The sequence below is a fragment of the Lepidochelys kempii genome, chromosome 4 (assembly GCF_965140265.1).
Source record: "Lepidochelys kempii isolate rLepKem1 chromosome 4, rLepKem1.hap2, whole genome shotgun sequence".
In the NCBI taxonomy this organism is placed as follows: Eukaryota; Metazoa; Chordata; order Testudines; family Cheloniidae; genus Lepidochelys; species Lepidochelys kempii.
Genome location: NC_133259.1, coordinates 137,901,072 through 137,973,160, shown reverse-complemented (window position 1 = coordinate 137,973,160; position 72,089 = coordinate 137,901,072).

Here is a 72,089-nt window from a genome sequence, read left to right as displayed (position 1 = left end):
CAGTTCTTTGATTCTATGAGGGGTGATATTTAAAAGAAAAGTATTAATATTATTTGATGGCACCCATATGAGCTGGTAAGAGTCAATGGTTGGGCTTCTTTGCTGTTTGAGGGCTAGATGTTATAAAGTCCTGAGCACTCTGGCCCCAATCCAACAAAGCACTTAAGCTCATGACTAACTGTAAGCATGTGAGTGATCCATGGAAGCTGATGGGACTGGCTTACGTGCTTAAACACTTTGCTGGATTGGGGCTAAAGTCCTCAGCACCTTGTAGAATCAAGCCCCAATTGAAAGATTTAAGTTAAAATCAGCTGCTCCTTCCTCCTGAATCTCACCTGGTGGTAAGTCCACATCACCAGCTCAGGGTTGTTACGTTTGGATCTCCTGGTCTTTCCCCATTGGCACGTTTGTAAAATCAATGTAAACTTTTTACCTGTGTCCCTGCTTTGAATTGGGGACCTGAAACTGGGTCTCCCACAGGCCAGGTGAATGGCTAACGGCTGTTCTTGGGTGGGTGGATCACTCTCTGGTACTCACCAGAAATTCCATCCTGAACCTGGGAAATGTTGGGGCAAAACGGATCCGTTTCTGCAAAAAATCTGTAGTTTCTGCAAGTCAGCATTTTCTGGGGTGGAGGAAACTGTTTATCAAGAAAATTTCTGACCAGCTTTTTGGCCAGCAAACAAACGAGTGAATGACAGAACCTCTGCAAACCTGCCTAAGCAGGCTGGTTAGTGCTTCTGGGAATGCTGAACAACCAAGCAACAGGACTGCAGCCCATTTCTTATGTGAAGCCCCAGAACGACAACACAGCGCTCAGCAGACACCCTGCAATAACAAACTGGTGGTGCAGCTACGTTGCATGAATGACCCTTAGTCCTAAACCTGAGCTCAGAGAAGTAGCTAACACCCAGCATAAATGAATCCTAGGAAGCAAAGGTGAGAACTCCTGTGAGGTCATTTTATCCACCCCATACCAGACCAATGCCAGAGTCTTCCCCACAGCATAGTCTCTGATGCTGTGTCCAAGCCAGATTTAAATTGCTTAGACTTCCAGCATTGCCACAGGCTGCTGCTTTTGCCAGCAGCAGATGCTTCTGAACCGATTCTCACTTTTCTCAAGGCCTTGTCTACATGCAAGAGTGGCACCAGTTTAGCTTAAATACATTTTTAAACCAATTTAGTTAAACCAGTGCAAACCCTTATGTGGATGCTGTGATTTCAGTTGAAAGGCTTGTCTAAGCACAGATTTGCATTTCTTTGACTTTAATTGGTGTAAACTGGTGAAACTTTCATGTGTGGACTGTCTTATATCGGTTTCAAACTGGTTTAGCTTGTGTCTGTCAGTTTACCTATGCAAGCTGAATTGCTATATGCCAGGCTTAAACTGATGTATAAGTGTTCACACACAAAGTTGCACCAGTTTAATCAAATCGGTATAAAATCACAGTACAATTTGGTGTGTAAACTGGGCCTAACAGTGGCTTATTTCAGTTTAGCTTAAAACTACACCCTGATGACTGAAACGAAACTGCAGTAAGCCATTCTTGAGCTGCAATGAGAGCGTTCACACAGGGGGTTGCACCAGTTTAATTAAATAAGTTTAAATTCACACCTTAAGTTAAACCAGTGCAGCTTTCTCATGTAGACAAGTTTTAAATTTCCTGGTGCTTACTGCAGAAATTCCACCAGCTGCTATAGCCAGGCATATGGGCCCTCCAGTCTTGGCCTGAAAGCTCTGCTGGCTGGTACCCGCCACGTCCCTTATGCCACAAAGGCGTCCTTTTTAGTAGGTGTCCCATCCCTCTGCTTATACCCCCCAACCTCATTAGAAATACAAGTCCCTGCAGTCTGGGCTGATTGATTAATCGGGCAAACTGGGAGCATCATATTGTAACAGAGTTACTGTTTTGGCTGGGTGAGTGGGTCTTCCTGGGTGTGTGTCTCTCTGTTTACATGCTTCCTGCCTTGGAGAGGAAGCAAAATTGTTGCTGAGCCCCAGCTGCTGCTAGAGGGGAGCTGCCTCTGTACCATCTTCAGTAATAAATTAATATATTAAAAGGCCAGAAAGGACCATTGTCATCATCTAGACTGGCCACCTGCATGGCCCAGACCATAGGACTCTCCTGAATCGATTCCGGTTTGCCCTAGAGCAGATCTTTTAGAAAAACATCCTGTCTTGATTTAAAAGTTGCCAGTGATAGAGAATCCACCACAACCCTGGAATTACCATCACAGTTAAAAATGTGCTCCTTATTTCCAATCTGAATTTGTCTAGCTTCAGTTCCAGCCATTGGCCTGTTTATATCTTTGTTTTCTAGCTTGAAGAGTCCATTATCAAAGTCTAGTTCTGTGCAGGTACATCCGGACTGTGGTCATGTCTCCCCTTAACCCTCTCATGGTTAAACTAAACAAATTGAACTCCTGGAGTCTATCACTCTAAGGCATGTTTTCCATGCTTTAGATGCAGGTCTGTTGAAACTAGATCATACTAAAGTCATTCGACTGCCTAGGAAGGGGTACTGTAGAAAGGGATCTGGGGGGTCATTGTGGATCACAAGCTAAATATGAGTCAACAGTGTAACACTGGTCCAAAAAAAGCAAACATCATTGTGGAAAGTATTAGCAGGAGTGTTGTAAGCAAGACATGAGTAGTAATTCTTCTGCTCTACTCCATGCTGATTAGGTCTGAACTAGAGTATTGTGTCCAGTTCTGGGCGCCACATTTCAGGAAGGATGTGGACAAATTGGAGAAGCTCCAGAGAAGAGCAACAATAAATTATTAAAGGTCTAGAAAACATGACTTAAGAGGGAAGATTGAAAAAATTGGGTTTGTTTACTCTGGAGAAGAGGAGACTGAGAGGGGACATGATAACAGCTTTCAAAAACATCAAAGGTTGTGACAAAGAGGAGGGAGAAAAATTGTCCTTCTTAACCTCTGAGGTAGCACAAGAAGCAATGGGCTTAAACTGCACCAAGGGAGGTTTAGGTTGCATCATTAGGAAAAACTTCCTAACTGTCAGGGTGGTGAAGCACTAAATTGCCTAGGGAGGTTGTGGAATCTCCATTGTTGGGGATTTTTAAGAGCAGGTTAGACAAACACCTGTCAGGGAGGGTCTAGATAATACTTAGTCCTGCCACGAGGGCAGGGGACTGGACTAGATGCCCTCTCGAGGTCCCTTCCAGTTCTATGTTTCTATAACACTTCTATAATGAACTGCAGGGCTCAGAAGCAGCTGGGACACACCAATATGCCATAGTTGTGGTCCTGTTCTCGGTCATCTTAACTTTTGTTGTTACCGAGAACAGGTTTACTGCTGTTACAATCACAAAATGTAAACTTCAAAAAACGGGAACCAAGTGTAACCAAAGTGGCAGTGAGTCTGCAGAGACCCTGGAATAATAGCTCGCAGAGGTGTGAACTGCCCCATTCATTTCAGCAGGGGATGCCCAATGATGGTCATTTAAATGTCAGCATTGTTCACTGTTTCATCCCTCACATAAGAAAGGAGAGAGAGGGGCACCAGTCTGCACTATGTACTGTGACAGATATTTCATTTGGTGCCACAAGTGGATGGCATTAAGAAGATGTCACCCCCTATTTATTCTGGAAGATCTGGAGTCAGAGGGCCCATGTTCCCTGGAAGGTCTGTCATTGAGAGGGAACGGGGGAATTAGGCTGGAAGCAACTCAGCCACATGGACAGAGCAACGCGTAGGATTTAATAAAGTTCCACATATTCAACGTCACTCTCTGGGACTGAAACAACCAAGCAGAAGCCATGAGCACGTTCAAGCTCCGTGGCGGGCGAGCCAAGTGGCAGCATGGTCATGTTCTGAATATGGGTCCCGTCTACGGTAAGCATTGTCCCATATGGGTGACGCAAAGGGCGGAGCATATTTTGTGGGCAGAGCTTGGAAGGGTCACCACCTCCCCCTAACACCAGCCTGACCCTGGTGAACTGGCTACTGTGGACAGAATCAGCACATCCCAATGGTATGTCACAGGCCCTCTGCTTCTATTCCCCTGGCGAAGAGCATCCCTGAGCTCAGCTGTTAGCCCACCTATACTTTTGATGCAGGTGACCTTGGGTGCCAGCTCTGTTGTTGTCATCAAATTCAAAGTCACTGGGGTACGCAGCAGAGTGACCACTATGAGCCCCTAAAAAGGCATGGGTTTGTTACAGCTCCATTGAATAGGCAGGGAAACTGAGGCACAGAGGGGTGACGGGAATTGACCAAGGTCATTCAGCAGCAGCGGCAGGAACAGAACCCAGGAGTCCTGACTCCCCAACCTGTGTCCTATCCTCTGGGTGATACCTTGAAATAAAACTCTTAGTTTCCTGAGAATCGCCCATCACCTGTGGGTAGGGAGCCCTTTGCAGCAGGAGCTCTTTCTGTGCACCTTGCTGCTACGGGACAGAGCCACTTCTGAAGCCTGCTGTGCTCACACCATCATTTCCCACGGCCCTCCTCACAGCTCCGTGTTCGCAGAGCTGCCCTGGGCACTCAGCCTGAGAAAGATTATCCAGAAAGGATTCACGAGAAGAAGGGCAGAGCCCATTCCATGAGAGAGACATGCTTCTTTGCTGTTTGTTTTTCAGCACATAACCTGACACTCACTGGGGGAATTTCTCCTTCTCTGTCTGAATATGGGAAACTATTATATTTTGCTTCGCTTGAGAGGCTGCAGCCAGTCAGGGCTGTACCGTGGGGAGCACGAGGAAATTGCTAGTGACTCAAGAGGCGGCAGAAGGTTCTGCCTAAACAACTCAGCTCCTCGCTGCAACATTTTCCATAGCCAGAGCCACACCGCTCTGGAAATCCCAGTGAGAGGGGATGTGAACGGAAAGAAATGACAAATATCCTATGAGGATCACCCTCGCCCAGTGCTAGAAACAGCAATGGGCCAAACGCAGGAATGGTCAGTTTGGATAAAGGTTTGGATAAGGGTTGGCCGGGCAAGGGACTTCACTCCCCAGTGAAATGCAGCCACCTCTGGTGCAGAGCACAGGAGCTGATTAACAGTCACACTTTGGGGAAGGCAGGGAGGAAGAAAATGGAATTTAGGGAGGCAGAATGTAATTATTCAAGGGCAGGAGAGTAAGGCTGACCCCTCTGCTCTCTGGAGCGAGAATGTATCCAGTAGCTAGAGCAGATGACTGCCCATTCTGCCGTTGACTTGCTCTGTCACTTCACCGCTTTGTGCCTCAGTTTCCCATCAGCAAAATGGGGATGAAGGTACTCACCTGCCTCACAGAGGGCTGCAAGGCTAAATTTATGTTTGCAAAGTGCTTTGAGATCTTAAAATGATCTTGTAAGTGCCAACTATTATTATTACTGTATCACATCCATGGGGAAAGGACGAAAGGATCTCTAATGGCCACCGGAGCTCAAACCTTCAGTTTTAAGTCTCCCCCGGAAGAGTGCACCTCTAGCAGCATAACATGGCCTGACTCTGCCCTTGGGCATCGGCTCAGCATTGAGTCTGTAAGAAGAGTACCCACTACTGAATGGTGGTCCCGAGTGATTCCCCCAGCCATGGCGATGCTGCTTAGCTTATAAGAGCCACTGGAGATCATAGGACAAGACAGGGTGGTTGCAGAAAGCCTGATAATTTAGTTGTAAGGGCAGCCGGGGGTGGGCAAATCGGGGCTCCGAGTTCTTTCTCATGTGTCACAGTTATAGTCTTTCCTTACCCTCAGCCCACAGACAGACACTGACTCTGACACCATCCATGCAAATGAAAAATCCTCTTGTAGTAACTGCCATCTTTGTTCCTCAGCAGGGTTTGAACTCAAAACCCTCAGAGCTCAAAGCACAAGCTCTCGGCTGGTTGAGCAAAAGGAGTGGTGGTACCTTTAGATGCTAGTGATAGTGGCTGGTCCAGAAAACACCCTAGCCAGTGAGTTATGCTAGCATTCAGGGATGTCTGTGCAAGGGGCTAGGTAGGTGGTGCAAAGCCATCCACGGGAGAACGTGGCTGAGTATGGAGAGCTGGAGGCTTGGGTGTTAATGAGCGCTTAAGGCAGGAGGGTTTGATTGTTCAAATATAATGCAATAGCCAGACTATAAGTTCCAGCTCCTATTTGATGTCAGCACTGCACTTCCATGGCTTTACATGTATTAGAGGCAAACAGGCTTCTTGGAGCATGGTTATAATTGTAAGACAGGCTCTAGAGAGAAGAAGCCCTCTGCCCTACCTACAGAGGGAGAGCACTCATGAGCAGACCTCATTTGCATACGCAACACCCCCTGTGGCAGGGTGACCATTTTTGGCCATTTGGGTTAAAATTCACTGAAGTCTTGGAGGATGGGGTAATAAAATGTTAGGATCCTTACTGAGTGAATAATTGGTAAGCAGGGTAATATCTAATATGCCCTGAGTGAAGGGTCACCCTCAGCTATACTTCACTTGCAAAGCACTGGGTAGTAAGCCAGCAAGCCAAGAGAGAGGGTAAGTACAAGTTCCTTATTTAGAGATGTGGGTTTTGTTTAAGGGTTTTAGATACTCTTTGAACTCTTTTCCTTTTGGCTTCTTGCTGGGATTAGGGAATACACAAGCAGAGCTGAATAGGCTCTTTGCCTAGCAGCTACCAGAGCGCTAAGAGCTGGGCTAGGTGGCAAAGCCTCAGAGTCAGAATGTAGATGGCGTTGTAGTGAGAGATGTGATGAAGAGACTCCCTCTACCCAGTGGAATCACTGATTGCGGAGATCGCTAATAGCTGGCCTAGGCAATGGGATCTCAGAACTCAGAGCTGGTATCGTGGCTGAAGACAGCAGGGTGCTGAGAGATGATACAGAAGAAGTGGCTGTGGTAACGTACCTGCTACTTGCTATTCCTAGAGCTGCAGTTGCTAATAGCTGGACATGGTGGGAGTAGTAACAGCACCGCATGGCCACGCAGCACAGGCAAAGTGAAAGGAGATGGCATGGAGGTGGCCAAGTGGCAAGAAGAGAGACAGGCAGCGAAGCCTCTCTTTCCGTAAGTCAGGCAGCACCTGAATGCACCCCTGGAATCTGAGACTTCACTAACCTCTGACCACAAACTGTGAGTAGGGTGCGGTGGAAGGAAGGGGGGGAGCAGAGTGTTAAAGGGATTTGTGTTCGCTGGACTGTCACCGCAGCAGCTGGGGAAACTGAAAGGAAGGACGTCGCCGCAGATGATGTGGGATGGGGAGTTTACCTACTACTCACATGTTGTTGATTCGTTGCTGGTGTGTCCCCCCAAATTAATGCTGGGTTCCCGCTCCCTCTTAATAAAAGTTTTCCTTGTTTCACATGCAGACTTAGTGGTTTGTAAGTTCCTATTAAGTGTAGCCAGCTATTTTGCTATCGCTATATGGCCATCTGCTAGATAAGGTATAAGTGTGGAATGCTAAAGCTGTAAGACAGTAGCTTAGCCAAACTAACTAAGGCGAAGGCCTAAAGACTTGACATAAGCAACTAACCACAAGTGACCCTGTATCATAAGATGTCACAAGCTAAAGTGTGGTTATAAGCAAGGGTTGCTAAACTGCTGAGAGGTAACGGCAAGATGCCAAGTTATACCAGTTTTAGGTATTTTAAGTTAGGGAGCTCAGCAGGTATCTGACCACAAGGGTACCATGGTACCTAATTTCTGAACCTGCTAATAAGCTTGAAGTAAAAGGTAGAAGGACACCCCAACATTAGTAGGGTGAGGAAATAAGGAAGAGGGACTGAAACTCCTACCAAACAAGCATTAGGCAAAGTGGGCAGTAGCATAACCTGTGATAAAAGGTAGCAATCAGCCCATGCACTCTAGGGAGACTTCCTGAAACCTGTCAGGCCAAGGACCACACGTGGGTCATCTTTCCTATTATGGGGTGTATGTATGCAAGCTCTGAATGCTTGTATTATCTCTGTCTGCATAGTTACATTGTAGTGGGTTGGGACGTTGCTGATTGTGCCAGTAAAACAAATTGCAAATTCAAAAGGTCTGTCTGAAGCGTGATTGTGTCTCCCGCGTATGCCGGGGTCCTTGCTCCCAAACCAACAGTAATGCTGTCGCTGATCTAAAGGCAAATGAACCCTGCCAAACCGCGGAACGTTAAACTGGGAAATCTAAATAATATTTCACCAAGAGATCGGGACACACATGGGAGGGATTAAGTTTTTCCCAGGTTTCTGTGTGAGGCCTCGAGGCCTCTTTTATAATTTTAAGAGTGACCCCTAGATGTTGAACCCAGCCCTCGTTGCTGCTACCAACACCTGTCACGGGGCTTCCAGAGTGTTCCTCTTGAATGAGTTAAGAGACCGAAGGAATTGGGGGAGAGCAGCAAAAGCAGGAGGATCTGGAGGCTAAGGAAATGCAGCTGAGATACCAGGGGTTGAAATATTGTGGATCCAAGCAACAGCCGGCACAGTGAGTGCATTGTGGAGCCAGTTGGGCTGGGGCTTAAGAGGCACAGGGGGCCCAGGCTGGGTGAGCAGCTGGACAGAAAGGAGAAGAGAAGACAGAGCGGGCAGCACGGGCATGGTGAAGGAAGGGGTCACAGCAGGTATGCCAGAATGAGTGGATGAGGGCAGAGAAGAGCAACAGGACCTCAGACTGGTGGGTGGTAATAGGAGAAGCAATGGGGCTGGCAGCCTTATTTCTGAACAGACTAGCCAGGCAAACCATGGCTCCGACCGGGATATCCTGGAGCGTGCAGCCCCGTGGAACCTCACTACCTGGCAGATGTTTTCTAGCTCAGGGCTCGGCTCTGCCCATTCCCAGTGACTGCACGTTCGTACCAGGAGTTCTTGGCGACTTGGCCCAGCATGGCCTTTACTCCCCGTTGGCTGCCAAGCTTGGGCGTGTGACCACATGGCTGCAAGGTGACACCAAAAACATGTCAGCAAGCGCCGCGTTTCTGCTGTTCTTTTTGCCAACTCAACTCGTCACATTCAGACACGAGAAGTAATTCTTCCCCTCTACTCCACGCTGATTAGGCCTCAACTAGGCACCACGTTTCAGGAAAGATGTGGACAAACTAGAGAAAGTCCAGAGAGGAGCAATGAAAATTATTAAAGGTCTAGAAAACATGACCTAAGAGGGAAGATTGAAAAAAAATTAGGTTTGTTTTGTTTGGAGAAGAGAAAACTGAAAGGGGACATGACAACAGTTTTCGAGTACGTAAAAGGTTTTTACAAGGAGGAGGGAAAAAAATTGTTCTCCTTAACCTCTGAGAATAAAACAAGAAGCAAGGGGCTTAAATTGCAGCAAGGGCTGTTTAGGTGGGACACTAGGAAAAACTTCCTAACTTCAGGGTATTTAAGCACTGGAATAAATTGCTCAGGGAGGTTGTGGAATCTCTATCATTGAAGATTTTTTAAGAGCAGGTTAGACAAACACCTGTCAGGGATGTTCTAGATAATCTTTAGTCCTGCCATGAGTGCAGGGGACTGGACTAGATGACCTCTCGAGGTCCCTTCCAGTCCTGTGATTCTATGATAGCCTCCAGCACCCTGCTACCATAGCCCCAGTGTCCTTGTGAAAGGCATGGATAAATATCCAATGATTCTCACTCCCCCAGCACTCACTAACAGCTTCATGGAGAGAGTCACACAAGGCTGGCCACTCCAGATGACCTCCCAGTATATGGAGAATCTAACTAGGGCTGATGGAAGAATTAAATAGGTTGCCCCAAGACATTGTAACTGGATGACATAAAACAAGTGAAAATGTAAGCAGGCTGATTACCAGGGAATAGCTTACTAAGGGTGAGGTCTGAGGAACAGTCCTTGAAGACTGAGCTGTGGAAAGCACCAGAAAATGTACTATCAGGCAGTGGTTCCCAAACTTTCTAGGAATGGAACCTGCCAGCTGCAATATGTCTGTTTTTGCAACTCACCATTACATACAGGCACCCTGGCAGCGTAACCCTGAGCCATGTGCAGTGCAGAGGAGGAGCCTGGGGGGAGGGAGGGTTGGACTGTGGGTCCCAGCAGCAGTAGCTGCTGACCTGTAGGGCTGGGCCCAGCTCCCTGCTTATGAGCATTGCATTCTGGTGCATGGGGTCACAGTGCCACTCACTCAGATTTGGCCCCGCCGCCCTTCATTCATGCCAGAGGGGTGGCTGGGCCAAATCTGAGGGGGTGATGTTGCAACTTGGCACATGGGCTCACAATGCCACTGAGGTTTGGCCCGGCCTCCCCTCTGCCATGGGTGGCCGAGCCAAACCTCAGGTCATAATGCCCGGAGCAGGTAGCCTGCCCCGTGGGACAGGAGCCACCACTGAGGGGTGAAAACAGGGCAGGCTCAGTCTCCAAAGTCCCTCCACCCCCAGGGCCTCCTCTCCCCTCCACAACAGTCCAGGAGAAGTATATGTGGGCCCTGCAACCCATCTAGAACCTTCCTGAGACCCACTGGTGGGTCAGGACCCACCGTTTGGGAAACACTCCTCTGGGAAACAGTCCTGAGCTGGCTAAGGTGGAGCAGATGACTTAATCATACGTCTCTTCCATCTCTAGCCCTTCTACAATCCATGGCAGGTCTTCACACTCCTGGGCGTTGCCACTTCCCTTCAGGGTGGATGGTGTTCACAGACATTATAAGGCCAGAAGGGACCATTGTGATCATCTAATTTGACCTCCTGCCTAACGCAGGTCATAGGATTATCTTGCCTCTGACTCTGTTTTGAGGGTGAAGGGTCATCTGTGAGGCTCTGGAGGCACTCAGATACAACTGTGAGGAGGTGTGATAGAAATGTGTAGATAGCTGCTTAGGCAGCTTAGATACAGTCCTGGCACTGGATAGCTTAGGTGTTATACTGGTACCCCGGTCCCATCTTCTAGCCAGCAGGTATTGCCACAAGAACAAGTAAGTGTTTAGTAACTTCTGAGCTGAGAAGGAACGCAGTGCCTATGCCATCATCCAAGGCACATCATAGGGGTGTACGATGCCCACTTCAGCATGAGAGTTGGCAAACTGTATCGAGAAGTCATGAGCTGTCCTGTTGACTTTGCACACACAAGGAGTCCTCACAGGAGCATGGGTTGTAGGATTGCAAGGCCCTCACCTTTCCAGAGGGGAAGAGAGGAAGAAATAGCTGCACTGGTAATTGGGCCATGCCCTCTTTGTCAGCAGAGATGGACGTATGTTGTGCATCATCTTTAGAAGAGGAGGTTAGACTCTTTGCAAAGTTTTCTGCCCCTCCCCTGCCCATTTTAACTCTGGAGTCATTTGCTAGTCCAGTGCGAAGGAGACTTTAAAATAATGATTTTAAAAAAGGTGGGGGCCTTTCACCTCTCATAAATTAATGGAGTCATTTTAGCAAACTGCCCTGGGGTCTGGATTAATGATTTATGGCCCCACTCTTGTTTCACTGAGATATTAAAGTCCCCATCTGGGCTGCTCATCTCTCCAGGCAGCCATCCTCACCAGCCTCCTCTCTCTTGGCTGTCAGTGCAACGCCAGCTGCATTATGGCAGACGAGGGAATCGGAGGCACGTGGAATAGCTGGATCCCCATTATAGGCAGATGCTAATGCCCCATGCCCCTTCCAAAAGGAGAAGACCACAGTGATGGATACACAGGTAGCAACCATGCAGGGCAATGGAGGCAAGACTAAATCATTGCAGAGTCTGGCATCCCAGTTTATTAATGTACACTCCGTAAATCATGCCTCATTGACTTTTGCAAGTGCTGAGCATGAGCAAGTTCAGGAAACATGACCAAATCTGCCCCACCCAGAACAAACTTAGCCCATGTGGAAAAAAAAGAGAGAACAACCTCAATAATGGGAAACATAAGTTGCTGTTCCGGATCAGCACTCCCCTTGGGTCCTATTACCAGCAAACTTGACATTCCATGTCACAGCACCAGGGCTTGCATCTTCAGGAAGCTTGCTAGGTCTGCTGAGCCCAGGGGAAGACTGGAGATGGTGCTTTTTGCAGATAAAGGAGGGCGCACACACACAGACACACACCCCAACACAAACAACCTCCAAGCACGTGTATTTCCCTTCTGGGTTCCCACCCAGGTTGAGTCAGCCGATGTTCCATACCTTTCTCCCTTTCCTCTGTGAACTGACGCTGACTGCAGCTTCCCTGCCAACCATCTGGAGCTGTGTGGTGGCTGGTTCATCCTCCTGACACAACCACACGTGCACGCACACCCTGGGAGCGTGAGTCATCGCCTCTCCAAGTGCCCCACCGCAGAGCCTGCTGTAGACACTTCCTCAAAGGCTGGAGCCCCTGAGAGATGTTCTCTCACACGGAGAATGCTAATGAGGAGAGCTCTGCAGAAAGCTGGCTTTCCCTAGTGTCTCGTTGCAGCAGATATCTCGCCCCAGCTTGCGTTCCCAATAGGGGGAAGGAAGCAGCAGGGGCCACTTCAGGACTGGGGAAGGGAGTAAGAGAGGCCAGCGGCTGCAATCCAGAGCAGAGACCTTTGGACATTTGGAACTCTCAGGTCCCCTGTAATTGATTTATATTCTCAGCCTTAGGTCCATGGCAAGGAAGGGAGGGTGACTGGGGAGTGAGAAGACCGGGGGAGCAAGCAGAGGTGCTTTGACATTGGTTAGCAATAGGGAACGTGCAGAGAGGGACCGCGTGCAGAAGTAAGTTGGTAGCTGGGGATAGTTTCCAGTAATAAAAATAAACAAAGACCTAACTACAGCGGAGCCGTAGGCAGCTGGGTGAAGTTTACTTAATAATAATTTAAAAGACTGGATCAGCCTGGCATGTGCCTATCATCACCCTGGTCACTGTGGACTAGGCTGTGAGTTTGCAATCTGGCAGCTCAGAGCTGCACTGCTCCCAGAGTGAGCCGACTGGAGTGTGAGCCATTCAGGGCAGGGATTGCCCATATGTTTGAAAAGGGACTAGTTCAGTTGAGATCGATCTATCTATCCATCCCATACACCCCCTGTATCTATCTATCCATCCATCCTTAACCTAAATAGAACATCATAATGCTTTGTTACCCAAGAACCTACTTTTGTATACATTGCCCATCACCGTATTATCTGATCATGTCCCAAGTGTAATTATTTTATAGGCTGGTTTGTTTGTCTCTGTGTAAGTGTAAGCAGAGTCAGGATGAGCTCCACCCTGACACCTGGTGGTGAGGTGTGGCAAGTTGTGGAAAAGAACTTCAAGGGCCGATCTCATTAGCATAGGCACACCCACCCCGCCTAGAATGAGGCTATAGCTGCCCAAATGGTCACTTTGGCTGCTGTGGGATCCCCAGTGTCTCTGTTATTGGGGCAGGAAGAATAAATTGTTATTACCCTGATTATGGGAACTGTGCTTGGAACTGTACTTGGCCTTTTGTTATGATGGAGGGACTCGCCATCAACTAAGTAGCACTTGCTAGGCAAGGGTCATGGGTTCCAAAACTCTGTGAATTGAGAAAGGCTGGGAATAGGTGTTAGTACTTGGTGGCATGGGCCCCCTGGTGAGGGCCTTATATGCTAATTGCACTTCCTCCTCTCTCCACTGTGGAATATCAGAGCTAATTTTGATTCTGTTAGGAGTCTAATTAAAGGCTGCTGAGTTCACTCTGGGCTAATAGTGCACCAGCACTGAGGCTCCCCTACTACAAACTGAATTCACAAAAGAGCTGAAATCACTGAGTGTTGTGTTAAGTAGTGGGGGAGCCTGAAGATATATTGTGGAGCAGTTTGTGGGATGGCTGGAGCGCCTTGTGGGATGGCTGGTGGAGCAGTTCATGGGACGGCGGGAGCTGGTTGTGGGGAGCGGAACAGTTCATGGGGTGGCAGGAACTGCTTGTGCGACGCGGAGCGGAGCAGTTCATGGGACAGCGGGAGCTGCTTGTGGGCCGCGGAGCTGAGCGAAGCAGTTCGTGGGGCGGTTGGTGGAGTGGAGCGGAGCGAAGCCCTATGGAGCTGCGGGGTGGTCAGCTTCAGATCATGTAAGGTGCCCCTTACCTCTCTCTTCCCTCCCCCCATCTCCACCCATGTTGGGAGGTAAAGCTCTGCAGATAAACTTTCGAACTCTGGGGCTGCCCTGACCAGGGACAGAGACTTTTGGGTCATTGGACTTTTGGGACTTTGGGTGATTTGGGGTTGCTGGACTCAAGAACCAAAGGGAAAGGGCATGCCCCAATTTGCTTGGGGTGGGTTTTTGCTCGTGGGTTGTGTTATAAATCCTGTTGGTGGTGTTTCCCCAACATAATGCCACATTGGTTCTCTCTGTTATTAAAAGGCTTTTTGCTACACTCAGACTCTGTGCTTCCAAGAGGGGAAGTATTGCCTCTTGGAGGCGCCCAGCGGGGGTGGTATATATTTGTCCCAGGTCACTGGGTGGGGGCTCGAGCCGGTTTTGCATAGTGTTATTGGAATGGATCCCCTAGATATTGAACCCGGCCCTTGTTGCTGCCAACTCTGATGGGCAGAAGGGTTACATAAGGAAGAAAATGTGCGTGTGTGCGTAAGGAACTTATTTGGAGCAAATTAAAAAATGTTTTTTGCTTTAATGATAGGAAGTCCCAGCACTGCAGATCCTCACAACTTAAGAACCATCCTATCAGCTAGCACTAATTGATGACTTGCTTCCTGGTCCCACAGGGTATGTTTAAATTGCAATGTAAGCCCCGGATTACTAGAACTCAAGTTAGCAGACCGTGTGTTTGTGAACCTAGATCTTGAGCATCTACCCTCATTTGTAAACCTAGGTTAGGAGTTGTTGAACCCTGGGTCCCAACCTGGGCTCCAGTGTCTATACTGAATTATGTGGGCCTGAGTCCAACCACCCATCTCCCAGACTTCCTAACATCTTCCCCAAATGTGGCCACTCTAGCCCTTTGTTTGTGGTTGGCCACTCTAGCCCTTTGTTTGTGGTGCAGTGTGGGAAAACTTGACTGTCCACCACACTTGGCAGTCTAGAGAACAAACAAGGTCCACCCAGGAGATTGTGGCATACTTTTGATGGACGCTGATAGCACAAGTGCAGTGGTGCTGCATCCACACTGCAAAGCAAAAGGGCTTGAAGCCTGGGTCCCGGCTTGACTCAATCTCAGACTCTTCACCCCCATGGGGTCCTGAGACCCTGCATCTGAACCCTGGGTTAGTGCGATTTGTGTGTAGACAGCCGCGGTGTTAGGCTTGATCCTGGGTTCAAACCCAGGACTTATATTGCAATGTAGACATGCCCACAGAAGCTGAGGAGACATGCAGGATAAATTACCTTCTCCCCCTTATTGTTGTTGCTGCCAAGTTACGACAGGAGCCATTTGGCAAGGAGCTAAAAGGGAAGCCTGCACTGTGTCTGGCCTGTGGACACACTGAGTAATTCAATCTCCAATTCGGTCATTCTGGCAGCTTTCACAAGCCTGAAACTTCAGGAAGAAAACAGCAGTTCTTTAACTCTGTTGTGTGAGATCATGGGATGGCCACGAAGGAAGGAGGCAGTTTTCATTTGGGAATCAAAGAAGAAGGTTTGCACTGTGAAACATGGCAGATTTTTCACCGCAGATTTTTCTCTCTGCTATTGTGACAACCCCAGACACTTCTGTCAGTTTCACGGTGGACATGAATTTGACTCTGTAGGCTGGGACTTAGGAAAGTGCTTAAGTCCTGTAGGGGGTATAGGGGTGAAAGTCAATGAGACTTGTGCTGCATGGGGCAGGGGGTGGGGGGGCTGGTCAGAAAACAAGAATTCCATTTTATGAAAATGACACAAGAGCACATGAGAGCAAGACCTGTCACCCCCAGAAGCGTTGGCAGCCCAGGGGGTGAGAGCCAGGTTTGAGTCCGGGATCTGCGCCATTTTCTCACTGGCCCAGTGAGTTGTTATACAACGTAGAACAGCTGCAACAGGAGAGGTTGTGCAAAGGGAGCTAATTCTATAGCACAGTGCTCGGGGTACTCAGTGGCGAGGTGGGTGACCCACGGTCAAGTCCCCGCTCTGAGTCAGGCAGACTTTGGTCTCTGGGGCTGGCATTATGGTTTAAAATGCACATGGAAAAAATAAATAGATGCAGAAACAACCTTGCAAAGTCCATGTGAGAATCCTAAGCTTGTCTAAGCGGTGATATTTCCATCTTCCCCGGCAATGATGAGGGCTGGCTGAAACCCCGCCTGTACTATCCTCCCCTTAAAGTCCATTCAGTGTTTGTGTTACCTGTAAATGCTTCCTCAGTTGGAATCTTTCAATCAAACATGGATGTCTTTCTCACGTCTAGCCTTAAAATCCATGAATCTGGGAAACTATGAATAATCAGAACTGATCTGAACCCCTTGCCCAAATATCAAGATGATATGTACCCAGCTGCTTTTGTGCTGAGGCATGGAAAAGTTTGACGTGGTTATTAATTATCCATTATTGCATTGAATTAGTTGCTTTGGGTTTCAAGTATTATATTTGACCGTGTTAATTACGGATACATATACAATGTTACCACTGCACATTCTGGTTTCATCTGGCACTGAAACCAGAAATGGTGAAGCACAAGAGCCGTTGCTTGTCAGAGTTCTCCAGTCATAAGTCAACCTCTAACTGTTGAGGGTTAAGACAAACTTTTCTTGGGAACAGGTTATCCCATAACTGCAGGGTTTCTTGCTCCTTCCTCTGAAGCAGCTGGCTCTGGCTACTGTTGGTTACACAATACTGGACCAGTTGGACCACCGGTCCGATCCAATGTGGCAATTCCTATGTTTCCTACGATGTATAGAGAAGCAGCAGGAACTATTCCTCCAACTCATTCCACGATCACCATTCATCAACAATGAGCAGCATTTCCGGGGATTACTTAGCCTGAGAAACAACAGCCCATGTACTGTGCATCTCCATGTCAACGGCTTTCAATTCTGGCTGTAATGGTCACGTGGTGGTTTGTAATGTTTGGCTTGGCCTCCCTTAGCCAGCCCAAATCCCACTGCCCTCATCAAGACATGCCACGGAGTCAGAAAAAGAAGAGCTGGAAAAGACCTATTAGATCATCTTGTCTGCCCACCCTTGGCCAGGGCAGGACTGTTCCCTAACACGTAGTCTCTGGGGCTTTGTCCCGTACGATTTTACATGACTCACATAATGGGGCTTCCACCACTGGCTTGGGAGATTGTTCCACTCTTAGGATGGCTTTCCTGCTAGCTAGGCTAAATTTTCCATGCTCGTTTTCACCAAGTGACTTATTTCTATTCCCTTTTGCTCTACATAAACCCTCCCATATGTCAGCTTGTCCCATCTTTTGCTGCCTTTCTCTTTGGGGTCCCAATTCTAATGTCAGGCCATGACTTTCCTGCTTGAATCAGGAAAGGCAGAACTGTTTTGAGCTACTCCTGTAACACGTGGATACGCACGGGTTCACTGGCCTCTCTTTGAAAAACCATCATGCATCAAAAGCAGCCCATGGACCTAACTCATCCCAAGGGCTGATATTACAGGCTGATTAGGATCACAGTAACCACATTTGCTTTCAGCATCTCCAGATGGGTTTCGCCACAAAAACATTGAGACAATGATGCTTCCACTGTCTCCAGTACATTCCACCCACCACTAGTAAACAGCTAGTTTCCTATGAGCACTTTCTACTAAGCAGAACAGAAAGCATGGCCACAATAGGCTATGTTATGATGTAACAAATCAGGAGCAGGAGAGGAACAAATGTGGCAGATTGGTTAGTCTGGGGAAACTTTAATGGCCATGCCTCGCATTATGTGCCAGAGACAACGCCTCTCTGTGGATTTGGGGCAGGGAACCTATTTGGATTCAATATATAAGTGCATCTGCTGGGAGGCCCTGAGTAAACAAAGCTTGATTCAAAATGCCAATGATTCCAAAACTGGAGCAAAATATGGAACAAGATGGAAAAACTGCCTAGTCACACACCACTGCCTGATATTAATGCATGATCCCAGCTCAGGGCTTCAGAGGAATGTGGAACTAGGTCCCAGTCGTCAAGGTGGGTGAAACTGGTTGATTTAGTCCAGATCCTAATGGGAAAAAATTTACTATGATGCTAATTGTCTCCTGCGTTGGCATTCCCACCAGAGATGCCATGGACTGAATGGGCTCTAGAGAATGAGCCAGCCTCTGTCCACTAGAGGTTATCCTTCTAGATCATGGTTGAGGCACATTGGATCATGCAGGGAAAGCTTCCACTTTGGGGTCTTTGTACATAACAAAGGGATTCATTCTGCAGGGATACCCACTTCCACCTGTGCCAAATCCATAGAGTTAAAGGGTTGAAGGGAGCATTAAATCCACTCGTCTCATCCCCTGTATGGCATAGGTCCTTAAATTTCATGCCGTTACCCCTGAATTGTGCCCTATAACTTGTGTTTGGCTAAAGTATGGAGGATCCAGAAGGACATCCAGTCCTGCTTTGAAGACTCCAAAAGATGGAGACTCCACCACTTCCTTTGGTAGTTTGTTCCAATGGTAAATCACCCTCACTGTTAAATAATTGTGCCTTATTTCCCGTTGGAATTTTGTTTGGCTTCAGCTTCCAACCATTGGTTCTTGTTACGGCTTTTGCCACTAGATTAAAGAGCCCTTTAATACCCAGCACTTTCTCCCCATGAAGATACCTATACACTAATCAAGTCACCTAGCCTCTGTTTGCCCAAATCTGGGAATGAGCAACAGGGGATGGATCGCTCAGTGATTACCTGTTCCATTCATTCCCTCTGAAGCACCTGGCACTGGCTACTGTTGGAACACAGGATACTGGCTAGATGGACCTTTGGTCTGACCCAGTCTGGCGGTTCTTATGTTCTGTGTTCACACCTTAATCTTGTTTTTGATATGCTAAACCACTTGAGCCCTTTGAAGTCTCTCACTGCAAGGCATTTTCTCTAGCCCTCGAATAATTTTTGTGGCTCTTTTCTGCGCCCTTCCACTCTTTCAACATCCTTTTGAAAATGTGGACACCAGAACTGGACGAAGTATTCTACACAACGCCATTTAAAGTGTGGTTCTGTTCTCAAACAACCATCATGTAGAATGGCACCATTTTACTATGTGAGTCAGATCCACTTACTATCAAAGTAAATAGAAGTCATTTGTGGTTTTTACTTCTGTTAGCCTGGCAGAGACTACAAAAGTTAAGCAAGAGAGAGGGAGCTTCTTTCTTCTCTGATGTGATCAATAGGTTACAATCCGTTATTCCTGTGCAAATCTATGGAAATGCCTGAGGGTCACTGAAAGCCAAATTTGCCCTGCATAAATGTCATTGCTGGTGATGACACATGAGAAGGGATTGACCCAGTTTGACTCCTACATCCCAGTGTGAGTTTGCAAGAGCATCTCCTCACTTGCAGACTGAGCCTGAACCAGCACAACAGCTCAAGATCCTATTTAAAGTTCAGGAAAATATTTCCCCATTTAGACTCTGGTCACTATCAAGCAGTTTGCTCCAGCCTGCTGTCCAATCCCCTCCTCTCCTAAGCTGTAAGTGGGTCCCTGCCTTTCGGTGCCTGGCCTAATCCCCAAGAAGTTTTGGCTAACAACAGAAATTGAAGATCAGCCCCGGCTTTCCCATTGGCAGAGCGCTGCACGCATTGTGTGCACTCATGACCTGGACACCGGCCTGCCAAGCTGTTTGTGTAGTTAAAACAAACCAAATACTGCACCTACCTTCCAAAGACATCACCAAGTTAAAACCAGATGGAGAATGCTGGCGACTGAGGGATTTTTCTTCCCCACTAGTGATTCAGAAGGCCAGTAACAGAATTCTGATCCTGGCATCAGCCCAGCGTATCCTGTTGAGTCACGGCTGATGTCTGCATCTAATCTTAACTCATGTGGATGGGCTTGTTGGAACTTGTCATGTATCCCCAGCTACCAAAATATCCCCCTGTTTGACCTGTCCCATTTATTACACAACATAACACAAGAGTGTGTGTGGCTGCAAAAAAAAAAAAAAGCATATGGAAGTGAGCTGTAGAAATTCCTAAGGCTGGAAATTCTAAGGGCAAGGGAGGTCAAGGGCAAAATTTCCTTCTCATTCCTCTCTTCCCATCCCCACTTTTTTACTAGCTGTTCAAGACAGAGAGAGATACAGACATACTGTCTTTGACGGTTCCAGTTACCCAACTAAATTGCTAAAGTAGTGTCTGGCATAGGCCCTTTTAACAGATGTAGGAAATATCATCAACAGCCTTCTAACCAATCTGCTTTCTACCACTGGGTGATACTCTATGTCCACAGACAAGACGGGATCAGGGAAAGCTAGAGAAATTGACAAATATCTAAACCATGAACCAATGAAACAAAGTGAGGGTCTAAGTGGTAGATCCATACATACATATGAAGATGAGAGACAGAAGAGCATGTCTCGAGGATTGGGTTAGGTTAGGTTAGATTAGATTAGATAGGCCCTCAGACACCCCAAATTTGTTCAGATTGGGAGGGTTGGTTTGGCCCATATTGTAAAGATTATTATAGTTTTATAAAGATAAAGGCTGTTTGCAAAATTCAGGAACAGGTTCAAGTTCAGATCTTGAAGAGCCCTAATATTTCAGGCATGCCCCACTGCTTTGGGGTTTTGGTTCAGGTCCATCTCTAACAGGAACAAGAAAGACACAGTAGGTTACTGTAGAGATACTGGTAGATACAGAGCTGACTGGACAGATGCATGAATGCTTTTCAGTGGTATTGTATCTCAGGTGGCATCTAGAACACCCGAAAGCAGCGTTTTCCTTTAAAATGCAAAATCCCAATAACACTTTATCTCTTTAAAAACATACAAGCTGAAATCCTGGTCCCATGAAAGTCAACAGGAGATTTGCCTTTGACTTCAGTGGCATTTGGATTTCACCCTTAGTGTTCTATCCTCCGTGGGGGATAAGGATTTTCATCCTTGCTCTACCGATGGGGGAAACTGAATGGAGACACCATAAGCAATGTGCCTAAGGCCAAAGTGGGGAGAATAAGAGCTCAGAATTCCCTGGTTCTGTGCCCTGTACTGGGCCTCTATGCCACTCCTCTTCTTAACCCATTGGCCTCACTGGAACACATGCAGTGTTCATGCTACATGCTCTGGGTAACATCTTGGTAAACCTGGAAGATGGAGTTCCTTGTCCTGTACCTCCATCCCTTGCCAGCCTGCTAGCCCTGCAGTCTGTACCTTTCCTGGTGCAATTGCACTCTGTAGAACAAATGATGAAAATACCCAATGGAGATAGGTAGACTACAACAATGTTTTTCAACCTTTTCGATACCAGGGACTGGCTTGCTGCCTTCCTAAACTGTATCTGGGAGATCTTAGGAACCGGCACTGGTCCATGGACCAGTCATTGAGAAACACTGGGCTAGAGGGCCTACTGCAGGTCCAATGAGACTGTCATGGTTTTTCAAGTGTGTGCAGCGTATTATATATATCATTGTTACATTTTCTCCTCTCTTCTCCTGAGTGTGGCGGAAAATATACAACAGAAAGTATGTCAGAAAGGAAATCCTTTCCATTTCCTGATCTTATGTCATTGGTATGACACCATCTCCTTCAAGACAGATGGATCTCTAGGACCACACTGTGCCATATAGTTCAACTGCCAGCTACCATAGCACCAAGAACAGACACACAAAACTTGTCACACCACCATCCATGTCAGGACTGGGGGATTTGGGGTGCACCTGCTCTGTGGCTGAAAAGGAGATGGTTTGTCTGATAGTTCAGAACCTTTCTCAAGCACCACTTTTAAAGCCAGGTAGCCTAGACTGTATATAGATTGATAGATTAGAGAATTGCAGGCAATCAACATAGAGGGATCAGAAGAGAATCTAGCTTTATATGGTGTCTTTTGGGCTTCCTGGACGTCAAAACTCTTTATGAGTGATAGACCTGGTTAAAAATATTCCCTTGAGACTTTTTTTTTAATGAAAATTTGCCTTTTTTAAAAAAATAAATAAAAGAACTAAAAAGCTTGTGGAAATTTTTAGTTTCATTCAAAATTTTCTAAAAGAAAATGTTTAATGAATAAAGTTTATTTTTTAACCAGAAGTGCCCCCAACCCCCCTTCTCCAAATTTTGGGCTTGAGGTGGATTGCATAGGGTGTTCTTTCTGGTTTTCACTTTTGGTTTTTTTAATGTTCTGTTTTTTCCAAAATCAGAAATAATTTGGTTTTCATTCATTCTTTGAAAAGCCAGAACATTTTCATGAAACATTTCAGAGAAAAAGAAATATTTTTGTTTCTTTCAGAAATTTCCCTGAAATCTATTTGGCATTGTCTGACCTGCTCTACTAAGCAATAAACTCATTGCTGAGAGTTCAGTAACCTTAAGCCCAAAGCAGTCATTAGCTGCTCAGTAATAGCTCATACGCAGCTTTTAACTATGGTCCTATGGAGAGCAAGAATACGGCTGAGATAGCAGTTACAACAGCAGGAATAATGGGAGGGGGAGTTGCCTTCCTCTGCAGCATGGGGCACGGGTCCCCTGCTGGTTTGACTAGAGTAAACGGTGGATTCTATGTAACCTTAAGTCCTTAAACCATGATTTGAGGACGTCGGTAACTCAGCCAGAGGCTACGGGCCTGTTGCCAGAGTGGCTGGGTGAGGTTCTGTGGCCTGCGGTGTGCAGAAGGTCAGACTAGATAATCCCGACGGTCCCTTCTGGCCTTAAGGTCTGAGTCTGTGAGTTTAAAGTGGCTTGAGATCCTCAAATTAAAGATGACATAAAGTGCAAATGATTGTTGTTATGATGTGTTCTGGTAGGCACGGAAAATTAGGGGTGAGGAGGTTATCTCCAGGTCACAATTCCCTGAATCCTTGATTTAACTCCTCCCAGGGGCGCTAAGAGGATGGGAAGTCTCAGAGCAAAACTGAATTCACCTCTGGGTTGATGGAGGACAGTACATAAGGGAGGCAGCTAGCTGACCCCACACAAACGGGAGGGGACTGATGTGGGATGAGCTCACGGGTTCACTCTTGTGTCAGGAGTGGTGTCCTCTCGGGACTTGCCTGTGCCCGGCACAGCATGTATTTCATTCAGCCCCAGGCACTGAGCCAGCTCTGACTTTGAAAGCATCCAGGGTGGCTACTCGCAACAGCCAGGTGCCCTTTGTGGCATTCCTGCCATATGTAGACTCAACCAGGCCTCAACCTTAGTCCCTGGCAAGGAGGACCCCATGAATCCTTCTAAACGTAATATGGAAACCAGGTGCCAAAGTCAAACCTTACTAGTTATTCTGGTCTACTGATTATTTCTCCCCTGGTCCCTCCATGTCTTTGCTGGAGCCACCCCAGTTTTGTCCACATTTCAACCTCTATCTTCAAGGCTTTGAATTCTGGCCAACGAGGTGTGGGTGGGACTTCCATTAGACCTTCCCCCATTAATACCACTCCTCAATTGTTGAGCAATTCAAAACACTCTCATCTGCCCCCTGAAGCTCTTCAAGCTCTCCCAGGTCCTGCTGACCTGGAGAGCCAGGCATCAGGGCCGTGAAACAGGCTGAGACAGTGGTTGAGCAGGTGCCTGTGAATGAAAACTCCTGGGATCTGTTCTTGCCTTTTATTATTGATTTATTTGGATTGCAGTAGTGCCTAGGGGGCCACAGTGTTAGACCAGGGCCCCACTGTGCTGGGTGCTATACAAAGAAGTAAAAGACAATTCCCTGCCCCAAGGAGATTCTGGTGTGTGACCCTGGGCAAGTCACAGCACCTCTGTGCCTCAGTTTCCCTGACTATAAAATGGAGATGAAGTTACCTACCTCATGAGGGGGACCTTAAGTTTTTCACTAAAGCTGGCTGAAAACTGTGATTTGCATCCCATGGAAAATTCCAACCTTTCAAAATTTGTTTCTGTGCCTCAAATATGGAAATTGTTCAAGGAATGGGAAGTTCAGAAAAATTTTGGTTCAGAAATATTTTTAATAGAAACAAAGTGTTTCAGTATTCCCTGACCAGGCAATCTGGTTTTGATTTGCTACACTGAATGGAAACGTTTCTTTTCAGTTTCCTTTGGCATTAAGCTGTGGCCCACAGAGATGCTGCAGTGTCTCATGGAAGTTGTCATTCAGGTGCCTCCTGCCTTCATTCTCCTCTATAAATTGGACTTCTTAGCCAGACTACATTTCCCATCATGCACCTTGGTCGCGTAAGTCCCATGATGCACTGTATCACCTCAGCTGGGGGAAGACTCCAATAAGGGGTGGCTTGCCCTGGAAGGTAAATAGGCAGACCAAGAAACAAACAAAAAACACCTCAACTTAATGCAACATTTTTAAAATCCTGAGATTTTCAAACTGTTTTTGCAATCGTGAGGGACTGGCGAATATGTTTGCTGCTGTTTTGTGGTCCTCTGAATATAAACCAAACATAGGTCATTGTGACCAAAGCAGTACAAGTGTCACAAAAACACATCCATAATCAATACCAGAAAGAAGATGAGTAATTGGAGGGAATCCAGGGGAAAGTGCCCAAGAAAGATGAAAGGTTGGAGGAAATGACTAATAAGGATTAAATTAAAAGAATGAAAGCCCTACCACTTGGCTAAATGACTAAGGGAGACCAGATGCCTCTCTGCAAGCAGTGGGTGGGCGTAGCAAGTAAGGAGAGGAATTGTTATGGGTAATATAATGGAACAATCTGCAATCAGGTCACCTCGGACTGTATGCTCAGCAGATGCCATGAGGGGCATGTATTTACAGGGCATATGCTGTGCTCTGCCCCCTGAGAGACACAGCTCAGGCGAAGATCCCCCAAGGTAAGTTAAAGCAACCCCAGGGCTGCTCTAATTTATAGCGGCCTCCCTGTGGCTCTGTAACCCAGAATCCCCATAGCACCAAGAGCTATAGGCACACGCCTTGCCACACCTCCCTTCCCCTAAACCCACTGCCAACGTGCCCCTTATCCCAGGCCCTGCCATGCGGGGGCAGTAAACGTTCACTCACCTTGGCCCTATGCTGCGTCTGTGTGTGGGGGCCAGGGGGAGGAATTCTCTCCCAGCTAGTTTCAGCTGCTTGCTGCTGCTGCAATGGCACATAGGAGCTGGGGTGTGGGCCAGAGCTGGCCTGTCCGTTGGGAAATCTCAGGAGGGGAAATACCCTGCCTGCCGCAGGAAGTGGGCTCATTACGGTTGCCCTCTTCCTTCAGAATCAGTGCTTCATTCTTCCTCATCTTCCCCCAGAAGTCTCAGTAGGATAATGGTCTGTTTCGCTTCCTACCCTGGACGTCTGCATTGGTTTGCCATGTGCACTCAGAGAACAGCTGCTGCACTTCTGTAGTGGGCAAAAGCAAAGCCACGATAAATAAATCTGTGTTCTAAAGCGATTTACCTTGCTGGATAAAAGGGGGCAACAGTCCTGGGAGCCCTAAAATTCCTCTGGTGCTGCCGGAAGGGAGGATCTTTTGTACAGGAATTCCATGTTATTCAAAACCCCCTTAACAGGTCAGGTGGGAAGTCAACACCCCAGCACTATATATAAATGTAAGATCGTTATCTAGGAGGAATGGGCTGGAATTAAGCAAAGGAAGTTTTCAGCAGGATTGTCAGGAAATGTTTCTCAATGGTGAGACAATTGGTCAGGGTCAAATAGTCTCTCAGGGGAAGGAGTCTTGGTAACCCATGTCACTTGAATCACTTCATGCTGGGTCGAACAAAGAACGCAGGAATGTACAGTAGGCAACAGTCCCACACTGGTCGTTGTAGGCAAGAACTAGAAATAGGTGTTGTCTGCAGTGGTTACCTTCGATAACCAGCATTTGCTAATCTGATGATCCATCACCATGGGTTGGCAGCAGGGACTGAATCCAAGAACTTCAGCACTAAAAGCATGGCCCACTGTTTAGTCTAGTTTCCGGTGGGCTGTAATTCTTTGGTCTCATTTCAGTTGCTGGGTTGGTGTGCAGGTGCTAGGTGATGTTGGTGGCCTGTGATAGACAGGAGGTCAGACTAGATAATGTAGTGGTCTCTTCTGGCCATAAACTCTATGACTTTGTGATTACCTAGTAGCAGTAGTAGGCTCTTATCCCCTCCTGTGGACCTACCACTATGATGAGACGACATCTAAAACATGCTGAACCAGTGGGTTATATCAATTAGAGTTGAATGGAGAAAGGTAATTCCATTTCATGGAGGATTTTGATATTTTGACATTTGGTTTCCGTCACAGGGTATACATACACCCCATCTTGGCTCTGAATGGGTTAATGTGGGCCGGACAGGCCAATTAACCCATCTAGTGGCACCTGGAGGGTGAGCAGGCCTAATTAAGGATGAAGCCCAGCTGGGGAAGGAACTGGGTGATGACCATAAAGACAGGAAGGCTGAAGCAGAAGGGGGCTGCAGGGAGAACCTCTGCAGTCACTATCTGGGAGTAGAGAGACCAGGAGAATCAAGGAGGAAGCCCATGGGGAGAGTTGGCTTTGGGATCTTCTCCTGAGTAGAGAATCTGGCATGAGGCCAGGAGAGACGTGGACCAGCCACTGGGGTGGAGCAGGCTCCGGTGCTGAGGAGCCCTGATAAAAGGGCATGATCAGTATTTCCAGGAAGAGACCCCCAGGAGATGTTCAGGAACTCAGTAAGGGACAAGTAAGAGGGAAGAAAGGTGGAGACCAAGGGGGGCAGAAATTGGGCTAAGCTGGTACTTTTGGTTTGCGATTTACAGGCTGATTACAAGGGGAGCTCTGTAGCTCCCGGCCCTCAGAGAAGGGTAAACTGGGAGAGGCCTGCTGACAGGCTATGGTAAGAAGTCCAGGGAGGCAACAGCAAGGAGTCTGATGGAACAGACCTTGGCTGCTACTTATAGCATACCTGGATTGGAGCCCTGTGCAGTGGAAGGGCCTGGTTTTCCCTACCAGCCATTGGGAAGGTGGGGTGAAGCCCCTGAGAAGTGGATAAGCATGACTGAGATCCCTGAATGAACGGGTATATGGACCATGGGGCCCAGAGTCAAGAACAGCAGATCAGACCGAGGATTTGGACATCTGGTTTTGTTCTACTTTCTGTTACCCCAGAAGGAGTGGGTCTAAAATGAGCTGGCCACGAAAAGAGGCAGACCACGGTGGGACCAGAGCAACTGTCAGCAGCAGGAGATCCAGCTATTACGTGCCAAGCAGTGAGGGGATGCTCCAGTGATGAGTCCATCCTTCTATGGTTTTGCTCTGATTCAGAACAAACATTTTCTAATATTCTCTATGAAATACAGTGGAGCACTGGCTCCGGGGAAACTCACCTGGCAAATTACCTTGGAGCCACATATCCTGAAAGCCCCTTCTCCCATTAGCCTGCCAGGCGGGTGAGCTAGCAGGAAATCAAGCAGGTTTCCGTAGGATGTCTGCCTGGGTTCCATTGGAACTTCAGCAAAATTGAACCGTCTCTGTAAAACATTTGGATTTCGCTGACTTGGCAAATACCGATGAAAAATGTTTCATCAGAATTTTTCCGACCAGCCCTAACACCAACTCTTAATCTCACTGTAGTATAGAAACTACAATTTTGACCTACATTCAGAAAACCATCATAACTATGTTGTGTGTTGACAAATGTTGACTATTTATTGGCAACCACTGTCTAATGTCTATAATAATACCAGGTTTCAGAGTAACAGCCGTGTTAGTCTGTATTCGCAAAAAGAAAAGGAGTACTTGTGGCACCTTAGAGACTAACCAATTTATTAGAGCATAAGCTTTCGTGAGCTACAGCTCACTTCCTCAGATGCATATCGTGGAAACTGCAGCAGGCTTTATATATACACAGAGAATATGAAACAATACCTATTCCCACCCCACTGTCCTGCTGGTAATAGCTTATCTAAAGTGATTTCCAGCACAAATCCAGGTTTTCTCACCCTCCACCCCCCCACACAAATTCACTCTCCTGCTGGTGATAGCCCATCCAAAGTGACAACTCTTTACACAATGTGCATGACAATCAAGCTGGGCTATTTCCTGCAACTAAAACCCCTCCAACGCATTATTAAGGATCTACAACCTATCCTAAAGGATGACCCAACACTCTCACAAATCTTGGGAGACAGGCCAGTCCTTGCCTACAGACAGCCCCGCAACCTGAAGCAAATACTCACCAACAACCACATACCACACAACAGAACCACTAACCCAGGAACTTATCCTTGCAACAAAGCCCGTTGCCAACTGTGCCCACATATCTATTCAGGGGACACCATCACAGGGCCTAATAACATCAGCCACACTATCAGAGGCTCGTTCACCTGCACATCCACCAATGTGATATATGCCATCATGTGCCAGCAATGCCCCTCTGCCATGTACATTGGTCAAACTGGACAGTCTCTACGTAAAAGAATAAATGGACACAAATCAGATGTCAAGAATTATAACATTCATAAACCAGTCGGAGAACACTTCAATCTCTCTGGTCACGCGATCACAGACATGAAGGTCGCTATCTTAAAACAAAAAAACTTCAAATCCAGACTCCAGCGAGAAACTGCTGAATTGGAATTCATTTGCAAATTGGATACTATTAATTTAGGCTTAAATAGAGACTTGGAGTGGCTAAGTCATTATGCAAGGTAGCCTGTTTCCTCTTGTTTTTTCCTAACCCCCCCCCCCCAGATGTTCTGGTTTAACTTGGATTTTAACTTGAAGAGTGGTCAGTTTGGATGAGCTATTACCAGCAGGAGAGTGAGTTTGTGTGTGTATGGGGGTGGGGGGGATGTGAGAACCTGAATTTATGCAGGAAATAGCCCAGCTTGATTGTCATGCACATTGTGTAAAGAGTTGTCACTTTGGATGGGCTATCACCAGCAGGAGAGTGAATTTGTGTGGGGGGGTGGAGGGTGAGAAAACCTGGATTTGTGCTGGAAATCACTTTAGATAAGCTATTACCAGCAGGACAGTGGGGTGGGAATAGGTATTGTTTCATATTCTCTGTGTATATATAAAGCCTGCTGCAGTTTCCACGATATGCATCTGAGGAAGTGAGCTGTAGCTCACGAAAGCTTATGCTCTAATAAATTGGTTAGTCTCTAAGGTGCCACAAGTCCTCCTTTTCTTTTTATAATAATACCCTCTTCCCAACTACTGAATTCCTACGTGATCCATGAACTACAAAAGGAGAGAGATAAACAATGCTGGCTGTTACATCAATTAAGGGGTAAAACCTTAAGGGGTTTACAGTCCATACACAAAATAGCCTGGATCATTCAGGTCCATTTGGATGCTGGAAACCTGTTGTGGGGAAAGGCCACAAAAGAGCTCTTAATGAGTATCATCTAATAAAGGTAATCTGCTTCTCTGTGATAAATCAGTAGAGGTGATAGAACGTTGATGGACCTGTCCATCCCTTTAGAGCCAGGAATTGTGTTTGTCATATATTGATTGTGGCTGTTTGATATTAGAGTCTCTAGCACCTGGGTGAACAGGAAGAAAAATCCCTTTGTGAAAGTCCTAAATAGAATCTTCCTTCACCCACATTCACCCCCGTTATTAATTTGTTTTTATAAATGTTAATGCACAGATTTCAAGGCCAGAAGGGACCACTGTGACCATCTAGCCTGACCTCCTGTGTAACACAGGCTGGAGAACTGCCCCAAAATAATCCTTAGAGCAGATCTTGTAGAGAACATTAATATTCAAAATACCTCTGCAAGTGGGGTAAGTATTATTAACCCCGTTCATTAAGGATAACATTTTCTAAAGTGCCTTGACATAGAAGCCTGAATCCCATTGACTTCCAGTGAAATATAAGCACCTCAGGATTGGAGCACACCCCCAGATTTTATGGATTTATCCTCACCAACCTCCCTGGGAGGTAGGGCAATTGTGTCATTCTGAGGCACAGAGACATTCTGCCATAGCTTTCCCCATGTCACACAGGGAATTCAGAGCACAACTGGGAACTGGATTTATGTCTATTGGATTCCACTTTAGTATCTTAGCCACAAACCCCTCCTGTCCTCCAGAAAGATAATTCTCCCTCCTGCATTGGCCAGGAATCAAACCCAGCCCTCCTGTATGGACGGTACAAATCCTATCACTGAACCCGCTGGACTTCTCCGTAGGCCATTTTTGCAAAAGTCTTCCTGGCTTTGTGAGCCAGTGCAGTTCATTTCTCCTCTCTTTGCCGTCTTTTTACTTACCCGTTTGGTTTTTCCCTACTCCTTGCCAACTAATACGCTTGTGGCACCCAGAACTGAGTGAATGAACACCACTTCTTTCTCATTGTGGTTTTTGCTGGCACTGCACATGCTCTTAAGTGGTCATTCCCTTCCTTGTCACTTCCACAGCAGATGAACATATGCCTACCATCCGCACAGCCATTAAGCAGTCACTTAGCCATAGCATCAAAGGAGCTGTTTAGCCAGAATCCCATGGGACACTTGCTTAATTGACAAATTGGCCCCTTAGTCACATCACCCCCATGCTCAATGTAGTGCTCATGTTCCCTTCCTTCTAGCCTTATTCATTGGCAGAGATGTCATCTTTCCGGAAACTGTTGGAAGCAAGTCATGTTGCTTCTTTGAGATGCTGGATAACCTTGTTTTCATCCTCTGAGCCATGGGAAGGCATGTGGTGTGTTACTCAGCCATTCCAGCAGCCAGGTTTCTGGAAAACTCCAAGGGCAATTCAGGAAATTTGGTGGAGAACTGACCCTTTTTGCATGGTCTCCAGCTGGGGCCCATATATCCCTCTGAGGGGGAGGAATTTCATAGAATCATAGCATATCAGGGTTGGAATATCAGGGTTGGAAGGGACCCCTCTCGCTAAAACCACAAGGAAATAGAAGCCGGTCTTCTGGCCATGCTGTGTTCTCACCAGTGCGCATATGCAGCACTTCCTTAGCGGCTCCGCTAAACAGAGAAGAGAGCGCCTTTCTGGTTGAAAAGATTCAGTAACTGGAAACTGCAGCCCCCACGGAACTGGGTACAACATCCCCCTGAGAAAATAGAGTAGCAAACTGACCTGAGTGTGCGTCTCTTTCTGCCCTCTACTGGGTAGAATCAGAATTGTGTGTGTGTGTGTGTGTGTGTGTGATAAGACCTATACTCCTCTCAATTATTGGAGCAGGAGTATTTGAATTCTGTCCCCCCCTTGCTGAGAAATTCCCAACATGCAGAAGAATGACAACCATCAAGTTGTAGGCAGCCCCTGCTTCAGTACTCTCTCTCTCTCTCTCTCTAATATATATATATAATTTTGGGGGTCAAAATTTGCCTTTAAAATGAAAACCAAAACCTCTGGGAATTCATAGGCTCTTGGTCAATTTTTTTTAACTTTTATTTTTGGATCCATTTAAAAATATCAAAGAGCTTCATGCTACATTTTTTTTTCATGCTTAGTGCAACTGGCAAGATTTCATGGCCAACACATGTTACCATCTGGGATTTTCGAACTGGGATGCTTAACTGTAATTGGTCACATGGCATTGGGATCAGCCTTTGTATTGGCTTTGCCTTTGTTGCCAGGGGATTTAGCAGACGCCTCTTCCACTCCCTCTCTCTGCATCCCTGCTCTCACACCATCACTCTTGTCCCTCTCCTGCCCACCTTCCCTGCCTCTCTGTCTCTCTGTCTTCCTCACTATTTTGACCATTGGGCTACAGTGAGAGAAATTGTCTCTGTCTTAAATTGAGCAATCAGGTTAATCGCCTGCGAGTCCACAAACACCTTGAGCAATTCCCACTTATACCCCAAAATGCCGTAATTAAGTCAATCGGCAAAGCCAACATCAAAAAGAACCCCAAATATGAACCAACTAGGGACAGAATGAAAAGACTCCAGAGGTAACCTGGAGACACAACAGGGCTCAGTGTGTGGCCAGCTGGAGAGACAGAGAAATGGCAACAGCAGAACTGGAGTAAGATCATGTCTAGCAGAGGAGCTCCACCCTGGGGGAACTTCAGCAAACAACTAGCTAAGAGTCCCTCAGCAGCGTGGCTTACATCGGAGCACTTGTAGCACGGGGTCTCCGTAAAGGTCACCCAGAGTTTTATTGCAATGCTTCGTTAACTGTTTTGACTCGAAGTCAAGCTGCAAGCTGCAGAGTTTCAGAGGCAGCTGGGCCAAAGCGATCAGGGTAGGTCGAAGTGTATCAAAATCTTTGTGCGGCTCTAATGCACAAGGAGATCAATTACAGGGCTTCCTTGCCTCTGAAGACACCAGCCCCGAATGTTTGGGGCGAGTGAGAGAAGCAGGAGTGAAAGTAGCACAGAGGACTTACCGATATGGGGGCCTGGCTCTGGGCCCCCAGAAGGGGTGGGGCCTTGGGCAGAAGGGGCGGGGCTGTGGAGTCAGCCTCCCGCAGCCAGCCCATCTGCGTTGCCTCGCAGCAGCGGCAGCCAGGCGCCCCGGGCCTTTTAAATTGCTGGGCCCCAGGGCATCTGCCCCTTTCATCCCCACGCCAACGGCCCCTGGCAGTGCTTAAACATTGGCTGTGTACAGGCCGGTACTGGCAGCCACTTCTTACCAGTATGCCGTACCGGCCCGCTTTCCCCTTTGGGGAGAGGGCAGCGGTTGGCCAAAAAGCCTAGTTCTTTTCCCACACAAAAGCCTGCTGATGGCCCACTGGGTGCAGCGACAGCCAGAACAGTCAGCATAAAGATGACCAAAGACCAGTCCTGATGGGGCTCAGCACCTCCCAAGATTCTTTGCATTCAATGGGAACTAAGGATGCCCATGCATGGGCCATTGACCCACAGGAAAAAAATCCATCATGGGCCACTCGCCCGCTGGGGGGCGCAGAGGCTCAGGGCTTCCCCCCGCAGTAGGCGGAGCCAGCTCAGCGGCTCCAGCCCCACAGTGGTGGGGTGCGGAGGCTCAGGACTTCCCCCACAGTGGGAGGAGCCTACACAGTGGCTCCAGCCCCGCGGGGAGGCCGAGAACCAGGGCTTCCCCCCTGCAATGGGTGAGCCAGCGCTCGTGGCTCCTGCCCCCCAGGGGGACATCGCGGGCCAGATGAAATTAACCATGGAGCCAAATCCGGCTCAGGCCATAGGTTCCCCGCCCCTGCCCTACGTGCAGGAATCGGATGGGGGACATGCCGGCTGCTTCCTGGGAGCAGACAATGGTCCGGTGAGCGGCGCTGACCAGAGCGGCCAGGATCCCTTTTCAACTGGGTATTCCAGTCAAATACCAGACACCAGGTCACTCTATTATGCACTGGAATAAATTGCCTATGGAGGGTGTGGAAAAATGTACTCAATGCTTTTTTTGCCTCTGTCTTCACGAAGAAAGTCAGCTCCCAGACTGCTGCACTGGGCAGCAGAGCATGGGGAGGAGGTGACCCGTCCTCTGTTGAGAAAGAAGTGGTTCGGGACTGTTTAGAAAAGCTGGACGAGCACAAGTCCATGGGGTCGGATGCGTTGCATCCGAGAGAGCTAAAGGAGATGTGATTGGCAAATGTGATTGCAGAGCCATTGGCCATTATCTTTGAAAACTCATGGCGAATGGGGGAGGTCCCAGATGACTGGAAAAAGGCTAATGTAGTCCCCATCTTTAAAAAAGGAAAGGAGGAGGATCTGGGGAACTACAGGCCAGTCAGCCTCACTTCAGTCCCTGGAAAAATCATGGAGCAGGTCCTCAAGGAATCAATTTTGAAGCACTTAGAGGAGAAGAAAGTGATCAGGAACAGTCAGCATGGATTCACCAAGGGCAAGTCATGCCTGACTAATCTAATTGCCTTCTATGACAAGATTACTGGCTCTGTGGATGTTTGGGGGGGAGGAAGTGGTGGACATGTTATTACTTGACTTTAGCAAAGCTTTTGATAAAGTCTCCCACAGTATTCTTGCCAGCAAGTTAAAGAAGTATGGATTGGATGAATAGACTATAAGGTGGATAGAAAGCTGGCTAGATTGTCGGGCTCAACGGGTAGTGATCAATGGCTCCATGTCTAGCTGGCAGCCGGTTCCAAGTGGAGTGCCCCAAGGGTCGGTCCTGCGGCTGGTTTTGTTCAATATCTTCATTAACAATCTGGAGGATGGCATGGATTGCACCCTCATCAAGTTTGCAGACGACACTAAACTAGGAGAAATGGTAGATATGCTGGAGGGTAGGGATAGGATACAGAGGGCCCTAGACAAATTAGAGGATTGGGCCAAAAGAAATCTGATGAGGTTCACCAAGGACAAGTGCAGAGTCCTGCACTTAGGACGGAAGAATCCCATGCACCGCTATAGATTAGGGACTGTGGCTAGGCAGCAGTTCTGCAGAAAAGGACTTGGGGGTTACAGTGGACGAGAAGCTGGATATGAGTCAGCAGTGTTTCCTTGTTGCCAAGAAGGCTAACAGCATATCGGGCTGTATTAGTAGGAGCATTGCCAGCAGATCGAAGGACGTGATCATTCCCCTCTATTTGGCGTTGGTGAGGCCTCATCTGGAGTACTGTGTCCAGTTTTGGGCCCCACACTACAAGAAGGATGTGGACAAATTGGAAAGAGTCCAGCGGAGGGCAACAAAAATGATTAGGGGGCTGGAGCACATGACTTATGAGGAGAGGCTGAGGGAACTGTGATTGTTTAGTCTGCAGAAGAGAAGAATGAGGGAGGATTTGATAGCTGCTTTCAACTACCTGAAAGGGGGTTCCAAAGAGGGTGGATCTCACTTGTTCTCAATGGTAGCAGATGATAGAACAAGGAGTAATGGTCTCAAGTTGCAGTGGGGGAGGTTTAGGTTGGATATTAGGAAAAACTTTTTCACTAGGAGGGTGGTGAAGCACTCTAATGGTGGTGAAGCACCTGTAGAGGTGGTGGAATCTCCTTCCTGAGAAGTTTTTAAGGTCAGGCTTGACAAAGCCCTGGCTGGGATGATTTAGTTGGGGATTGGTCCTGCTTTGAGCAGGGGTTGGACTAGATGACCTCCTGAGGTCCCTTCCAACCCTGATATTCTATGATTCTATGATCTCCATCATTGGAAATTTTTAAGAGCAGGGTTGACAAACCCCTGTCAGGGATGGTCTAGATAATACCTAGTCCTGCCATGAGTGCAGGGGATGGGATGCACTCATGATGATGGTTATCTGTTCTGTTCATTTGAAGATTACCTGTTCTGTTCATTTCCTCTGGGGCACCTGGCACTGGCCACTGTCAGAAGACAGGAGACTGGGCTAGATGAATCTTTGATCTAATGCAGTAGGGTCATTCCTATGTTCTTATGAGTAGATGACCTGTCAAGGTCCCTTCCAGTCCTAAGATTCTATAATGGGAACCATATCAATAAATAGAACTTAGCTTATAATTGCCAGGCTTAGATAAAAGAGCAAACTCCAAAAAGGAAGAGAGGTGGTTCAGGGTGGGGTCTGACAAGGTGCTATGGGATGAAATTAAGGAAAGGAAACTTTAAGCTGAATATCAGGAAATGTTTCCTGGCAGTGAGAAATATGAGCTGAGGAACAGTTCTCCCCAGGGAAGCAGTGGGAAGAGTCATGGCTTGAGTCATGTTAGTGCTGAATTGGACGGAGTGCTAGGTAATAGCATACAAGGGAACAATCTTGGGTTGCTCCTCAGGGGATGGAAGAGATGAGCTCCGAGGTGTTCTTTCCACCTCTAATCTCTCTCTATCACTCAGAGCGGGGCGGGGGCAGGGCGTTAGAGGAAATGTTGAGATAAGGCCCTCTGTATCTTTAGCTATCCCTAGGAACTGAGAGAAAAAAATGAAGACCTAGGTATGCTCCACAAGCCAGAGCGTGCGTGGTGTCCTGAGTGGGTCATTGCGGGGAGGGAGTTCAAAGCCCACATCTGAGCACACCAAGCAAAAGTTGTTAGAGACCTCAGCAGAGTATCTCCAAACCGGCAGGGCTCCCTGCTGGTCTGATTCATTTGGAACTAGAGCCGTTCCCTCAGAACATACATGGTAAATCCTGCAGTCCTCAGAGCCATGCTACAGACCGGTGACAGCCTGCGCCCTTCCCTAGCACACGCTGCCCATTCGCTGTGCGCAATGGGGACAATCCAGGGAGACTTCGCTTCTCGGGATACAATGATACTTCACGCCCCTGTAGGACCTTTCCTTTCCAGTGACAACCCCCACCCCACCCCTGCCATCGCACCGTCCATTCACAGATCTACATGTACATCACCGGCATTATTTATGTAAGCCTCGCAATGCTCCCACAACATACCTGTGGCCAGTTAGGCCTTCGCAATCGTGACCCTGCTGCACTGCCTGGTCACTTGGAAATTCATGGCACTAGTAGGGTTAGGACCCAAATCTCCATGCTCCAAAACCCCAGGCCCTACCTGGGCTGCTGTCCATCAGTGGTTAGCAGGATTAGACCTATGACACACAGCTAGATGGCTTGAGAAAGCATTCTTGTCTTAATTTTAGAGTCTGGGAAGCACAGGGAGGGGAAGTGACTTGCCCGTGGCCAAAAACTGAGTCAGTGGCAAAGCCAAGCGCTCCGCCCCCTGCAGTAGGAGCCCAGAACTTGCTCCTTCACCACAAGCACGGGGCTCTGAATCAGATTTGGAAACAGCAGTTTGCTTCCGCTTCTTGAGAATTTAGCATTTGGTTTGTATTAGGGCACGCACAAATGCTCCCTCTGTATGAGAGTGACACACTGTGCCAAACAGCCAGGCACTTGTTTAATGCGAGCTGGGTTGTTTCAGTATCTTTCTGCCTGAGTGGGTCTGAAGTCTGAGTTTCATCCGTGAATTGATAGCAGAGCTGGCTTTAGGGACTCAGGACTGAAGGCTCCCCCATTCCCCCGATCCCCTTTGAAAGGAGGGATGGTGCCAGACCTAACGGAGGACGAGTTCTGGAACCAAGTGCATTATTTGCATCACAGCAGCACCAGGCTGAGATCAGGATCTTATTGAGCTAGTCACCAAGCGAGAGACAGCACCCTGTGCGACAGAGCCCCCCACAGAAAGAGACAAAGGGTGGGAAGGAGAACGCAGGCACAGAGACTTATCCAAGGTCACAGCCAGGACGAAAACCCCAGTCTCCTGAGTCCCTGTCTACTAGACCACATCGCCTGTCACACCAGTCCCAGCACTTCCTGGCAATCCATGCAGAGTTAGCCGGGTAAAATTTGATAGAATTGTTGACTGACTCCAGGGCCCGATCTGATTAATCGGTGGTAGTGGAACCCTGCACGTCATCGCTGCTGAGTCCTAGTAGCAGGTGAATCTTACCTCCAGCCAGGATATAAGAGGGCTTGAGGTAGCTCTAGCCACAGAGGAAACTAGGATCTTGGACAGAGAGGGCCTGCAGGGAAATCCCTAGGCACAATCAAGCAGGGTGCGGAAAATTAGGGTAAGGTTTATAGCTAAGAATTTGAACTTGAGACACTGCAAAAGGGCCTGGTTTTTTAGAGGGTGGGTGATCAGAACTTTCTGAAAATTGGGTCTCCACACCACGGTTTAAAATCTTGGTCTGTGTCTGGTTGCTGTTGTGATTGTGTTGCCAACGCAGCCAGTCCCAGGAAGGGAGTACACTTGGATTGTACACAGTGTATGTGTGTTCTCTTCAGAGCAGGGTGTGAACTTTCCTTGCTTACAATAACACTTTCCGCTTGACACCATCCATTCAAGCACGCTCTTATGCTTCAAGCAGTGATGACACTCGGGACATTTATCATAACAGATTATTCTCAAGTGTTGGCTCATAGGAACAGAGAGCTGCATGAGCAGTGCCAGGCGGCTGAGAATGGCTGATAGAAAGCAGTCTACAGAGAGGGAGGAAGGATGGCCCTGTAGCTAAGTTGCTGGACTTGGAGTTCAGTTCTTGGTCTGCCACAGATTCTGTGTGACCTTGGGCATATCACTTAATCGCTCTGTGCCTCAATTCTCTATAATGTTCCTTTCTCCCCACCTTTCTCTAGTCTGATTGTAAACCCTTTGGGGAGGGGGCTGTCTGTTACTCTGTAACTGCACGTCACCCAGCACAATCCCCTTAACTGGGGCCTCCGCACGCTGCAGCAGTACTTAAATACTCTTGTGATTCTAAGATTTTCCTCTTCTGTGGTGCAAGGGTGGGTCCCTAACCTCTGTCCGACCTGCATTACACATTCCTGTCTGGCACACCTGCCACCAGCCTGAACGTTTTCCAGCAGGTGAGCAAGAATGCACCAGTCTCCTTCCTTGTAGACTGGGGTTAAAGCAGCGGCTTGGGGCAAAGGAGGGCAGATTTCTATTCCTGGCTCTTCTGCTGCCTGGCCGGTCAGTTCATGTCTCTGTGCCTCAGTTTCCCCATCTGTAAAATAGAGATCATGATACTGACCTACTTGGTAAAGCGATTTGAGATTGGCTGATGGAAGGAACTGGGAATTATTACCCTATTCCCACCTCTATCAGAGAATTTTACTTAATAGGGAAAGAAACCTGAGATCCACCCTCACCAAATCCATGCTGACTCCTTGCACGGCCTTGTAAGTACAGCAACAGGCTTCCCTGGCAAGGCAAGCTCAACCTCTCACCCCTCCGGTGGTGTCAATCAGTGCAGCTCCATTGATTTCCATAGTGCTCTCCAGGCAATCTGACCCTGGGCAGTCAGTGCTGTTGTGTCTAGAGCCAAAAACCCAGCGTCCAGCCGGGGTAACCCCCCACATGAACTTGTGAGCAGCAAAGGTGAACATGAATCCTTTTGCTGGAAGCTATTTTCTGGACAGTGCCTCTCTGCTGCACGTTATGGGCTGGCTTGTGCGAATGAACTTGACCTTCCAGAATCTGGACCAAATTCTTTCTCACTGAATGCTCGGTGAAGCCATTGCTACTTGCTTCTGTGGGACCAGTATTTCCTCTGTGAGGCGATTTGACTTCCAGTGGTGGTGAGTGGTTCCAGATTAACAGTTCTGCAGATGGAAACTCTCTGGTCACCCACTGACAGCTAGGAAAGGCCTAGCATGCTAGCAAGGCCATTTTCTGGCCAGGGCTGCATTGTTCCCGACAGGACAGTGGTTCATATTTTGTCCACTCCCAGTTTAAAAGTCCCAAGGGAGGCAGCTCCCTTACAGAGACTATTCCACCCCCTCCCACATCTCCCCAGCAGGACTATTTTCCTGCTCTTCCCTCTACATTTTCCCTTTCTTTAATTCCATCCTATAGCTCCTCGTTCTAATGCCATGCACCTCACTAAACCAAATGCATTCCAGCAGCTTTCACTCTACCGTGTTTGACATTGGAAAGTCAGCTTTTGGGAGGAAGTATGGGCTGCGGTTAAAGCAGCGGCCTGGGGCCCAGGAGAGCTGATTTCTATTCCTGGCCCTGCCACTGCCTGGTCACTCAGTTCACAACTCTGTGCCTCAGTTTCCCTTTCTGTAAAATGGGGATAATGATACTGACCTACTTGGCAAAGTGCTGTGGGATTGACTGATGAAAGGAACTAGGAATTATTATCCGATTAATAAAATTATCCTTAGGTGATCTTGAGCGAGTCCGCAAAGGTATTCAGGCTCCTAATTCCCTTTGATTTCAAAGGAAGTCAGGATCTTAAACCCCTTTGAGGATCTGGGCCTCTGGGCTGCAGTTCCCCACATGAAAAACAGGGATACCAGCATTCCCAGGGCTGTTGGGAGCATACATTCTCTAACATAGGGGAGATGCTTACATACCATAGCAATGGGGGCTGTATAAGTAGATAGGTTTGCTTCCAGTCACCCTGCCCTGGTGGCTGAGATCACAGCAGTATTCCTCTAGCCTGAGAACAGCAGGTATCTGTGCTGAATGTTCATGTTGATAAACCATTTTCTTCGGCATTCTTATCGCCCTCTCTGGGCTCCTTGTCCTGGGTACTTTATATCCTTCAGATATTCATAGGTTCTTACATCGGAGTCCTCACACAGCTAATCTGGACATAACTAATTCTCTTTGATCCCCTGTATAAATCAACCCCTCCCAACTCGGGATCCCTGCTGTGGGTCTGTGAGCAGATGCTGCTCAATCAGGAGCCATGTAAATCCCCTCCCCGCACTGCCCTGCAATCTGGGCTTCTCCTTGTGAAATGCATCGGATGAGTTATTAATTGCTACGAGTTCTCTCCCTCCTGACACCTCTGGGGAAGGGAATAGAAAGTGATATGTGTGACAAGGGCAGAGAACGCTGACCTGATGCCAGATGATTGGCCTGGGTTTGTCGCTAATCTGCTAATTGTCTCAAAGTTCTCCTCCTCCTAGGCTGTCACTCAACAGCTTGCCAGAGACTTATTTCATTCGCTTTTTGTGCCCGTAAATGAGTTTGGAATGAGATCCAGTCTCCACCGTTGAGCAGGTACGTACCCTGCCGTGCACAGTGTAAACACCTTGACTGTCCCAGCTCCACGTACCTGCGCAGGGGTCAGCATCCTTGGACAAAGGTTTTGGGAAGTGAGTAGTGGTGTACTTATCCTCTTCTTCAGTCAGGATGGGCAGATAAACAGGGGATCCTGCTTCTAGGTGCCAGGAAAAGGAGACACAGAGAGAACAGTGGCAAATTTTAGATATTATGGTGCCATGGGATCGATGGATACAATGGGTGGAAGGAAGGATGGGTAGATGGATGGTTAGATTGAGAAGTACTACACTTAGGAAAGAAAAATCAAATGCACAACTGCAGACTGGGGAATAAGTGGCTAGGAGGAAGTGCTGCTGAAAAGAAGCTGGGGGGTTAGAGTGGATCATAAATTGAATCTCAGGCAACAATGTGATGCAGTTGTGAAATAAACTGATAGCATTCTAGGGGTTATTAGCAGGAGTGTCCTATGTAAGACATGGGAGGTCATTGTCCTCGTGCTACCTGACACCTCTGGGGTGATCAGGTACCTGACACCTCTGGGGTGAAAGTGATCAGGAACAGCCAGCATGGATTCACCAAGGGAAGGTCATGCCTGACTAATCTAATCGCCTTTTATGATGAGATTACTGGTTCTGTGGATGAGGGGAAAGCAGTGGATGTATTGTTTCTTGACTTTAGCAAAGCTTTTGACACGGTCTCCCACAGTATTCTTGTCAGCAAGTTAAGGAAGTATGGGCTGGATGAATGCACTATAAGGTGGGTAGAAAGCTGGCTAGATTGTCGGACTCAATGGGTAGTGATCAATGGCTCCATGTCTAGTTGGCAGCCGGTATCAAGTGGAGTACCCCAAAGGTCGGTCCTGGGGCCGGTTTTGTTCAATATCTTCATAAATGATCTGGAGGATGGTGTGGATTACACTCTCAGCAAATTTGCAGATGATACTAAACTGGGAGGAGTGGTAGATACGCTGCAGGGGAGGGATAGGATACAGAAGGACCTAGACAAATTGGAGGATTGGGCCAAAAGAAATCTGATGAGGTTCAATAAGGATAAGTGCAGGGTCCTGCACTTAGGATGGAAGAATCCAATGCACCGCTACAGACTAGGGACCGAATGGCTAGGCAGCAGTTCTGCGGAAAAGGACCTAGGGGTGACAGTGGACGAGAAGCTGGATATGAGTCAGCAGTGTGCCCTTGTTGCCAAGAAGGCCAATGGCATTTTGGGATGTATAAGTAGGGGCATAGCGAGCAGATCGAGGGACGTGATCGTTCCCCTCTATTCGACATTGGTGAGGCCTCATCTGGAGTACTGTGTCCAGTTTTGGGCCCCACACTACAAGAAGGATGTGGATAAATTGGAGAGAGTCCAGCGAAGGGCAACAAAAATGATTAGGGGACTGGAACACATGAGTTATGAGGAGAGGCTGAGGGAGCTGGGATTGTTTAGCCTGCAGAAGAGAAGAATGAGGGGGGATTTGATAGCTGCTTTCAACTACCTGAAAGGAGGTTCCAAAGAGGATGGCTCTAGACTGTTCTCAATGGTAGCAGATGACAGAATGAGGAGTAATGGTCTCAAGTTGCAGTGGGGGAGGTTTAGATTGGATATTAGGAAAAGCTTTTTCACTAAGAGGGTGGTGAAACACTGGAATGCGTTACCTAGGGAGGTGGTAGAATCTCCTTCCTTAGAGGTTTTTAAGGTCAGGCTTGACAAAGCCCTGGCTGGGATGATTTAACTGGGAATTGGTCCTGCTTCGAGCAGGGGGTTGGACTAGATGACCTTCAGGGGTCCCTTCCAACCCTGATATTCTATGATTCTATGACACTGGTGAAGCTTCAGCTGGGGTCCTGTGTTCAGTTCTGGGCACCACGCTTTAGGAAAGAGGTGGATAAATTGGAGAGAGTCCAGAGGAGAGTAAAAAAAAAAAAAAAAAAAAGATTAAAGATTATTAGAAACCTGATCTATGAGGAAAGACTAAAAAAAACCCTGGTCTTGTTTAGTCTTGAGAAAAGAAGGCTAAGGGGTATCTGACAACAGTCCTCACATGTGCTAAGGGCTGTTATAAAGAGGATGGAGATCAACTGTCCTCCACGTCCACTGAAGGTGCGACAAGAAGCCATGGGCTTAATCTGCAGCAAGGGAGATTCAGGTTGGATTTAGGAAAAACTTTCTAACTCTGAGTAAATAAGCTCTGGAACAGGCTTCCACGGGAGGCTGTGGATTCCCCAACATGGAAGAATTTTAAGAACAGGTTGGACAAACACCCATCAGGGATGATCTAGATTTACTTGGTCCTGCCTCAGTGCAGGGGGCTGGACTTGATGACTTCTCAAGGTCCCTTCCAGCCCTACATTTCTATGATTCTGTGGTAATTGTAGCCAATTAGTTCATTCTATCATCCATTTATCATTGTGTTATTTAGTGTTATGGTCAATTCATAAGATATTTTATATATAACCACTATGCTACATAGATTTAAATTGTAGGATTATAGAAGTATAAGACTAACAAGTATTTAGGAATAATGAGTGTGTATTAAGTAAAGTAAAGCATGGCTGGAATGCAAGGCCTACAGGTTGAGATCTGTAAGATTTTAGCTTTGCCATAGTAGGCCATAGGCTTGAGAATGCTTGACATGACTGGGCGATCTAGGAATAACCCTATGCCAGTGAGGTTACAAGATTACTGGAAAGAATGTGCCAACAGGTGATGTTACAGACTGCGATAGCCCACAAAACACCTGTTTGTAACATAACAGAAAGTTCTGTTCTGAGCACGCACAGGTTACCATGGACACATGTTGTTCTGCGATGCTAATGAGAATAACGGGAATTAAGACAACAACCTATGACAAACGTGGCACCCCTATATTCATGGGGCATGAAAGTACAGATAAGAAGAAGAGGATTGAAACCCTTAAGCATGTGCATAAGGTGTTAGGCATGGTCAGAATAACAATATAAAAGAGGTTCCCCGGTTGGGTAAAAGTGGGAAGACCCCAAGGGATGACTCATGGGAAACCCCAGCAGGCACCTTCATCAACGATTATCTTTTGAGAGATCCATCAGACCCTAGACTATCTCTGGGGATGTGAGTCTGACTACAATCTTAGTCATTATGTGGGGTTTTGAAGGATTTATATATGCCTGGGTAATGAACCCATTGTGGTTTAATACAAAATCACTGAATTCAATTTAAATTTTATAAAAGGCTACATTCTAAAGATATTATGGATTGAAGGAAGGATGGTGTGACATTATTGATGTGAACTGTGACCATATAGATCATTGTTGCAACCACTGTTCTATATTTGCATCAAACATTGTACAAAGGTTGTCGTGTGAGGTTCTATAAAGAGGTTATGATTTGCTCATTAAGATTATGCTATCTGTATGTGTGTATCAATTTTGTAGTTGAACTTATGAATATTGGCTATGTACTTGTTTGATTCTAAGTAGCATTAGTGAACCATTTGGTCAGCTCCTTGAGAAAGGAATTTGCAGTTTAAGTGCCCAATCAAGAAACACATAACTGACAATGGACCTTGGGAGACTCCAATCCACATGAGAAGTCTTCCTGGGAACGTTCAAGGTAGCATGTGAGCAATGGCTGCTCTACCTTTAAAAGAACTGAGTCATGCATGGACATGTGACTTGCCCATGTGACTCCAGACTCCATCTTGCTGCTGTAATTTTCCACAGTAAGAACAAAGGGGTGTCCTTACACATGGCAGAGGATATAAAAGGCCCTGAAAACCCCTCCATTTTGTCTTCAATCCGGCTTCTTACTTCTGGAGGAACTTTGCTACACTGAAGCTTTGAACAAAGGACTGAATGACCCATCCCAGCTGGGGATGTACTCCAGAGACTTGGTTTGAGCCTGCAGTTAATTCCATCACTGCTACAAGCCTGAACCTAGAACTTTGTCATTACTCTATGTAATTGATTCCTTTAACCAGTTTTAGCTCTCATCTATATTTCTTTCTTTTTATGAATAAACCTTTCAATTTTAGATTCTAAAGGATTGGCAACAGCGTGATTTGTGGGTAAGATCTGACTGGTATATTGACCTGGGTCTGGGGCTTAGTCCTTTGGGATCGGGAGAACCTTTTTCTTTTTCGGGGGTACTGGTTTTCATAACCTTTCGTCCCCATAAGGAGCGGTGCTGGTGGTGATACTGGGGAACTGGAGTGTCTGAGAGAATTGCTTGTGTGACTTCTGGTTAGCCATTGGGGTGAGACCAAAGTCCTCTTTGTTTGGCTGGTTTGGTGTGTCTTAGTAGTGGAGAACCCCCGGCCTTGGGCTGTGACTGCCCTGCTCTAAGGAATTTGTCCTGAATTGATACTCTCAGTTGTGTCCCACCAAAGGCCACATCATTACAGACGGATGGATGAATAGATAGATATGAATAATTGGTTTAGTTGCTGCAATGCCGCCACTTTCAGTCCAAGGGAATCCTCATTTATTATTTTTATCTTTATAATGACTATTGTTGCCAACCTCGGCAGGGAGCCTAAGTATTGGATGGGGAATGGAGAGTAAACCCTTAAGAGAGGTCATAGAATCATAGAATATCAGGGTTGGAAGGGACCTCAGGAGGTCATCTAGTCCAACCCCCTGCTCAAAGCAGGACCAATCCCCAACTAAATCATCCCAGCCAGGGCTTTGTCCAGCCTGACCTTAAAAATATCTAAGGAAGGAGATTCCACCACCTCCCTAGGTAACCCATTCCAATGTTTCACCACCCTCCTAGTAAAAAAGGTTTTCCTAATATCCAACCTAAACCTCCCCCACTGCAATTTGAGACCATTACTCCTTGTTCTGTCGTCAGCTGAGAACAGTCTAGATCCATCCTCTTTGGAACCCCCTTTCAGGTAGTTGAAAGCAGCTATCAAATCCCCCCTCATTCTTCTCTTCCGCAGACTAAACAATCACAGTTCCTTCAGCCTCTCCTCATAAGTCATGTGTTCCAGTCCCCTAATAATTTTTGTTGCCCTCCGCTGGACTCTTTCCAATTTGTCCACATCCTTCTTGTAGCGTGGGGCCCAAAACTGGACACAGTACTCCAGATGAGGCCTCACCAACGCCGAATAGAGGGGAACGATCATGTCCCTCGATCTGCTGGCCACGCTCCTACTAATACAGTCTAATAGGCTGTTAGCCTTCTTGACAACAAGAGCACACTGTTGACTCATATCCAGCTTCTCGTCCACTGTAACCCCCAGGTCCTTTTCTGCAGAACTGCTGCCAAGCCACTCGGTCCCTAGTCTATAGCGGTGCATGGGATTCTTCCGTCCTAAGTGCAGGACTCTGCACTTGTCCTTGTTGAACCTCATCAGATTTCTTTTGGCCCAATCCTCCAATTTGTCTAGGTCCCTCTGTATCCTATCCCTACCCTCCAGCGTATCTACCTCTCCCCCCAGTTTAGTGTCGTCTGCAAACTTGCTGAGGGTGCAATCCACGCCATCCTCCAGATCATTTATGAAGATATTGAACAAAACCGGCCGCAGGACCGACCCTTGGGGCACTCCACTTGATACTGGCTGCCAACTAGACATGGAGGCATTGATCGCTACCCGTTGAGCCCAACAATCTAGCCAACTTTCTATCCACCTTATAGTCCATTCTTCCAGCCCTACTTCTTTAACTTGCTGGCAAGAATACTGTGGGAGACCGTGTCAAAAGCTTTGCTAAAGTCAAGGAATAACACATCCACTGCTTTCCCCTCATCCACAGAGCCAGTTATCTCATCATAGAAGGCAATTAGATTAGTCAGGCATGACTTGCCCTTGGTGAATCCATACTGACTGTTCCTGATTACTTTCCTCTCCTCTAAGTGCTTCAGAATTGATTCCTTGAGGACCTGCTCCATGATTTTTCCAGGGACTGAGGCGAGGCTGACTGGCCTGTAGTTCCCAGGATCCTCCTCCTTCCTTTTTTTAAAGATGGCCACTATATTAGCCTTTTTCCAGTCGTCCGTGACCTCCCCCAATTGCCATGAGTTTTCAGAGATAATGGCCAAAGGCTCTGCAATCACATCCACCAACTCCTTTAGCACTCTCGAATGCAGCGCATCCGGCCCCATGGACTTGTGCTCGTCCAGCTTTTCTAAATAGTCCCGAACCACTTCTTTCTCCACAGAGGGCGGGTCACCTCCTCCCTATGCTGTGCTGCCCAGTGCAGTAGTCTGGGAGCTGACCTTGTTCGTGAAGACAGAGGCAAAAAAAGCATTGAGTACATTAGCTTTTTCCACATCCTCTGTCACTAGGTTGCCTCCCTCATTCAGTAAGGGGCCCACACTTTCCTTGACTTTCTTCTTGTTGCCAACATACCTGAAGAAACCCTTCTTGTTACTCTTAACATCTCTTGCTAGCTGCAACTCCAGGTGTGATTTGGCCTTCCTGATTTCACTCCTGCATCCCCGAGCAATATTTTTATACTCTTCCCTGGTCATTTGTCCAATCTTCCACTTCTTGTAAGCTTCTTTTTTGTGTTCAAGATCAGCAAGGATTTCACTGTTAAGCCAAGCTGGTCGCCTGCCATATTTACTATTCTTTCTACACATCGGGATGGTTTGTCCCTGTAACCTCAATAAGGATTCTTTAAAATACAGCCAGCTCTCCTGGACTCCTTTCCCCCTCATGTTATTCTCCCAGGGGATCCTGCCCATCAGTTCCCTGAGGAGTCAAAGTCTGCTTTTCTGAAGTCCAGGGTCCGTATTCTGCTGCTCTCCTTTCTTCCTTGTGTCAGGATCCTGAACTCGACCATCTCATGGTCACTGCCTCCCACGTTCCCATCCACTTTTGCTTCCCACTTTGTGAGCAGCAGGTCAAGAAGAGCTCTGCCCCTAGTTGGTTCCTCCAGCATTTGCACCAGGAAATTGTCCCCTACACTTTCCAAAAACTTCCTGGATTGTCTGTGCACCACTGTATTGCTCTCCCAGCAGATATCAGGGTGATTGAAGTCTCCCATGAGAACCAGGGCCTGCGATCTAGTAACTTCCGTTAGTTGCCAGAAGAAAGCCTCGTCCACCTCATCCCCCTGGTCCGGTGGTCTATAGCAGACTCCCACCACGACATCACCCTTGTTGCTCACGCTTCTAAACTTAATCCAGAGACACTCAGGGTTTTCTGCAGTTTCATACTTGAGCTCTGAGCAGTCATACTGCTCCCTTACAAACAGTGCAACTCCCCTACCTTTTCTGCCCTGCCTGTCCTTCCGGAACAGTTTATATCCATCCATGACAGTACTCCAGTCATGTGAGTTATCCCACCAAGTCTCTGTTATTCCAATCACATCATAATTCCTTGACTGTGGCAGGACTTCCAGTTCTCCCTGCTTGTTTCCCAGGCTTCTTGAATTTGTGTATAGGCATTTGAGATAACTCGCTGATCGTCCCTCTTTCTCAGCATGAGGCAGGACCCCTGCCCTCTCGCACGCTCCTACTCGTGCTTCCTCCCGGTATCCCACGTCCCCACTTACCTCAGGGCTTTGGTCTCCTTCCCCTGTGAACCTAGTTTAAAGTCCTCCTCACTAGGTTAGCCAGCCTGCTTGCGAAGATGCTCTTCCCTCTCTTCGTTAGGTGGAGACTGTCTCTGCCTAGCACTCCTTCTCCTTGGAACACCACCCCATGGTCAAAGAATCCAAAGCCTTCTCTCCGACACCACCTGCGTAGCCATTCGTTGACTTCCACGATTCGACGGTCTCTACCAGGCCTTTTCCTTCCATGGTTAAGGTTGAATTTCCTTCCCTCCAGTTAAGGTTGAATTATACTGGTGGAAGCTCACACTGTGTTTTGGTTTGTCCTGGGGATGTTGTGCTGGTCACTGCCACCAGCCATACTGAAGCTGAGTTGACTGTTCCTGAGGATTAAGCTATGAGATGCATCTGGCAAATACACATCAGGGAGAAATTATTATTATTATTATTCTTACATGTACACTTATGCCTTGAAGCCCCAGCTGGGATCAGAGGCCCGTTGTGGTAGGCGTTGTCCATATGTACTGCAAACAGACCTGGGATCTCTGAAGCTTACTGTATGAGCCTCTACTGCATGAGCTAAAAGCCACCTTGTTGTTAACTAAGGATGTAGCAGACTCATTAATCTCTAAGTGGTCTAGGTTTCAACAGAAGGGGACAGAGCACCATACTCAGCAGGCATGGGTTACACGCAGTGAGAAACCCTTAAGTAGCCGTGGGCTGAGATGCAAAATATTGTCATGGATGAAAAAGTGTTTGAGACAGCAAACCAACAGTAGGAATAAATGCTGAGTTTTCATCATGGCAAAAGGTTAACAACAGGGACGCAGGGTGCTGTACTAGGCCCAGTGTTTCTAATATATTTATCAACGATCTGGAAAGGGTGGGGGGCCACAGGTGAGCAGTGAGATAGCAAAATTTCCAGATGACACAAAGTTATTCAGGTTAGTCAGATCCAGAGAGGACTATGAGACCCTTCAGAGAGACCTAATCCAGCCCGGTGAATGGGCGATGTACGGTGAATGAAATTCTGTGTTGATAAATGCAAAGTAATGCACATCAGAAGGTAAAATTGGAACTGCTTGTACATGGTATTGCGTTCTAGATTAACACTGTCCACTCAGGAAACGGACCTGGGCATCTTTGTGGGCAGCTCAGTGGAGATCTCTGCTCAATGTGCCGCTGTGGTCAAAAAGCAAGTCAGATGTTCAGATGTGGAAGGGATGGATGGGGATGTAATACAGAAAATGTGACCATGCCAAGTCACCAGTGTGGCCTCATCTGGATCCTGTATGCAGGGTGGGAATCCAGTCTCCTAAAGGACAGTGCAGAACTAGAGGGGGTTCCAAGAAGGGCCAGGGGAATGATCAAGGACCTAGAAAAACTCTCCTAGGGAGAGAGATTGAAAAGACTGGGGTTGTTACCTGAGAGAGGAGACAAGAAGGGGTGTGATCAAGGTAACTAAAATAAGGAGTGATTCAGAGAAGGGAGAGTGGGAAGTTTTCTCATCTCTCTGTGTAAGAACAGGGGGATGGTCAATGAAGTTGAAAGGTGTGAAATGCACAACTGACTAAAGGAAACACTTTTTCGCTCAGTGTAGAATTAGACGGCAGAGCTCACTCCCACGGGTGGTTGTTGAGTGGGATTGCAAGACACACAGGACATTAATGTGGAGAACAAGAATATCCAGAGTTAATGCAAAAACAGTGCTTTGAAAGGGATAAGAAACTTATGCTGCATGGCCTAAACCAGTTAGGATAACTGTTAAGGGGGCTTCATGGGAGGCAGATTGTCCCACATCCGCTACTATGGGGTTCGTGCAACTTCCTCTGAAGCATCTGGTGCTGGCCACTGCCAGAGAGCGGATACTGGGCTAGATGGGCCTCGGATCTGATCCTGTCTGGCAATCTCTGTGTTCCTATGGGCGACAGTCCCTGCCCCACAGAGGTTACCATGTGAGTAGACAGACTCTTAATATCCCAGATGGGGAACTATGGCACCGGGGAGATTAAGGACTTGCCCAGCGTTACATAAGGATCCTGTGCGGAGCAATAATTAGAATTCCAATCTCCTGAGTCCTAGAGCAGGGGCTTCTCTACAAGCCCATCCTTCCTCTTCCACCTTAGCTCCTCTCAGGGAGCCCATCGTCAGACTACTTAGGTGTCCTGAAGGAGCTAGTTGGTGTAGTTCCCTTCAGCTCTGCCCCCTCGATCCCTTGGGTCAAATCCAGCCCTGCCTCAAAAGTAGGCCGAACCACAGATGTGGGCGGCGCTGACAGCAGAGATCTGGCTTCCCAGTGAGCAGCCAAGGAAGAGAGAGGAAAGGTGTTTTCATGGCCACATCTGCTGGGTATCACTTCCTCTGTTCACGGAAAGCGAAAAGGGCGTGTCCCAAAGGATTACTGACTGGCTGAGAATAATACCTTCTGTAGCACCACGGGAGGTGCTTTGCAAACATTTGTTAAGCCTCATAGCACCAGTAGGAGGAAGGCGAGACGCTAGCTGGCCGCTCTAGATAACGCGGTGACTGGGGTTCTTTCGATCCTTGGCCCTCTTCCGCACCCCTTGGGGCCACTTGGGTGGTGCAAAGGGAGCACAAACCGTCTGCAGTTCCCCTGCTGGGGCTTCCCCAGCAAATGTAGGCAGGGTCACTGCCTCCTGCACCTCCCTTTCTTCAGTCTCTGGCACAGGGTGGAGAAGGGGAAGGTTGGAAGCCTGTAGGGACAGGGAGACGGTGTGGCTGGAGCCTGCTGTGCTCCGGTTATCCCCAGGTGGCGTGTGGTCCCTTGGGGACTGATGCCGACTAATGCACATTAGCCCCAGGGACATAAGACTGGCAGGGACCTCCTGGGTCACTGAGTCCAGTCCTGTGCTTTCCCGGGCAATCCTGCAGGCCACACCGTCTAGTCTTCAATACTGTTTTAAATAGCTTAAGTAATGGGATAGCCACTCTTTCCTTTGGGAGGGCCCTATCAATCTAGCAGGTCTTGCTCCTAGGCCATGCAGAGGGGGCCTGGTTTGTTGGTTAAAACGCTGGGCTCGGATCCAGGAGTTCAATTCCCTGCTCTTCCACAAACTCCCTGTGTGACTTTGGGCAAGTTATTTCATTGCCCTCTGTCTCATTTCCCTCTTTGTACCGCAAGAATAATAGCACTGCTCTACCTCACAGAGGGGATGCGAGCCATGATACGTTAATGTCCGTAAGACCTGCAGATACAGAGAACCACCTGTGTACAGTAGGCAGATGTTTCCAGATATTCAGCCTAAATGTCGCTCTGCTGAATTTCGCTCCATTATGCCTGTCTGTCCCCGCCAGACCACCCTACCCAATTCCCTTGTTTTAAAAGAGCCCTGGAGAATTTATAATCTCACTCGCCCATCGTTGTTTTGTTTTAATCACACAGGCGGATTTTTATTTTGAGTCTTGTTTTTTTATTTGCCGCATGTTTCTTTTCGTGCTCTCTGGGCATTCGTACTCTTGTTTGCAAAGCAGCTAGAGAGCTACGGCCGGTGGGTGCCATAAAAATAAGATGTATTGTTATTGTGATCGTATGCTGCCTAAGAATACACTGCCTAGGAACGAAAACTATGTGGGCTCTTTCAGGAATGGGAAGCAAATAAATATCTCCTAGAATGATTTAACAAAACAAACCATGGTATCGTTTCAAGCGGACTATGAACTGGTTCTGAAACCATGTGTCTTTATTTCAACTTGCAGTGTCACAGATACCGATCTATTACACAGTTAATTTTCAATAAGTATGTTTCTAATAATCATCCCGGATTTAAACGTATGATAACTGTCACATTAAAGCGAGAATCAGATTTATGAGGCAGGGAATTCTCTGTGCGTTCTTTAAAATACCAGATGATTATCACAAACAGACCGACCCAGGCATTCGCAAGTGCTTTATTGCTTCCCACGCTGCCCTTGTTAATCCTTAATAAATCTGCTTTTAATAATCATTTCTGAATATGCGATAGGTGTCTTACCACATCCCAGCTGAGTGCCTGGTTATAGAAGGAGTTTTCAGAGCACAGCAGAACAATCATTTGGGGAGCCACTGATTCTCACTTAAAATGCCAGGAGAGGCAATAGATATATGCCTGGTGCAGCTCCATAGATATCACTGGCTCTTGGTTTGCACTGGTGTGAGAGGGGATTCGGGCCCTCACCTTCTGAAAATCATATGCAAAATTAGTATGGGTTACACTGCAGGGGGTCTCAGGCCCATCAACTGGAAGTGGGATCCTAGAGTAGGATAGTAGAAAGGCCGTGTGCTCTAGTGGACGGGACTCTGGGCTGTGAGTTAGAAGATCTGCGTTATGTTCCTATCTCTGCCACTAACCAGCTGCGTGACTCTGAGCAAGCCATTCAGTGCTCTGTGCCTCTGTTTCCCCTCCCACCCTTTGTCTATTTAGATTGTAAGCTCTGCAGGGCAGGGACTGTCTCTCACTAGGTGTATGTACAGCACTTGGTGCTATGGGACGCTGATCTCAGCTGGGGCCTCTAGGTGCTACTCTGATCCCAATAATGGGGTGTCAATGGTGCGCTGTCAGGAAAGTGGTGGGGGAATCTCATGTCTTGGCTATAGTGCTGGTGCAGGCCGTTGGGCCATGCGGTCTATAATCCTTGGAGTTACTACAGCGTCACTGAGAGCAGAATTTGGAGTGTTCTGTCTAGTTGGAATCTCGACTCTGTAGCAAATACTGCCTAGACTGTGAGGAGTGCCAGTGAGGGCTATAAATACATCCCCCAGTAGCTTCTATATATGATTCCACTTCTGCAAGAAAGTGGCTGTTGATAGGTTCATGCATTATGCCTGGCATTGGCAGTGCATGTCCCAGAAAACAGTTGTACAAACAAGCTATCATGCCCTGGGTTTGGAGTCTCAGGCCTGGTCTGAAAGAAACCAGGATGGGCTGCTAAAATAGACAAGCCAAGGTCTGAGATGGGATTCGGCAGATCTAGCAGGTTTCTGGTGCTGGTTTGGCACAGACATGACCATCCTTCTCTACACACCGGTTAACACTCAGACATGGAGGCTAGACACGGAGTTCCCATCCATTTTAATGGCTGCTTTGAAAATCTCAGCCATGTGACTATTCGGTCCTTTTAGTCTTTCCTCATAAAGCAATCCCACCAGCGCTTTAACCACCTACATTGGTTCTTCTCTGACACACACACACACACACACACACTACTACACCCGTTATTCTGGGTGTGGTCTCACCTTAGATTGACTCTTAACAAAGATCTTGTTTCCAAGTATGACAAGTGATGAAGATGAAACCCGTTGCTGTTTACCTGAGATACTTACCTGGCCCCATCACCACAGTATCTGCTCACCTCACACTCTGTTATGTATTTATGCTCACCATACCCCTGTGAGGGAGGGCAGTACTTTACAGATGGGGAACCGGGACATAGAGAGACTCACAAGACCACACACAGTCTCCCTGGCAAAGCAGGGAGCTGTGGTATGTTTTTCAAGAGCTCCAGAGCAGTGCCCTAAACACTGAGTTATCCTTCCTCTCTGTGCATTCAAAAGTTAGCCTGGAACTTTCACCTTATTGGTTTGATGCTGTTTTTAGGAAGGAGTGCGGGAAAAAAAGGAGCAAAGGCCATCGGGGGAAAAAAATGAATAAAATCAAGGGGAAAATAGAACAAAGAAAGGGCGAAGGGAAGAACAAATACAAAGACTCTGAAATAATGGAGCAGAAGGGGAGAATGAGGCAAATCACAAGAAAGGCAGGGTGAGCAATGGAGTAGGGCACTGACCTCAGAGTCTAAGCCTGGGGCTTATTCCCTGACCCTCTCTGTGCCTTAGTTTCCCCCTCGACGAAATCGAGGTGACAACATTCAGCTACCTTTGTGAGGCATTTTGAGATCTACAGATCCAGAGCATTCTACAGGAGGTTGGTATTGTTCATGCAGAGTCACATCCCTTGTTCTCGGGGATCAACCAGGAAAGCAACCTCGTACAAAATGCCAGGATGGGGTCCCTCCCCGCTCACTGAGTCGAGGTCAGATTAGTGAGAGGAAAGTGGGCTTTGTGATTCTTTGCCGGCCCTGTAAACTCAACCTGGGACCTAAGAGCCAGTCTCTTTTTTTTCCATCTCCAGCATCATTCCCATTAATAAAGAGGCCAACTAACCCCTGCAGGCCTCATGGAGCATCTGTTCCATCCTGGTGCCCTTGGTTACCTAAGTCCCCACATGACTGCAGGATCAGGGCCCTAGGGCAGATTGGAAAGGTATTTAGGCACCTAACGCCCACTGATTTCAATAAGAGTTAGATGCCTACAGACTTTTAAAAGTCTGGCCCTCAGCACCTTCAGTCGGGCAGGTGTAAGGACACGTAGCAGTGGATGACAACAAAATCGGCCAGATAGGGTTCCAGATATAATCGTCCTACTGATGACAGGCCAGAGATGAATCCACTTCACTCTTCCAGTGCTGGGCTAACTCTGAAAAGCTGACAGTGGGGGGAAAACATGCTTCTCTCACTGAGGTGAGGGGTTGTGACTTTGAATACAGGACCCAGGCCTGTAAGCATGGGAGGGGTGCCAGTGATGTCAACGGAACTCTTCAGGTGCTTAAAGTTAAGCATGAGCTCCAGAACCTTGCTGGGCCCAGCTGCAGATCTGCTGATAGTTTTGCAAACATTGTTGCAGAATCTCAAGTTCCGTGAGTCACATCTGGAAGTTTTGCTCACTCTGATCTATGGGGCTTTTGCTCAAGAAGCAAATGACTGAGGACTCCAGGCTTGATCATAAAAGAAACGGGGGGAAGAATGAAGAAATAACTCAAATGATGTGTAGGCAAGATTTTTTTCCCCCCTAAAATTGCATGTTTTTCAAGTTTCCCCTTTTGCAGCAGATCCTTAGGAGCAACTGCCAAAATAATTGCAACGCAAATGCGTGAAGGAGCCCCAGATTTCAGCAGTGACCCTAAGGCAGATCATTGGACCTTCAGAAGCGATCAACATTAATTCATCTCCTATCACTATGGAGTTCTTAGTGGCTGCTGTTCCCAAATGTCACCGGTACCTTGTAGGATCACTGCAGCAAAGGTCAGTGCTCAGCCCCTGTGGAAAGGTCCATTAGGCTGATGCTAAGCACTAACATAGGGGTCTGCATTGAATTGTCCTTTTTTATAAGGGAAATTGTTTGGGTTAATAAGATTAGCTTTGAAATAGGCACAATTAAGCTTTCAAGTTCACAGCTCATGAAGGCAAATAAGGCGAGTTCCGACCTTTGCTGCTGCTATTGGACCAACTGGTTTCGTGAGCTACAGCTCACTTCATCGGATGCATACCGTGGAAACTGCAGCAGATATTATATACGCACAGAGATCATGAAACAATACCTCCTCCCACCCCACTGTCCTGCTGGTAATAGCTTATCTAAAGTGATCATCAAGTTGGGCCATTTCCAGCACAAATCCAGGTTTTCTCACCCTCCACCCCCCTACACACAAACTCACTCTCTTGCTGGTAATAGCCCATCCAAAGTGACAACTCTCTTCACAATGTGCATAATAATCAAGGTGGGCCATTTCCTGCACAAATCCAGGTTCTCTCACCCCCTCACCCCCCTCCAAAAACCACACACACAAACTCACTCTCCTGCTGGTAAAAACTCATCCAAAGTGACCACTCTCCCTACAATGTGCATGATAATCAAGGTGGGCCATTTCCAGCAGAAATCCAGGTTTTCTCACCCCCCCCATACACACACAAACTCACTCTCCTGCTGGTAATAGCTCATCCAAAGTGACCACTCTCCCTACAATGTGCATGGTAATCAAGGTGGGCCATGTCCAGCACAAATCCAGGCTCTCTCACCCCCCCCCCCCCCGGGACACACACACACACACAAACTCACTCTCCTGCTGGCAATAGCTCATCCAAACTGACCACTCTCCAAGTTTAAATCCAAGTTTAACCAGAACGTCTGGGGGGGGGGGAGGGTAGGAAAAAACAAGGGGAAATAGGCTACCTTGCATAATGACTTAGCCACTCCCAGTCTCTATTTAAGCCTAAATTAATAGTGTCCAATTTGCAAATGAATTCCAATTCAGCAGTTTCTCGCTGGAGTCTGGATTTGAAGTTTTTTTTGTTTTAAGATAGTGACCTTCATGTCTGTGATTGCGTGACCAGAGAGATTGAAGTGTTTTCCGACTGGTTTATGAATGTTATAATTCTTGACATCTGATTTGTGTCCATTTATTCTTTTACGTAGAGACTGTCCAGTTTGACCAATGTACATGGCAGAGGGGCATTGCTGGCACATGATGGCATATATCACATTGGTGGATGTGCAGGTGAACGAGCCTCTGATAGTGTGGCTGATGTTATTAGGCCCTGTGATGGTGTCCCCTGAATAGATCTCAGGGTTTCATGATCTCTGTGTGTATATAATATCTGCTGCAGTTTCCACGGTATGCATCCGATGAAGTGAGCTGTAGCTCACGAAAGCTTATGCTCAAATAAATTGGTTAGTCTCTAAGGTGCCACAAGTACTCCTTTTCTTTTTGTGAATACAGACTAACATGGCTGTTACTCTGAAATCTATTGGACCAAATACTTCTTGCCTTAGTCTTACAAGCAGACTCACTGATTTCAGTGGAATGACTCCTGGGTCAGATTTCTTGTAGTGAGAGGGGCAAAGTGGAAAGTGCCTCTCTCTTCTTCTATGGCCAGGAGCGTTTGGAATCCCAAGACGCACATGGCCTCATTGTACGTTGTCCCCGCTGCATCCCCGTAGGCTCGTAGAGCTGAGCACAGAAAATATGAAACTTTGCACGTAAAATGATCCTTAACAGGGAAACTTCATCTGAGATTTGATGGGAAAGGAATTAAAACTCCAAACAGCTGTGTGATGGTTCTGAGCCTGCTCAGTGAGCATCATACATGAAGCTCCCCCCTCTTTGTGCCATCCGACGGAGGTGGGGGGCGGGAGAATGAAACATTTCAGAGTTGGGGTATTTCTGCTGAAGCCTTATTCTCAGAAAGGGAGCTTAGAATTTTTCTAAATGGGCTAAACTTGAAAGTCAGTGGAATGGAATTTCCTCAAATTTTCCGCATGCACAAATGCAAAGAAAGTGCCTTGTGGCTGAGACAAAGCAAGGAAAGTTCACCCCAAAAGCAAAGTTTTCAGAAAGTTCCAAGCTTCAGAAAAAGGAGAGGTATCAAGGAACAAGGGCTCTAGTTCAACCACAAGTTTGGGGCTTCATGCAGCAATTGCTGAGCAAGATTCTCTGGCCTGTGCTATTCGGGAGATCAGACTAGATGATCCCGATGATTCATTCGGGCCTTAAAAACCATTATGCAGCCTTCACTATTGCTTTTGCTCTCTGCAAAATTGAAATGAATCAATCCATCTGTTTAGCTGTTTATACCATGCTTAGCCCCACGGAACTTGTAGCCAGGCAGGGGGTAAGTATCCAAACTGAAATGACAAGACGCTCAACTTAAGACATCTTTGCTTGCAACAACAACACCGACAAAAATGTTGCTGGAGCTTTAACAGCCACGAGTGGTCAGGACCTGTCCGTACCCACCAGCCCTGACCACTCTGCAGGGGTGACCGTCAATGTCAACTTAATATAGTGGATTTTATGATGAGCTCACTGTGGACTGAGACAAGCAATTCATTTCACAGAGAAGTCACAAAACAGCCAAGCCGGTAGGGATACCTTAGGTTGCTGCCATCTTCAGTGGGGTACCTTCAGAATCATACTGCTGCAGCTGAAACTGGAATTGGGCCCCCTGGCTGGATTCAAGCCAGAGGCTCCGTATCCCACTACTTGTTCCTTGAGCCATGCAGTCCCTGCAGAAGAGTTTTGCAAATGGATATGGACATGTTTGAATCTTAACAATAGATGCAATGTGCAAGAAGAGCTCCCATTCATCAACCCCCAGGCTTTGGGGATTTGGCTTTAACTTAGAGACAGCTAACCCACCCTTTGAAAGCAGATTGTTTCACACCCTAAAATTGCTCTATAGTCACTTATGAGCTTGGGGTAGAGACCCCTTCAGCATTCATTGGAACTCATAATGACATAGATGCTGGTGTACGTACTTTAGGGGCAGCTGAACGCCAGCTGAGGAAATGTACATATTAATCAAATCCAATGAGGCCCTCTATCTCACTACCAATTAATCATCTTCTTTCTCAGGAGAGAAAGCAGAAAGGAAAGAGGAGAGTTCTTTATAATCCTCATTAATCACAGCACCCAATTTGCAAATGTGCTCTGCCATGAAGGCCTGAACAGGAAGGAAAAAGGGAACTGATAAAATATGCTTGGGTTTTTTAACGGTCGCAGATAAAGGAGAGACCACTCAAAACAACTGGCCTGTGCTACGCTGGTGGTGGGGCTAGATGATCGTTATGGTCCCTTCTGGCCTTCAAACTCCATGAAGCTATGAAAACACACGACATCCCCTGCTACAGAGCCAAAACCAAGTCCTGATCTCCATTATACTTTAGTGTATCTCCATGGACCGACTCTCCAATCACAACCACACTTCTCACTGCACCACAGATTCACTTCCCATTGTGTGTGTGTGTGTAAACAGAAGCATCTGTAGTGTTGGCAACCGTCCATTCTGTGACACTCTAATCCATACCAAAACTTAGGGCGATGACACTAAACAGCACAAGTTGTGTGCAGCCAGTGGGACAGCCGAAGAGCCAGAAAGAACCACAGGGTCTGGCTGTGTCCAGCAGCCTCAGTAAAGAGCCCCCTTTATATTTATTAACAAGGAGTGCCATCTCTTCTGTACAACAAGGGAGATGCCACAGTCTCCAACTCATTAATTTGGAAATGGAAGCAAGTCACTTTACTTGCTTCATGTAAAAAGCTTGGGGGCAGACTGATGGCAACTCTATGTGGGCAGGGGTAGCAGAGTCTGGCACCTTCTCTTCCACGAGCTTGGTAAGATTATAACATAGGTGCTAATATGTAAACCCAGTGACATCAGTGTGAGTTTAACCCACTCCACCCACTGGGCTGAGAAAGAAATGAATTGTCGGGCATTGCCACATTGCTCTAGCTGACGGGGCCCTGGAAACGTCTTGTCTCCAACCAAGTGAGATTCTCCACGGGCACAGCCATACTCCTCCTTTTCCTTCTTTCCTCCATGCCCAACAGCTTCCACACAGCCCTCTGGGTGAGGCAGGGCTTTTTCTTCTCTTGGCAGAGAGGCAATTAACTCTCTCTTCCTCTCGCTGAGAGAGGAGGAATTCATCCGCACCCATCAGCATGGAACACCCATGTTCGCCAGCCTCCTCAGGCTTTGTGTCTCCATGCGCCATGGGGAGCTTTTGATATACCATCTAAAAGTTATTGAAGCAAATCTGCAGCCACCTCGGATCTTCGTGGTTATAACTCTGCTACATGCCGGGGCACCGCTCAGAACTTCGCAGCAGTAGTTGCATGCTAGGATCTGTAAATCTGCATTTATTCACACCATATACAAGCAAATAAAAAAAATTGTTTCCTTTAAGCTTATAGAAACTTTTAAATGTTAAGAATAACTGAAATGTACTAACCTCTGTGCACCACCATTGGGTGGACCAGTATTAAATAGTGTTACAGAAGGGGACAGCCTTTGAATGGAAGGCAAAGCCTGTGAAGGTCTGTGAAGGTTTTCAGTTTGCTGGCAGAACCCAAAAATTGAAAGAAAGGAAAATTGGTTTGGGTCAAACCACATGTTTAGTTTTTGGTGGGGTTTTTTTTGGGGGGGGAGGGGTGTTACATATTTTTAAAAATAAAACTGAAGTAAAATTCTAAATGAACATTTGTTTCGAGTTGCGAACTTGAAACATTGACTTTTGGGGGGATTTTCTAGATTTGGTTTAGACTGAAACAATGTAGTGAAACTGCCATGGATTCGTGAAATGTTTCTGTCAACTCACGTCTGCATTTTCCAGTGGAAAATAATATATTTCCAGTGGAAAACTTTTGCCCAGCTCTAGTCCTGTTGTTAAGGCCCTGCACTGGGGGATACAGGTGCTTCCTTTGTCTCCAAACTCTTTGGGCCAGGGATGCTGTGTATGGCCAAGGACCAATCTCCACTGGAGTCTCTAATGGCTTCTGGAATCTATATATTAATGTGCAGATATCCCTTAGCCTGCCGCTCTGATCCGCACTGTTCTGATTTTTTAAGCAGGGGAAGTTTTCCCCAGACACCGCATGTTCCTGAGCCCTCAGTGGAAAGGGGTTTTTTATTTTTTTATTCTCCATTTGATAATTGCATTCTCGGTCCGTATCTAGATTAAGTGTGTGTGACTGGTCCCCAGTTAACCTCTCAGATCGTAAAACCTCAGTAATGACTGAACACAGAAGTCCATAAAGTACCTGCTTTTCCCAGCGCAGCCAGTCGCCGTGAATCTAAGTAACATAGTGCAGGTGGAGGGGCCCCGCAGCGCCCAAGAGTTCTCATCACGGATCCGCTTCGCATAATTCACGCCGCACGGAAACAAAGGATTATTTCCGTGGTTGCTGGGTCAACGGGGACACAACCGACTGAACGGAACTGGGAGGTGCAGTCACCGCTGGCGGCATGGAGACTAATTGCTGTTAACCCGCAGGTTTCATCACTCAAGGGTTAGGTTGCAGGAAAGTTATCTTTCCCGGGGGCTCTCACACTTCGGCACTGAAAAATAGCGATGGGAAATCCAATCAGTCATACCCTGCTTCGGCCATAAAACAATCCCGCCGGCTCGGGGCACTCGGCAGAACTGGCGCGAGTTTTCTCCTTTCCCATCATTTGTCTTCTTCGTTTCTTTCATTTGTGGGCGAGCATAATGTTCCTATCGGCGCTGCCTGGGCCAGGAGCCATGCATGAAAAAGCAGTGCAAGCGTGCCTTTCTTGCCCTGCCAGGGCACCCTGTTGTATTCATTTCGATGGACTATATGTGCCAAAGGTGTTAATGTCACCCAGGTGGTGTGCAGCCTTAAACAGTGTTAAACAAAGTTCGGGGGACACGTCAGCCTGCTTAGTACCATGGCAAACACATCATTAAAAATCCTTTTAACCTTCTATTAAAGATAAAGAAAAGCAGAGGAAACAATCAAAGCATTTGCAAGTAAAGTATTAAGGCTTTCATTTGAAAACATCCCTTTTTTCCCTTTCCGTTTAGCTGGAGAAAGTGTTTAGTCTTATGATTATCTCTCTTATTTGTTATGTGTATCGTGAGAATCCCAATCAAACTGATCAGGGCCCAAAGGTGCCAGGCACTGCATAGACGAGTAACAAAGAAGATAGACTGTGCTCCAGAGAGCCTGCCATGTACATGTCAGACAAGACACAGCAGCTGGATGCAAGAAACAAACCGGGTAGCAGTGGATTGGATGTAGACGCCCAGCCTGGCCAAGAAAGGGACAACGGCTCCCAGAGGGCATGAAGGAGAGGAGAAGTTGCCACTGCTATTGAGCTGGACGGGGAGTCCTCCAGGTGGGGCTTATTAAGGGGAAGAAATAGTGGGGCCTGGTCCAAAGTCCACTGAAGTCAAAGGGAGTTTTTCTGCTGATTTCAAAGGCCTGTAGAACAAGCCGAGAGGGAGAAGGGAGCTCTGGGTCGGCAGTTTTAGTAGTGGGGACAAACAAAACCTCTTTCCCCCAGGGAGAGAGCATTTTCAGAGGAGCATTCCTGGAAACTGCAACCTGGCCAGAAGTGCTGCACCACTCAGGATGTGAGTCAGGGACTTGCTTCATCATGTATAGGGACTTAGCCAGGGAAAACCTCTGTTGACTTTGGCCTTGGTTGAAGGACTCCGGCTTATCTCGCTTTGCTTTTGGCTGGGGAAAGCCCACCCTCATTCTTGGAACCTGGCTGAAGGGAAAGTGGGTTTTTCCAGTGGGAATTACCTTTGTTTGTAGTTTCCTTTGGTTCCAGAACTCAGGGGACCTGAACCCACATGGACAGACATGGGTGGGAGAGATTGAGCTGTGTGAACTTGACTCAGGAGTTCTGAGGCTACCCATTGGGGTGTGTTGACACTCCACCTCTGCTGAGGAAACTCTCAGACCAGCTACAGTCATTGTATGGTGGCATACCCCTGCCTCTCGCCGCCGAGTTGGCAGGAAAATGCCAGCATGGGGGTTAAGTGCACTGTAGGGTAATTCTGTACAGAAAAGTGGGGGCCAGTGTGTTTGTGTCCCCCATTGTGCCAGGGTCACACAGGATGTGAGTCTATTGTGGCATCAGCCAGGTGGCTTTGCTTGTAGTGGCTTTTGCTTCTTAACTCTGGAGGTCACCGGTTCAAGCTCATGGTCAAATAAATTGGTTAGTCTCTAAGGTGCCACAAGTACTCCTTTTCTTTTGGCCAAAATAGTGGACATCACAAATGGAGGAGGGAATCTTTCAAGGTTGGGAATAGAAAGTCTTGTGGCTAAAGCACCAGTCTGGGACATGGGGAGATCTGGGTTCCATTTCTGGCTCGGACTCCCTGCCCAACCTCAGGCAAGTCGCTTCATCACTCTATCTTTTTACAATATGGGCATAATACTTCTCCCTTTCTCCCACCAGTTGTTCTAGCCTGTTAGCTCCTTAGGGCAGGCCCTATCTCTTACTCTGGGTCTGTCCTGCACCTAGCACAAAGAGGCTGTGATCTCAGTTAGGACATCCGGGTACTTCTGTAATACAGATAATAAGACTAAAGAGGCCCACAGGGGTACTCTACCAAGACTGAAAGGCTCTACACTGAGTACCTTCATGGCTGAGAGCTCTACATCATGAGGTCTCAGAGGGCAATGAGTTCTATGGGCCAGGCTCTCACAATTCTGATGAATTCCATAGGGCAAGGTCCCTGTGGCGGAGTTGTCACTGGGGCTGAGAAATTCTATAGGGTGGAACCCACCAATGCCGCTGAGTCCTACCGGATGGATTGTGCAAGGCTGGGACAACTCTGGGATCAGCCTCCCCAAGGCTGTGAAACCAGGGATTGGGAAGAAAGGAGAGAAACCGAGACGGAGGCCCAGCCACAAAACTGAGATCAAGCTTGAGATTTTGGACACCACAAAAGTGTGGAGGCGTTCAGTCTGGGGATTTGGTTTGGCCCATTCTAGAGATGGAAGAGGCCAGCTCCCATGCTTGGTCCAGATACTGATCCCAGCCCAGCTGTGAGGGGAGTCTGATCTTGAGTTTGGAGTCAGCCTGCTGTCAAGTCTGATTCTCATCCACCGTCTCTGAGAACATCATCTTCCGCAGATCCCAACGAGAGCGGTTTTCCGGCGGAGAGATGTGCCTGTGTTTGGGTGAGACAGACAGGCATGTAAAAACCAAACTGGGTTACCCCAGGTAGCGAAACCATCTTAGTTTGATAGGAAGAGAGAGACCCTTCCAGCCTTGCAGAGCTCAAGTCTGATAGACCACACTATGGACTCTAGTTGGAATGTTGTCTGGCAATGGTTTTGCCAACCAACCAAACACATATATATTAAAATCTTTCAACTGGAAGGTTCGTTCTGTTTGAGGAAACCTTGAATGTCAAATAAACCTCAAGAACAATTATCAGCCCGTCAGCTTTTTAATGCATTTGTGTATAGAAATACAAGCGAGATGAACAGATTTGGATTGTACCTGGCACTTGTTTAAGGCAACGTTACGACGAGTGTGGGAACAGAGACTCCATTGTAAACCCCTCCACACACCAACACTGACCCAGTAGCCAAAAGCAACAAACAGGCTTGTCATGAAATGAATGTGTAAAGGAAGCAATCAAAATTGGAGAGAGAGAGCAGGAGAAAAAAAAGTGAACGTTTTGTTCAGGAAACAGCAAAAAAACGTAGCTTTTGGCCTGGTTTGGAGTGGCTCTGAGCGGAACGAGGGCTGCCATGTGGGCCACAGATATTTGCTCTGTGTTTTTGAAAACAAAAGCCCCCGCAGTGTAATCAGAACCATAACGCTCAAGCCATGGAGGCCATCCGGTAGCGCAGTGCCACGGCTATAAATACACTCGCTGAGGTTTATCCAGGGGACTCTCTCTGCTCTTCCAATGACACATTCAAAGAGGCTGAATCAGGGAGCGTTGGGGGAAAGAGAAGGTGTGTCTTGCAGTGGTTAGAAGGAAGAGGTGAAACAAATCAAGAGAAAGGGAGAAGGTCTGGGGGCATTTTCCTGGTGCAGAGCTCCTGCCTCTCATCTCATCCTGCCCCCCCCCCCCCACCTCCGCCAGAATATAAACCTGTAGGGAGCAGAGCTGCGTCAGCTACATGGAGAGACCAGCTGCCTAGATACTTGAGTTCCCTCGTTGCCATAGTAGATATGGCCTTCGTGACCACAATGGTATCAGGGCAACTGATCGATATCCTGTGTAATTAGAGGATGGCTTTGGATGCAGAGAGACACATTTCCCTTTGGTGTAACACCGGGGCTTGTCTGAGGAGAGATGCGGGACCAGAATATGCAGAGGGTCGTTCAGGAAGCATTTGGAAGAACTCCCCAGCCCCATTGCTTTCCCCAGAGCAGACACACAGCAGCTCCCGGGTCCCTTCAGCACCAGGGCGACCCCCATCCAGAGCAGGGAGGAATGTCGTCTTTTGGTGAAGGCAGTGGACTTGGCTGCTGGATCCCTGGGTTCCATTCCCAGCTCTGACACTGATTCCTTTTGTGACCTCGGATGCGTCACTGAGGGTAAAACTTCCAAAAGGGACTTAATCGCCCCAAAGGGATCTCAGTCTCCCAGAAAGTCAGTTGGGATCAGGCTCCTAAGTGCCTGAGTCAATTTTGAAAATGGAACTTAGGCTCCTAAATCACTTGATGTAGATTGGACTCGCTTTGGACAGCGATGGCTGGTCACAACAGGTGTAGCTGCCCCCTGCGTGAAAATGAGGAAGGGATGTTTCACACCTTGCTCAACACTGGGTTTGAGCTCAACGAGTCTAAATCGACACTTTCTTTGCCTATGGCCAGGACTGGCACCAGTCGCGGGCCATTGATTGGCTGAACTGGGGCTAATCCCAAATGAAGTCAAGACCTAATGCAACTTTGGATCGTCTCCTAAGAGACCGTATCAAAAGTTTTGCTAAAGTCAAGATACCTCACATCTACTGCTTTCCCGATATCCACAGTCAGTTATCTCATCATAGAAGGCAATCAGATTGGTCAGGCATGACTTGCCCTTGGTGAATCCATGTTGACTGTTCCTGATCACCTTCCTCTCCTCCAAGTGCTTCAAAATGGATTCCTTGAGGACCTGCTTCATGATTTTGCCAGGGACTGAAGTGAGGCTGACTTGTCTATAGTTCCCCGGGTTCTCTTTCTTCCCTTTTTAAAATATGAGTACTATATTTGCCCTTTTCCAATCATCCAGGACCTCCCCCGATCACCATGAATTTTCATTTTCTTGCTGGGGGCAGAAGTGGGCACAGGGCTGGGTCTTGTTTTCATAGGGTTTTTGTTTTTAAATGCACCTGTTGCAATAAAGGTTATGTTAGAGAAGGCAGGTCAAAGAAATGTGCCTGGCACTTGGAGAAGGAGGTGGGGAAGTTTATGATGGCCGTTACTTCCTGGGTGAGTTGATTCCGCAGTCCAGGACCAGTCCCATCCCACACAGACGAGGTTTACCCTTATGGTGTAGAGTTCCATTGTGCCAGAGGAACAGAGTTGTTGACCATGGTCTTCATCCTAAAGCTTTAGGCTCTTTGCATACCTTGGCCTAGGCCACAGAGCTCTTTGAAGATAAGGACTGAGACCTTGAACTGGATTTGATATTCTGTAGGAAGCCAGTGTGGAGAGCGGAGGGCAGGTCTGGCGTGCTTGCAGTAGCCTGTGTTGCTGAGGAGAAGCACTGCACCTGTGTGTACAGGGCCCAGCACAATGGTGCCCTAATCTTGGCTGGGCTCTCCTGGTGCTATTGTCATACAAATAATAAATAAAGTTCTATGCAGGATGACGAGGCTAACAAGAGGACAAGCTCCCTAACTTTTGTGTGTATTGCAAGTTGAAATTTCCCCCTGGCTCTTACAGGAACTTCCAAACGAGTTCCCATAAGAGGTGCAGGGAAATCTCTGCTCTTGTTCGTTGTCCTCGTTTAAGCCTAGGAATGTACTGTGCAGTGTGGAATTGCTGGATCCTGTCTATTCCAGCACAAAGGAAGCCTGGGAGCCAATCACAAAGGATGATGATTGGCTCCCAGGCTTCCTTGATGCAGGAGATGTAACACGTTTTGTTTTAGATTGTCCTTCCCCCCGCATTTAAACAACAGATTATGGAGAGAGACTAGCTGCCAAACCTGTTGGGGTGGGGTTCTGTAACATTAAAAATTACCTTTCCCTCCAGGACTTTGCAGGAGACCGGATCCTGAGTGGTGAAAATGACACAGCTCTATTGAAGTCAATGGGGCGAGGTTGATTTGCCCCAGTTAGGGATCTGGCCCAATTGATTGCAGTGCACTTTGTTGATTTACACCAGCTGGGGATGCAGGAAGATGGAGGGGTAGAGGGCAGGTGGGAGAAGCTATTTGACCCAGCCGTGTGGAGACCTTGAACCTGTGATTCAGCGAGGGGGGTGCTGTTCCCTCACTTAAATCCCATTCCTCGAGGAACATTTGGACACTGCACCTTGTGAAAAAAGGAAGCTGCTCAAATCCAGCCCCTCTCATCAGCAGGGCAGGGAACAGACTGACAAATACATGCACTCAGCTCTCCAGGAGTTGTCCAGTCACTGTGATTTTTCCCTTCCCTAAAATGTCGAGAGGATGGTTGGAGTGTGGGGGCAGGAACTTCAGAACTGAAGGCAGATTATTGGAAGGGAAAGACTCAAATTAAACGTCGGCCCTTCATGCTGCTTTTGCAGAGATGACCCATGCCTGCCAATAGTGGAGGTGGGGGCAGAGTGAGGGCAGCCAGCTTCAGCCGTGTTACTGAGCATGCTCGGTACAAGCCAAGCAGCAAATCGGGGGAGGGGGCAGGTGACCCTCTACAGTCAACCTGTGGAACTCCTTGCCAGAGGATGTTGCGAAGGCCAAGACTATAACAGGCTTCAATAAATAACTAGATAAATTAATGGAGGATAGGTCCATCAGTGGCTATTAGCCAGGATGGGCAGGGATGGTGTCCCCAGTCTCTGTTTGCCAGAAGCTGGGAATGAGTGACAGAGGATAGATCACATGATGATGACCTGTTTTGTTGATTCCCTCTGGGGCACCTGGCATTGGCCGCTGTCAGAAGACAGGATACGGGGCTAGATGGACCCTTGGTCTAACTCAGTATGGCCGTTCTTATGTCCTCATGTTCTTATGCCTCCGCCACACATCGCCTCTGTGTCTTTGCCATGAAGGCAGCTGGCAAAACTGCCAGGGGTTGTGAAAGGAGAACCCTCTCAACCAGGAGAGGATGGGAAGAGAGGCCTCATCAGGTAGCAGACAAGACCCAAAATCAATGATAAAGTCCCTCTGGGATTCTACATGCATTGGAGCGTATGGAAGATATTAGGGAAGCATTTCCAAAATCGACACTCCACGTGCTGAGCTCTGCACAGAGCTGGTCACGATTGTTTTTCACCCTAAGCAAAATTTGGGTGAAAACAAAATGTTTTCATTTTCACTGACATTTTTCTGCATGTATCTTTTTGACTATTCATTCAAAAAAATTAAAATTTGCTCCCCCCTTCCCCCCAGCAACCAAAACCAAATAATTCTGGCTAAAAAATCACGTTTCCTTTTTAAAAACAAAAACATGAAAAAAGCGGGTTGATGACGGATAGGTTGCACAGAAATTTCCATAGCAACAAACAGTTCATTTGCCATCAAAATAGATACATTAAAAAGAACAAGAAAAGGGTTCTGTGGGAAATGTTCCACTCGTCCTTGTGCTGAGTTCTTCGAGAACCTAACCATAAACGTCACAACGGAGGATCCTGGGGGCTAAGCCTGAAAACCCACCCCTTTATTTGATGTCTAGAGGGGAGCTCGGTCCCAGGTGGTGGTGGTGGTGTTGCCAATCTGTCCCCCGAAGTAGAATCAAGACACCTTATCGTCACCGCAGGGAAAGTTGAAGGAAATGTACCAGCCTAGTAAAAGGAAACCATCTTCAAAAGCAGAGACGGTAACCAGACCACCAAGATACAGATGGGAACCTCCTACCTGAATCGTTCTTATTTTTTACGATGGAGAAGATTTCCCCATGACGGCTGCACTGTCATGAAATGGGGATGACCCCCATTTTGAACTGTCCTCTAGAAGGGCATGGGAAAGAAAAGCTACTGAACCCCGGAGACATAAAGGTGGGACCATTCAATGCCATATTCCTCATCTCCATTGGGGGCCCTGTGGAGGTTTGGGGGCTGGTTAAATAACTAGGCGGTGAAACTCAATTAAAGGGAAGGGCAATTATCATGGACGGACAGTTTCAGCAGCTGAGTCAGTGGATGGGTGTGCGGCACAGAGACCTACAGAGGAACTGATCTGATTCCATCTTGCTGGGGACACTGGTGCCAAGGTACTGGGTAGAAGCTGAATTAGGCATACTGCTGTGTCCTTGCCAGAAATTCTGGAGGTAAAGGAGGCTGTTCTCAGCAAAAGCTAGGGACTCCTTAAAGGGATCCAGGCAAAGATACATATTAAAACCAGAAGCACTGCGGGCATCACGTAAACCTCGCTCAGTATTGTATACCGAGAGGGGCTGGGGGGAGAAAGTCTCTCTCTGTTTCCTTTTTAGGCCAGTGGCATGAGGCCTCTTCTCCTCCAAGCTCTCAGAATGGGCTGCCCCAAAGGTACCTGTCTGGAGGCAACGTTAGCATTTTGTGGGGTGCTAACGAGGCTTTAGGAGCAGTGCCCCATTGCCAGTCTGAAGGCTATTTTGCAATGCTGGCAGGAGGCCATAACATCAGCCATGCTTAGAGGCAGTTAGCACAGGGTGAGGACCCCAGTGGTAACTGTTAGTGCATTCTTCCAACTGCTCATGTTCATTGCAGAGTCTGCCACCGTGCAACAGGGCAGGGCTTAGCTGGGACAACATGCTGAATTCCAAGGGTTCCTTGGGGGCAGGAGGGAATCAGTTATGTGTGTGTGTGTCCTGTTGTCCCCTGCTGGATGGGATCAGACGTGTGTGTGTGTCCTGCTGTCCCCCGCTGGATGGGATCAGGCTTGTGTGCACTGTTCCCTCTAAGCTGTGCGCGTCTCACCGCGCACACAAAAATTTGCACAGAAGCTCAGAAATTTGCACAGAAGGAATTTTTTGTGCACACAGCCTGTCAAAAATTAGAGGGAACATTGCTTGTGTGTGTTTATCTGTGCGTGTGTGTGTCCTACTACCCACTGCTGGATGGAATCAGACGTGGGCCTGTGTGCGTCATTGCCCCACTGCTCCCTGCTAGATGACGTTTCCCTGGCTCCCACGAGTGTCTTTGCCCCATTGCCCTCCATTGACTCTGCCGCTGGCCCTGGTCTTTTAAGTCACGTGCTAGCACCCTGTCCCCTGAGGAGCCGAAGGTCACGACTAGTCTTTGTGGCATTTCTATTCCCGCAGGCCCACAGGAGTCAAGTTAGCAAGGGGTGTAACGGTGCCAGGCATGGAGACGCTGCTGGAAGCCCAGGGGCATATTAACAGCATCCCCTCTTCCCACACCTCCGTCCGGGGCCTGTGGCTGGCTCCCGTGTGACACCTGAGGTGAGATTGCGCCAGGCCAGGCCCCCAGCTGAATGATTGCCGGCCCCTTTTGCCAGTCCCCATTGCAAGGCACCCTGACGTTGTGCAATTTCACCTGAGGAGACACGTGGAAGCCAAGGAATAAGAGACGCAGGCCAAAAAGAATTCCTGCTTCTCAATGCCGCGTTCTTCTGTGGTGGTGGTTTAGAAACAGCTCTACAGCAAGGGAGACACGGCCAACCACGTAACCAAAATAAGAAGGCTCCCAGCCCCCAGCTGTTTACTAGACCCGGGCCAAAAATAAAGAGCTCTCGCTGAGTCCTTGGCCCTGACACACCCCGGGGTCTCCAGGACCGTACTGGATTTTATTGAGGCCATCTGCTCCAAGCCGGCCAGCCCTGCTCCCCTCCTTGCTGCCTACGCCAGGCTGGGAAGGAGGAGATCGGCTCAGGACTTGCGGGATCTGCCAACACAGCAGGAACAAAAAGCCTTGGTAAATTTCTATATTATTTATATTTGGTGTTTTAATGCCTCTTCTTAAAGTCTCAAAGTGGGCCCACCCCCATCTCCGAATCTATCAGATCGTCCCCAGATCCATCGGTTACCCCCACATATACATACATTTCCGCATGCCCATTTTCCCTCCAATCCCATTCCTTGGCCTCTTATCCACTCCCCTCCAGTCCGTTCTTTTTATGATTGGGGTAGCACCAGGACTCCTGTCACAGACCAGGGCCCCCTTGTGCTTGGCACTATACAAACATAGAAAAGAACAGCTCCCACCTCACAGAGCTCACACTCCAAAGCCACGAGGTCTCTGTGTTAAAGTCCCCCAGGCTACGCTTCCTCACGCAAAGTCATTTCACACTAGAAAGGGAAAACATCTCACGTCGATGGCATCTCCTGTCAAAGGACAGCAAAGCACTTCTGAAGCATTCATGAGTTAACTCAACCTCCCAGAACCCACCTGCAAGCTGGGATTTGCCCTCTTTTACAGGGTAAGTGATATGCCCAAGGCTACACAAATTGCAGGTAGTAGAGGCAGGAATGGAATCCAAGTCTTTCCTGCTTCCCAAGCTTGTGCTTGAATCATAAGGTCCCCATGCCCCCCTTGCCTGTTATTGCAAAGCATTGGAGGTTATACCATAGGGAATTTTCTTGTACAGGTCAGGAGAAGATGATGAAATAGCTATGATCTAATGAAGCTTATCCATCTCTAATGTCCACAACAGTACAGTGAATCATGGGGCCTGGTTTTGTTCTGTCTTTCTCAGGTTTCCTGTAGCCCCAGGCAGAGCAGTATCTAAGAACTGATTCTATTCCCAGCTCTTCTTGGGCAGGTCCCTTAATCCGGGCCCCTCTGCCTCAGTATTAGCATCTGTACAACAGAGACAATCATAGAATCACAGAATATCAGGGTTGGAAGGGACCTCAGGAGGTCATCTAGTCCAACCCCTGCTCAAAGCAGGACTAATCCCCAACTAAAACATCCCAGCCAGGGCTTTGTCAAGCCTGACCTTAAAAACCTCAAAGGAAGGAGATTCCACTACCTCCCTAGGTAACCCATTCCAGTGCTTCACCACCCTCCTAGTGAAAATGTTTTTCCTAATATTCAACCTAAGCCTCCCCGACTGCAACTTGAGACCATTACTCCTCATTATGTCATCTGCTACCACTGAGAACAGTCTAGAGCCATCCTCTTTGGAACCCCCTTTCAGGTAGTTGAAAGCAGCTATCAAATCCCCCCTCATTCTTCTCTTCCGCAGACTAAACAATCCCAGTTCCCTCAGCCTCTCCTTATAAGCCATGTGTTCCAGTCCCCTAATCATTTTTGTTGCCCTCCGCTGCACATTTTCCAATTTTTTTACATCCTTCTTGTAGTGTGGGGCCCCAATCTGGACACAGTACTCCGGATGAGGCCTCACCAATGTCGACTAGAGGGGAACGATCACGTCCCTCGATCTGCTGGCAATGCCCCTACTTATACAGCCCAAAATGCCATTGGCCTTCCTGGCAACAAGGGCACACTGTTGACTCATATCCAGCTTCTCATCCACTGTAACCCTTAGGTCCTTTTCTGCAGAACTGCTGCCGAGCCATTCGGTCCCTAGTCTGTAGCGCTGCATGGGATTCTTCCGTCCTAAGTGCAGGACTCTGCACTTGTCCTTGTTGAACCTCATCAGATTTCTTTTGGCCCAATCCTCTAATTTTTCTAGATCCCTCTGTATCCTATGCCTACCCTCCAGCATATCTACCTTTCCTCCCAGTTTAGTGTCATCTGCAAACTTGCTGAGGGTGCAATCCACGCCATCCTCCAGATCATTAATGAAGATATTGAACAAAACCGGCCCGAGGACCGACCCTTGGGGCACTCCACTTGATACCGGCAGCCAACTAGACATGGAGCTACTGATGATTAGGCCCTATGATTGTGTCCCCTGAATAGATATGTGGACACAGTGGGCAACGGGCTTTGTTGCAAGGATAGGTTCCTGGGTTAGTGGTTCTGTGGTGTGGTGTGTGGTTGCTGGTGAGTATTTGCTTCAGGTTGGGGGGCTGTCTGTAAGCAAGGACTGGCCTATTTCCCAAGATCTGTGAGAGTGATGGGTCGTCCTTCAGGATAGGTTGTAGATCCTTGATGGTGCTTTGGAGAGGTTTTAGTTGGGGGCTAAAGGTGATGGCTAGTGGCGTTCTGTTATTTTCTTTGTTGGGCCTGTCCTGTAGTAGGTAACTTCTGGGTACTCTTCTGGCTCTGTCAATCTGTTTCTTCACTTCAGCAGGCGGGTATTGTAGTTGTAAGAACGCTTGATAGAGATCTTGTAAGTGTTTGTCTCTGTCTGAGGGGTTGGAGAAAATGAGGTTGTATCGTAGAGCTTGGCTGTAGTCAATGGATCGTGTGGTGTGGTCTGGATGAAAGCTGGAGGCATGTAGGTAGGCATAGCAGTCAGTAGGTTTCCGGTATAGCATG